The sequence below is a fragment of the Rhinopithecus roxellana genome, chromosome 4 (genome assembly GCF_007565055.1).
Source record: "Rhinopithecus roxellana isolate Shanxi Qingling chromosome 4, ASM756505v1, whole genome shotgun sequence".
NCBI lineage: Eukaryota > Metazoa > Chordata > Mammalia > Primates > Cercopithecidae > Rhinopithecus > Rhinopithecus roxellana.
Window position 1 is genome coordinate 100,153,500 of NC_044552.1, and position 72,089 is coordinate 100,225,588.

Genomic DNA, 72,089 nt, shown 5'->3' on the forward strand with positions numbered 1-72,089 from the left:
TGCGTTTCCTTCCTCAAAGTATACAAACTTTGTTTCATGCACAAAATTATTTAAAATATTGATAAAATTACCTTTAGCCTACGTGTACAAGGTATATATGAAACATAAATAAATTTTGTGTTTAGACTTGGGTCCCATCCCCAAGATATCTCATTACTATATGCAAATATTCCAAAAGCCAAAACAATCTGAAATCTGAAACACTTCTGGTCCCAAGCATTTTGGATAAGGTATATTCAACCTGAATTTATTATAGTTTCTATGTGGATAAAACATTTCTGTTCCATGTACTTAATGTCATATTATTCTTCCACTCATGTAAATTGTTTCATGTTACTTGAGAAGAAATAAATTAAAAGGACTATTATTCACAAAGCTTTTTCATATATTATTTCATTAATCTTTCAGTTCTCTCAAACCTCATTTGAAAACAGCTCCAAATTACAACAATGGACAAAATAACAAAAAGCTTTCATTCCCCCCTGCCCCCTGCTTTTTTTTCTTAATAGGCAAGTATCTCTTGACTGAACAAAGAGCTTCCTGCGTTGTGGATTTGCAGTATGACTTGGTTGATTTAGTTCTCTATTTCTGATTTTACTGTGGACATCTCTCGGGTCCATTTTGAAGGTGTTCATGATCATGTTGCCTGGCAAATAAATTCCTAATTCTTTTTCTGTTTGTTTGTTTGTTTTTAAGAGATAGGGTCTGGCTCTGTCATCCAGGCTGGAGTGCAGTGGCTAGATCATGGCTCACTGTAGCCTTGAGCTCCTGGGCTCAAGCGATCTTTCCACTTTGGCTTCCCAAATTGCTGGGATTACAGGCATGAACCACTGTGCTGGGCCTGCTTCCTAATTCTCTAGCATGGTATTGGAGAGCCTCCATGATTAACCCCTGACCTCTCTTTCCAGTTTTATTTTTCACCACCCCCTTTTATGTATCACTCTAAATTACATTTTCCTAACTGTACACTTCCTTATACATTTCTCTCTGGTTAGATTACCCCATCTTCTCACCAAATCTGTCCATTGAAACTGGAATGATCCTTCACGTCCCAGGTCAAAACTAGCCATTATGTTTCTCTGAACTCACACAGTGCTTTGTTAATACCTCTACTGGGGCATTCCCCAGATTTGGCATTGTGCTGTTATTGTTTTGTTTTGTTTTTTAATTTTCTATAAGTACTTTTATTTGCCACCACAGATAATGCTACAATGAGCATCCTGTATGCATACTTTTATGTATCCTTGCTAGTATTGTACAAAATAGATTCCTAGATGTGGAATTGTTAAGTCAAGGGGTATGTTAAGATTTTTTTTCTCTGTTATTTCTTTTTTTTTTTTTTTTAATTTTACTTTAAGTTCTGGGATACATGTGCAGAATGTGCAGGTTTGTTACATGGGTATACATGTGCCATGATGCTGTTATTGTTATTGTTTATGAACCTATCATCTCTTACTACTGTCTGATATATCTCTGTAGCCCCACAACCCTAGCAAAATGACTACACATAGTAGGGTTTTCCATGAATGTTTATTGGATGACTGAGGCTACTGTCTGCAGCCTAAATTCCCTATTTAAGACCTGAAAAAATCAGGTTTTTTAAAAGTTTCATTCCATTTAAGAGTTAAACCATTTTTCTTATTTAGTGCCAGATTTTACTTTAGCATATATGACATGATATTGGATACACCACAGTTCCATTTCTCTACCTCAAATCATAGTTCTGAGAAAATGAAAAATGTCTGCCATAGGCACTTATTCAAGCACTGCGATCATGTGCGGACTAGACAAACATGACTCGGAATCTGACGCTGACCACTAGGATGGCTTCAGGCTTTACATGACCTAACACACGACCTCAAAGCTGGCTTTCCGTTTAAATGCCAGTAGTCCAAAAAACACTTTAAATTATTTATTTCTCTGCAGTGGGTCACAAAACGTGACATTAATGTTATAGAAAAACATTACATTTGAATCTATTTGTAGCTGAAAGAGAATATGGTTGGCGGTATTTTTAGGAAGAGCTCTTCCTAAAGAAGAGCTCAAAGAAAATAGGAATAGGTTATATAATCACTGATTTTAAAATGTTTTTATTATTGGTGCTAAGATGTCTTAGATCGAGACATTTCATCAATTCGTGTTCTCAAGTGACATCATGAGGGCCACTTATGGTCCTTCAGGAGATGGGTATCAGTCAGGGAAAACAGCAGTGTATTTTCAGCTCATATTTTTTAGCAACACATGAAGTTAACCTTTTTAAAATTCAAAAGCCATTTCCCCTTAAGGCTACTGGTTTGTCCTTTTTCAGGTTCAGAAAATTTTCCCCAAACTCAGACTTTTTCATATTCCTGTTAAAGATTGTTATAACCTCTCCTTATAACCTTTTATAAAATGGCAATCCTTCATTTCTCTGATAGGACTTTTTATGTTTAAATGGAAATAAATTTATATGGTAGCCAAAATGCTAAATGGAATTTATATAAAAGAGAGACCAGCGAAGCAAGCTCAGTGTGGCCTTGGCCCTGGGATTACATGTGCAGATGTGTCCGTGGTTGAGGAGAATAGCACTGTCATCTTTTCTATCTACTCAGTCACCTTTCCCTCTGCAGGGAATCTCAGAGTGTCCTGAGAAGCCCCCCTAATGGAGTTTGCTGGAGATTTTTAGAGCTGTAACACCAAACTATTCCTTCCAGGTGCTCCATATCATCACTCACTCTTTTTATCAATGAATAGTTTTAGGTTTTCAAGGCCAGTCAGTTTCTCTGAGGCACTCTCTCTGTAATTCTTGCAGTTGCACACTAGAGTAGTGGAGCCTGATAGAGAACACAGGTTCATATTTTTTGTTTTGTTTTGTTTTGTTTTTCTTGAGACAGAGTCTCACTCTTGTTGCCCAGGCTGGAATGCAGTGGTGCAATCTTGGCGTACTGCAACCTCCGCCTCCCAGGTTCAAGCCATTCTCCTGCCTCAGCCTCCTGAGAAGATGGGACTACAGGCACCCGCCACCACGCCTGGCTAATTTTTGTATTTTTAATAGAGATGGGGTTTTGCCATGTTGGACAGGCTGGTCTTGAACTCCTGACCTCCAGTGATCCACCTGCCTTGGCCTCCCAAGGTGCTGGGATTACCAGCGTGAGCCACGATACCCAACCTCATACAGATTTCTTATTCCTATTACAGAGATTCTCAAACTTTCTTGGTTCCCAGTATCTTTAGTGTTTCAGTAATTTTTTCATGGAAACTCTAGGCCAAAAGAAGTACCTAATTGTTCTGGACCTAGGCCAAAGCAAGTGCCTAATGGGTCTAAACAACTTAATAACAGCAATTTGCATGGTAGCTGGCAAATGTCACCGTGTTCCCCTTGAAATTTAAAAATGTCTGGCTGCATCCCTGTGAGTTCACTACAGTGCCCTCAAACTCCTGGGCTCAAGCAATCCTCCCACTTCAGCCTTCCAAGGTGCTGGGATTATAGGTATGAGCCATTGTACCCAGCCCATTCTTTTTTTTTTTTTTTTAATAGAAACTTATTCCACCAGAAAGTTGTATCATAATTTACATGACCAGTTATATTTAAATCGTTTAGTCCTTTTTTTTTAAACAAATAATACCATAATGACAATCTAGTCCATATGTTATTCTGCATGTGTTAGAATATCTGTAGGATAAATTCCTGGAAGTGGAATATCTGGTTCAAAAGGTATATATATGCCAAAGATATTGCCAAACTGAATTCTATACTTTCACCAACATAGTTTTATAATACTGTTTTTTGCCAGTCTCAGATTTTAAAAAGTCTTCTCAGTGTAGTTTTAATTTGCATTTATTTTGAGTGATTGAAAAATCTTTCCCATTCTTCAATGATGTTTAGTTATTTTTATATTTTCTATTTAAAATTTTAATCTACTTTCCTATAGGGTTGTTAATCTATTTTTTATTGATGCTTAAGAGTTCCTTATATAGTCAAGAAATAAGCCCTTTGTCTGTAATAGGAAATGCAAATATTTTTCTCAGGTTTGTGGTTTATCTTTTGACCTTGCCTGTAGTTTTTCTTTCTTTTTTCTGTTTTTTAAAATTTTCTTTTATAGCAACATTCCACTGAAGCCTATGATTTTTGACCTAGAAGGTTTTAAATAAATTTTTATGAAGTTGAAGTCATCAATTTTTTATTAATATTGTTTCACCCCTGGGTTTTGTGTCAAAAATAGAAGGTCTTCCTCAATCTGATTTATGTAAAAATTCTTACATGACTTCTTTTCATACTTTTGCAGTTTTATTTTTACTTGTAAACTTTGATCTACTTGGAATATATTTTGATGTATTACGAGAGAGGATTCAATAATATTTCACCTCAATAACTCTCCAGTTGCCTTCAAACCATTAACTGAATGTCATGTTTTTTTCCACTACTTTGAAATGCCATTATATTAGTTTGTTTTCTGTTGCTTATAACAGAATACCTGAAACTGGGTAATTTATAAAGGAAAGGAATTTATGTCTTACAGTTTGGGAGGCTGAGAAGTCCAAGGCTGAGGGGCCACAGCAGGTGAGAGCCTCCTTGCTGGTGGCGGGGGGGGGGGGGGGTCTCTACAGATCCCAGGTGGTGCAGGGCTTCATAATAGCAAGTGGGCTGAATGTGCTATGTGCTCAGTATGCTAGCTCAGATCATTCTTCCTGTCCTTTTTTTTTTGAGATGGAGTGTCATTCTGTTTCCCAGGCTGGAGAGCAGTGAGGCAATCTCGGCTCACTGCAACCTCCACCTCCTCAGTTCAAGCGATTCTCCTGCCTCAGCCTCCTGAGTAGCTGGGATTATAGGTGCCCGTCACCACGTCAAGCTATTGCTCTTCTTTTAAAGCCACCCGTCCCACTCTCATGCTAACCCATTAGTCCATGAGTGGATGATGAGATCCCTCATCATCTCCTCTTTTTTTCTTTTTCTTTTCTGTTTTTTTTTTTTTTTTTTTTTTTTAAAGACAGAATCTCCCTCTGTCGCCCAGGCTGGAGTGCAGTGGTGGGATCTCGGCTCACTGCAACCTCTGCCTCCTGGGTTCAAGCGATTCTCCTGCCTCAGCCTCCCAAGTAGCTGGGATTATGGGTGTCGACCACCATAGCCAGCTAATTTTTGTAGTTTTAGTAGAGATAGGGTTTCTCCATGTTGGCCAGGCTGGTATCAAACTCCTGACCTCAAGTGATCCACCTGCCTCAGCCTCTCAAAGTTCTGGTATTACAAATGTGAGCCACCGTGTCCAGCCCCAATCTCCTCTTAAAGGCCTCACCCTTCAATGCTATCACATTGGGGATTAAGTTACCAACACATGAAATCTGAGGGACACATACAAACCACAGCAGCGAGCTTTGTCATATACTAGATTAATAAATGCATAAGTGCATTGGTGTCTCTTTCTGGAAATTCTATTCTGTGCCACTGATTCTTGTGTCTGTGTATTCATGCCCCACAACTACTGCTTCCATTTCTATTGGTCTATAGTGAAAAGGCTAGTGCTCTATCATTGCATTTATTGTCAGAATGTCTCCAGATATTCTTGCTGCTTATTTTTTAACCTGAAATTTATAATCAGCTAGTTTAGTACCTTGCAACCAATATCAATACCAAAACCAAGATAGAGACAAAGGCTAAGACCAACAAGAGCAACAACCACAACACTGTGGTATTTTGTGGGTTCCTATTATATTCATACTCTTCAGCTCCAATCTTAGCTATTGCCTTTAGCATATTTGAATAATGAGAAACAAAGTCTATTTCTTTTTTGTCTCTGAATCCCTCCCTTCCTCCCTTCCTCCCTTCCTCCCTCTCTTCCTTCCTTCCTCCCTCCCTCCCTCTCTCCCTCTCTCTCTTTTTCTTTCTTTCTGCCAGGCTGGAGTGCAGTGGTGATCTCAGTTCACTGCAACCTCCACATCCCGGGTTCAAGTGATTCTCCTGTCTCAGCCTCCTGAGTAGCTGGGATTACAGGCCCGGGCCACCATGCCCAGCGAATTTTTGTATTTTTAGTAGACATGGGGTTTCGCCATGTTGGCCAGGCTGGTCTTGAACTCCTGACCTCAGGCAATCCACCTGCATTGGCTTCCCAAAGTACTGGGATTACAGGCCTGAGCCACCGAGCCTGGCCAATTCTTCCTTTTTTTCTTTTTTTGAGACAGTGTCTCGCTCTGTCCCCCAAACTGGAGTTCAGTGGCAGGATATTGGCTCACTGCAAACTCCCATGCCTGAACTCAAGCCATCCTCCCACCTCAGCCTCCCCAGTACCTGGGACTACAGGCGCTTGCCACCACAGGCTAGCTTTTTAAATTTTTTGTAGAATCAGGGTTTTGTCATGTTGCTCAGGCTGGTCTCAAACTCCTAGGCTCAGGCTAGTCTCAAACTCCTAGGCTCAGGCAATCTAGCTGCCTCAGCCTTCCAAAGTGCTGGGATTACAGGTATGAATGACCACACCTCGCCCGAATTAATTCTTTCTGAATCAACTTCTGGTTGTGGCTGCTATCTTAGTTTCTCCTTCATCATTGGTTTGGACTGTTGTTCTGGGTTCTGTGCTTCAGCAATCCTGATATCCTTCTATTCACTTTTTCTTAGTTCATGCTATAGCGTAATTTAAAGCAGTTTGTTCAAAATTGTAATTATAAAGGACTTACCAGAATATACCTTTCATTCACTTCTTTTAGATAGAATTCTTATACTCTTGAAACAATCTTTCAGTCATTTCAATTCAAACCAAAGTTTATGATTCTAACCTTTACATTTTTAAGTATGCTTTCCATTTGAGTTCTTTAAGATTTAGACAAACGACTGGTTTCTATGCAACCACGCAGGTGAAGGGCATGTTCTATCTTGCAGCTTTCCATTCCTTAGCAATGTGCTTCCATCTGTAGTCAATAAATATACTCCACAGGGAAAAAGAGAAAAAACATGAATTGTCTAAAATAATTCTTACATTAAATGTCAGCAGGCATTTTATAAGATTAATTTTTTAAGCTAAAATAAAAGTTCTACCCACCATTGACTAAATATATTTTAAAGCCTACAAGCATAAACTATACTTCACCGACATCTACATGAATACATAAAAGACTGGAGAAACCAAACATGATAAAATTGGCACATTTTAAAAATTAGAATAAAAGCCTGGAGAATCTGCATGAGAAATGCAGAACAATATATGTCTTGTGGGGATGAAAAATAATAACCAACAGTTGGTGTACAGATGTTCCTTGACTTATGGTGGGATCAAGTCCTGATAAATTCATTATAAGTTGAAATTATTGTAAGTCAAAAATGCATTTAATACCTGATACACTGAACATCACAGCTCAGCCTAGCCTACCTTGAATGTGCTCAGAACACTTCCATTAGCCTGCAGTTGGGGAAAATCCTCTAACACAAAGCCTGTTTTGTAATAAAGTGTTGAATAGCTCAGGTAATTTATTGAATATTTTACTGAAAGTGAAGAACAAAACGGCTGTATGAGTTCTACGGAATGCACATTGCCTTTTCACCACTGTAAAGTGAAAAAGTCTTAGTGTGAACCATTGTAAGTCAGGTACAATGCTAAGCATTCTATTGAATCCATGGCATGACTCTGTGGACCAGGTGCAATTATTATCCTCATTTTGTAAGTGAAGAAACCTGAGGCTTAATAAGCACTTTGTTGAAAGCCAGCCACTTACCAACTGGTAGACCAAGATTCACACGTAAGCAGCCCAATCCCAGGTCACTATACTGCTACTATGCAGAAATCCCAAACTGCTGGGATTACAGGTGTGAGCCACCGCTCCCGACTTATGAATGATTTTTTGAAATCAGCTTTATTCGGTTTAATAAACATAAAATTCACCAATATTCAGTGCACAATTAGATGCATCTCAAAAGTACACAGTAGTGTAATCATCACTGAAGTCATAATATACAACATTTCTGTCACCCTGGAAAATTCCCATGCCCCTTCACAGTCGGCTTCTCTCCCATCCTCTCTGACTCTTGGCAACCACTCATTGGTCTCTTTTCTGTCATGAGAGTTTTGCATCTTTTAAAATTTCATATAAATTGAATCATACGGTAGAAGTCTTTGAGGACGGATTTTTTAATTTACATAATGCTTTTGAGGTTTATGACATCACATGTATGTTACTGACTTTTAAAAAAGAGACAGGGTCTTGTTCGGTTGCCCAGGTTGCAGTGCAGTGGCACAATCATAGCTTTTACTGCAGCCTCAAACTCCTGGGCTCAAGCAATTCTCCTGCCTCAGCCTCCCAAGTAGCTAGGACTACAGGCATGTACCACCACATCTGGCTAATTTGTAGAATTTTTTTTTTTTTTTTTTTTTTTAGTAGAGATAGGGTCTCACTCTTTGCCAAGGCTGGTCGTAACTCCTGGCCACAAGCAATCCTCCAGATTTGTCCTGTTATTCTTTTTTATTGTTGAGTAATATTACATTGCATGGGTGTGCCACAATTTATTTATTCACCAATTGATGAGCATTTGGGCTGTTTCCAAATTGGAGCAATTATAAATAAGGCTGCTATGAACATTTGTATACAAGTCCTTGTATGGACATATGTTTTAATTTCTTTGAGTAAAGTCATACTAGAAATATGACTTCTAGATTCTATGACAAGCAATACAAAATGGTTTTGTAGGTGAAAATCATGAGGATGGTATACAAATAATTGCCTTTTGCTAACTGATCCCATGAGCCTACGAAACCATATTAATGTAAAATGACATCTTTTATTTCAGTTAATTATTCCGATGATCACATCTTTTATTTCTTTCATTTATTTGTAATTAAAGGATACTAAATTACTTTTTAATGAATTATCCAGAAATCAAGGGATAAAATTGCAAAACAAAATGTCAAATTTCTAGGTAGACCTTGACCCTCTTGAGATCCCTGGAACTGGTGACCACAATTGTAGGATTTTTTTTTTATATATATCTCCCAAGGCCCTTCCCAAAGAGTCTGGAATTGTCTGCACTCCAAAGAACCCAGAGATAGTATTTTGTCAGGTACAAACCTATTGTCCTGAACCAATAGAGGAAACAACCATTATCCTGACCGTCTGAAATCCTGAGAAGAACAAACGTAAGAACTAGGAAAATTTGTCTTTGACACGGTAGAATCCACTTTGTATGCTGAAATCAAATTTTGAATCAAGCCATTCCTTCACTAATGTGGAGAGGACTTAGCACAAAGCAAGAATAAGTTAGGCTAGAAGGCTACTGATTCTAAGTGTTGGCACCCACCAGTATAGTATAATATCAACTAAGTGGTGCTACATGCCCATTATTGTTTTTTCTCCAGCCCTCAATCATAATGATATGGTTTGGCTCTGTATTCCCATCCAAATATCACCTTGAATTGTAAGAATCCCCACGTGGTCATAGGAGGGACCCAGTGGTAGGTAATTGAATCATGGGGGCAGATTTTTCCCTTGCTGTTCTTGTGATAGTGAATAAGTCTCATGAGATCTGATGGTTTTATGAAGGGGAGTTCCCCTGCACATGCCCTTCTGTCTACCATCATGTAAGACGTACCTTTGCTTCTCCTTTGCTTTCCACCATGATTGTGAGGCCTCCCCAGCCATGTGGAACTGTGAGTCCAGTAAACCTCTTTCTTTCCTTTATAAATTACCCAGTCTCAGGTATGTCTTCATTAGCAGTGTGAGAACAGACTAATACACATAACAAGTGTGTTCACTGTCTTTCTATCCACTTCATTGAGTTCTCTAATTGTAAGGACTACTCCTTATTTTATGTACCATGAACACAACCATCTTCACCTGACATATGGTAGTTTGCTTCTTGATGCATGTTGAATAAACAAAATCAATAATTAATATCTCATACATCGAATTAAAAGCTGCAATATAAAATTAAAAACTATAATGTAATTAAGAATGACATCTATAGAATTAGCTAATTCTATTATGTAACTAAATAATATCTTTAAAATAGGCAAATGAAACAAATAGCACCACTTGGGGACACTGAGTTGGGGTGAGGGGATGAGGTATACCTGTGCAGCATACAGTGGTATATCAAGAATACTGCCTGGTCTTGGGGTTCAGTTTGGGTCCTCAGCAGAGGAAGTCCTTTATGGTCTTAAAGTCCAATGATGGGAAACAGATACCCAAAGTAGGCAAGATGGAAAAGTTCCTAAGGTAAATAAGAAATACCACATGTGGTTAAGAGTAAGGCAGACAGATGGGCTTGAATTTTAACTTTGCTACTTACCATCTTACTGAGCTTAGGGAAAAACATTTAGCTTCTTTGTTCCTTAGTTTCTTTATCTGTAAAATAGGGGTTAAAATTGTACTCATGTCATACAGTTGTTGCAAGGATTAAATGAGTTAATATAGTATATGATAAATACCTAGAGTGCTTTGTCCATGTAAGTACAGAATACATATTAGCTTTTACAATATATACATAACAATATAGAGCTAGAAGTACAGTAGGATATTTGGGGATGGCATCCATCATTTTTCAGCTGTGTGACCCTAGGTAAGTTAATCTTGATAAACTTTAATTTACTTCTGTATAAAGTAAGAATAATTAATTCTTACCTCTGAGGATTGTTGACAGAATTGCAGACAATGTGTATAAAGCCAGTGCCTGATGTGAAGCATTCAACATATAGGAAATATACTGTCCCTTCTTTTATGTCTAAGAATGTAAAATTTAAGACCTAACATGCAGTTGCTCTATATTAAGGGATACTTTTAACTTTATTCAATTCAATATAAAAGTGTTTCTATTTAGAACTAACTAGAGAAAAAAGAAAATTTTCAATGCTGCAATTTAAAGTCAGAAATAGTTGGTTCTGCAATTTTCAAACAGAGTGGCAGAAATTGGAACCAGGCAGAATACTACCCTCAAGTGCCTGAATGCCTTTATCTGGTGGCTGTGATGCAGCAGTTGAATAATGCAGGTGGAGCACTCACATGCTGTCTGGCTTACTGTTAGCAGACAACAAATGGCAGTACTTTTTTCCTTCCTTTTCTAAGTGATCCCAGACAAGCACAAATAAAACTTTATTAGAGGTAGCAAAGTGTCTAAATCCTCTCTCTGTAAATGAACCTAACTTTTGCCAAATAGTGTCTACATGATATCAGTGGAAATAAGGCCCCTAAAGCTAAAATATGCAAGCTTTATTTTTATTTTTTTAAGACAGGGTCTCATTCTGTTGCTGTTGTGGTTTGAATGTGGCCCTACCCAAATCTCATCTTGAATTGTAGTTCCCGTAATTCCCACGTGTTGTGGGAGGAACCCAGTGGGAGACAATTGAATCATGGGGGCCATTTCCCCCATACTGTTCTCATGGTAGTGAATAAGTCTCACAGGATCTGAGGGTTCTTTAAGGGAAACCCCTTTTACTTGGTTCTCAATTCTCTCTTGTCTGCTGCCATGTACAATGTGCTTTTTACCATTCATCTTTCGCCATGATTGTGAGGTCTCCCAGCTACGTGGAACTGTGAGTCAATTAAACCTCTTTTTCTTTATAAATTATCATCTCAGGTAAGTTTTTATCAGCAGCATGAAAATGGACTAATACAGTAAATTGGTGCTAGGTAGTGGGGTACTGCTATAAAGATACCCAAAAATGTGGAAGCAACTTTGGAACTGGGGAACAGGCAGAGGTTGGAACAGTTTGGAGGGCTTGGAAGAAGATAGGAAAATGTGGGAATGTTTGGAACTTCCTAGACACTTGTTGAATGGCTTTAATCAAAATGCTGATAATGATATGGACGATGAAATCAAGACTGAGATGGTCTCAAATAGAGATAAGGAACTTGTTGGGAACTGGAGTAAAACTATGTTTTAGCAAAGAGACTGGTGGCATTGTGCCCCTGCCCTAGAGATCTGTGGAACTCTGAACTTGAGGGAGATAATTTAGGGTATCTGGCAGAATTTCTAAGCAGCAAAGCATTCAAGTAGTGACTTGGGTGCTGTTAAAAGCATTCAGTTTTAAAAGGGAAACAGCATAAAAGTTTGGAAAATTTGCAGCCTGACAATGAGAAAAGAAAACCCATTTTCTGAGAAGAAATTCAAGCATGCTGCAGAAATTTGCATAAATAACAAGGAACCAAATGTTAATCACCAAGACAATAGGAAAAATGTCTACAGGACATGTCTCCGGAGATCTTTGTGGAGACCCTCCCATCACAGGCCCAGAGTTCTAGGAGGAATAAATCATTTTGTGGTCTGGGCCCAGGGTTCCCCCTGCTCTGTGCAGCCTAGGGACTTGGTGCCCTGCTTCCCAGCCACTCCAACCATGGCTAAAAGGGGCCAAGGTATACCTCAGGGCATGGCTTCAGGGGATGCAAACCCCAAGGCCTGGCAGCTTTCACATGGTGTTGAGTCTGCAGGTGCACAGAAGTCAAGAATTGAGGTTCGGGAACCTCCACCTAGATATCAGAGGATGTATGGAGATGCCTGGATGTCTAGGCAGAAGTTTGCTGCAGGGGCAGGGCCCTCATGGAGAACCTCTGCTAGGGCAGTGCAGATGGGAAATGTGGAGTTGAAGGGCCCCCACACAGAGTCCCCACTGGGGCACTGCCCAGTGGAACTGTGAGAAGAGGGCCACCATCCTCCAGACCCCAGAATGGTAAATCCGACAGCTTGCATTGTGCACCTGGAAAAGCTGCAGATGCTCAACAGCAGCCTATGAAAGCAGCTAGGAGGGCGGTTATACCCTGCAAAGCCACAGGGGCTGAACTGCCAAAGGCCTTGGGAGTCCACCTCTTGTATCAGTGTGACCTGGATGTGAGACATGGAGTCAAAGATGATTTTGGAGCTTTAAGATTTGACTGCCCCACTGGATTTTGGACTTGCATGGAGCCTATAGCCCCTTTGTTTTGGCCAATTTCTCCCAATTGGAATGGCTGTATTTACCCAATGCCTGTACCCCCATTGTATCTAGGAATTAACTTTCTTCTGATTTTATGGGCTCAGGTGGAATGGACTTGCCTTGTCTCAGATGAGATTTTAGACTGTGAACTTTTGAGTTAATGCTGAAATAAGATGTTGGGGTACTGTTGGGAAGGCATGATTGGTTTTGAAATGTGAGGACATGAGATTTGGGAGGGGCCAGGAGCAGAATGATATGATTTGGCTGTGTCCCCACCCAAGTCTCATCTTGAATTGTAGCTCCCATAATTCCCACACATTGTGGGAGGAACCTGGTGGGAGATAATTGAATCATGGGAGTGGTTTCTCCTATACTGTTCTCATGGTAGTGAATAAGTCTCATGAGATCTGACAGTTTTATAATGGAAACCCCTTTTACTTGGTTTCCAATTCTCTCTTATCTGCTGTCATATAAGATGTGTCTTTTGCCTTCTGCTATGATTGTAAGGCCTCCCCAGTCACATAGAACTGTGAGTACATGAAACCTCTTTTTCTTTATAAATTACCCAGTCTTGGGTATGTCTTTATCAGCAGTGTGAAAACAGACTAATACAGTTTTCCAAGCTGGAGTGCAGTGGCAGGATCACAGCTCACTGCAGCCTCAACCTCCCAGGCTCAATCAATCCTCCCACCTCAGCCTCTTGAGTAGCTGGGACTACAGGTGCACACAAGCACAATCAGCTAGTTTTTTGTACCTTTTGTAAAGAAAGGGTTTCACCATGTTGTCCAGGCTAGTCTTGAACTCCTGGGCTCAAGCGATCTGCCCACCTCAGACTCCTAAAGCGCTGGGATTACAGGCGTGAGCCACTATGCCTGGCCTAAAATACACAAGCCTTAAATAAGTCAGATGAAATCAGAGTTGGAGAAAGAAACCATCAGAGTGACTTCTTGGTGATATAAAAGTCCAGTGATTACTAAACTGCCCAACTCCTTGTGCTTTGTGATTAGGATGGAGGCTTCTCCATCTGTCCGAGTGATGCTATACATCTGTTTCCTAGCGCACAAGTTCCTTTACTGCAAAAAGAAAGTTCATGTCTTGGTAGCATAAATTCCAGAAAATTAAACTGCAGTAATTTCTTAGAGTCTTAGAGGCCTTCCCAGATGGCCTCCAGGAGTTAACACAGTTTCCTAATTACCAGAAACCATGTGAACTGCATGCACTCTTACTGTACAGGTAGCATCTAAGACAACTAAGATAAATGGACTTCTTTAAGTTCTCTTTAAAGTAACTCTGCAAAATATTTACAACTTTAATAATTTATATGCGGCATAGTATCTAAGGTCTATAATGGCCTCTCTAGGTATTGTACTCAAAGGAGAGTTATTATTGTTCTCTTGTCAAATTATGCTAAAAATTGGTTCACTTGGGGAATTTTTTTTTTTTTTTTTTTTTTTTTTTTTTTTTGAGACAGAGTCTTGTTCTGTCACCCAAGCTGGAGTGCAGTGGTGTGATCTCAGCTCACTGCAACCTGCGCCTCCTGGGTTCACGCCATTCTCCTGCCTCAGCCTCCTGAGTAGCTGGGACTACAGGCACCCACTAATTTTTTTTATATTTTTAGTAGAGATGAGGTTTTACCATGTTAGCCAGGATGGTGTCGATCTTCTGACCTTGTGATCCACCTGCCTCGGCCTCCCAGAGTGCTGGGATTACAGGTATGAGCCACTGTGCCCAGGCCACTCGGGGAATCTTTTTAAAAATAGTCCGACTTAATCTCTGTCTCAGTTAAGTTTCACTTGAAAATCAGGCATGAGGGTCCCAATGAGATTTCAAAAACATAACTCACTTTCAATTTTCACTTGACTTTGCTATTCTCATCTTGCTACAGGCAATTAGTCTCTCTCCAGAACCCTGAGGGCAAATCTGTCTTTCCTGACATTAGGATGGTGGGAGGGAGCTACAGAGTGTACCCCTCCACACATTCACCCATAGGCTTGGCATCAGGAGAGTACATCCAGCACGTTCAGGGAAGGGCATCCAGTTCTGCTCCCCATCATTCTTGGCTCCCTGCTCATGTCTGAAACCACTTTTGCAAAACTTATGACAGTGAGAGAAATCTAACATAGCAGACTCCATCTTGCTTCTAACCGCACAAGCTTATTGCCCTTGCTCATTCCTGAGTGTAGGCCAAGCTAACCATGGGAGGAATTTATTGTTTAACATTAAAGCAAGGAAGATAAATTGCCCCTTCCCAAAACTACCCTCCTCCTAGTTCAGGGACTAAAACCACCTTTGCAAAATGAATGAAAGGCCAAAATATTAGAATTATGGGAGGAGCCTGAATTCTGCTAAGACGTATGCATAGTTCAGTGATAACCAGCCATGTTCCCTAGCTTGCTTACTACTCAGGAGTCATGTAGCCAGAGGTCACAAGAGTTGTAACTTTCTCAATTGTTTCTACAGATAACATCACTATTGTAAAACCTAAGATTGTTGTTTGAGATCTTTTTCAGACGTTTGCATCCTGATGAACTGACACCACTTGGACCCATGACTCATACCAAGGAAATGAATCAATTGGTCCTGTAACTCCCACCCAGAAGCTGACTCAGTGTGCAAAGACAGTTCCAGCACTCCTGTGATTTCATCCCCAACCAGTCAGTAGCACCCATTCCCCAGCCCCCTGCCTGCCAAATTATCCTTTAAAAACCTTAGCCTCTGAGTTCTCAGAGAAGTGGATTTGAGAAATATCTCCCACCTTTTTTTTCTTTTACAACTGGCAAATATAAGTGAGTCTGTAGCCATACCAGACCAATCTGACCCAACTTTTATGTAACAAAGTAGTACATTGTTTTCCAGTTGCCATGGACCCTCAGGTCATGTAACCTGAGCATGCCCAGATGGACCAAGTGTTCAAACACAGAGGGAACTAATTGCTCACACTCAGGAATGGGAACTAAGTTAAAGAAGTGGACATTGCATGGCAGGATCCAGAATCCAACTGGAGTGAGCTTTGACATCACCCTATGGCAGGATCCAGTTAGATCATGCCTTCTGACATCCCCTCATTACAAGATCCAATCAGATCATGCCTTATTACCCTATGCTTATAAAACCTGACCCAGCCCCCAGCTCAGGGAGACACTGCTTTGGGGACTATCCCTGGTGTTCTCCTTACTCCTTATAAATAATAAAATCCCCTTGCTAAATCTTCCTTGGTTGTGGTCATTGGGTTGACACCCACCAAGTGACCGAAACTGCCTGTTGTGTGGGCAGTAAGTCCTTCCTGAATTACTTTATATGGGAGTCCCAGAATTTAAATGTTATCCTACTGTATGTGAGAGAAACTGCTTTTTTAAATTCACAATGCTACTGTATTCACCAAATGATAATCTCTCTACTGGAACTTAGCACACCTGCCCAAAACAGGAGAAACCTAAGAACACTTCCTTTACTTGTTTTCTATGGCAATAAATACTGAAATAATTAATTATATATCTGATGTAGAAATGAATAAAGACAGATACAGAAGCGTGTTTAGGCTTCATCCAAGAAACCTTTCCCCTCTTAATCAGTTTGCTCCCTCTCACTGTTTTTTCTTCTCAGACTTGGCTCACTATAATCTGGAATGTACTTTTTAATATTTTGGTTTTCCATGAAAATTCTTACAGCCCAATAGTACCCTGCACAAGGCTGGGAAATCAATAAATGGTTTTTGTAATGAGTAAATTTATTTAGTCTAGAATGATGTCTTTTGTAGTGAAATTTCAGTTGAAGACTTCTAATCAAGAGTTGTTTTATTCTCCTTAATAACAAGATTAGAAGGTGTTTTCTTTCTTTCCGGCAGAATAAAATCTGCATGTCCTGGTGAAAGCTTAGGAAAGGTATAATTGATGTATTTTTGAAATGCCATCCTGGTTTCCTGTAATTCCTCCTCTAGGAAATCTTTCCAATTTGTCATGATTCCCAGTTGTTTTGCTATAGACAGCAGCTCCCCCTGGGTGTTAGCCAGTGTATCCATCACATTGCCAAGAGTGGCCTGATGTGTTTTCTCTGCTTCTTGAAGCACTTCCTGTACCTCTTCTTGCTTCTGCCTCTGAGCTATGCCATAGAGGACGTTCATTTCATGTTCTTTTTCCCTCATCAGTCGGGCCACATTGGTCTTCTCATCCTTAGTAACTGTGATACCAGTATTCACGATTTCCTCCATGGCTTTGCTACAAAGGATAATATGGATTTATAAGTTAGATGGATTGGCCACTAAAAACAAAATAATTTCATCTTTAAACACAGATGACTGAGTAATTGTTGAGATGAGCCACCAGCCTGAGACAGGCTGATACAGATGAGCTTTTGGATTGCATTAGCTGTTAACAAACAAAATATGTTTTCAGAGCAGGGACGCTTCCTGTGTACTTACTTGCTGTGGGTTAGGGTGAGGCCACTAATCTAACATATAATGGCAACTTTAGAAACCTGAGACCACCTTTTTCAGGAAAATATACATGCATTGTGCTTAAAAGTGAGGAGATAGGGTCAGAGTTCCAAACTCTGTAGAGAAAGTATTTCTTTATATTAATCCAGCTGCTGACCTTTAGCCAGAGATGAAAAAACTTTATACTCACAGGATAGATTTAGCTTTAATCTTGATTTTTATCTGAGCAATACTCTATGACAGTCACCTCAAACTTTTTGGTCTCGGGAACTCTTTACACTCTCAAAATTATTGAGGAAACCAAAGAGCTTTTGTTTATACGAGTTATAGGTACTGACATTAACAGTTATATGAACTAAAAGGGAGACATTTAAAAAATATTGAAAATCTCTTATGAAAAACATTTTCCAAAACGATGAAATATTTCATGAGAAGAATGGTATAATTTAACTTTTTTTTTTGAGACAGTGTCTTGCTCTGTCACCCAGGCTAGAGCGCAATGGCCGCACCCTGGCTTACTGCAACCTCCAGTTCCTGGGTTCAAGTGATTTACACGACTCAGCCTCCAGAGTAGCTGGGATTACAGGTGTGCATCACTACACCCAGCTAATTTTTATATTTTTTAGTAGAGATGGGATATCACCATGTTGGCCAGGCTGGTCTCGAACTCCTGACCTCAAGTGATCCACCCGCCTTGGCCTCCCAAAGTGCTGGGATTACAGGTATGAGCCACTGCACCCAGCCTGATTTTAATTTTTTTTTTTTTGCAAAACTCTTTAATCTCCAGCTTAGTAGGTAAAAGCTGAATTTTCATACTGTTTCAATTTATTGTGATATCACATATCACAAAACCCTGGAGAACACTATTTTATATTCATAAGAGACTAAGAGTGAAAAAGGCAAATAAAGTCTTAGTGTTATTAAGAAAATAGTTTTGATCTCATGGACTGCCTCCATAAAGAGTCTCAGGGACCTTGAAGGGTCTCTGGACCACACATTCAGAAGCACTGCTAAATGATTAATAGACTTCTGGCTATAATGTAGGGAATTATATATAATTTATAGCAGCCAACCATGTTGACCTCTTACCATGTCCAAGCAGGTTAATGAGCATTCTATGCATACATTAATTCAATGAATTCTCAAAACCAATTCTGTAGTGTGGTTCCATTACTATGCTCTTTTTATGAAGAAGACATTGAGCTCAGGGAGTTAAGTAATTTGTCTAAGTTTGCTTGATAAGTAAAAGAGGCAAAATCTGCAACACAACTTAGGCAGTCTGAGTCCAGGACAAAAGCTCTTAGCCACTGTGATACATTTCCAGTGGATTTCTGCAGTTAACACAGTTTGAGCAGAACCTCAAAGATTTGAGGTTTTAAGATCTCAAATGTATGACTGTTAATAAAAATCCTCCCCCTCTGCCTCCCAGTCTAATACAGCCTTTCCAAGATTTACCACTGGCCCAATCTCCTAAATCCCATCCTCCAAGATGCAATTCTCTCATCTTCTCTGAGTCTTTCCACTTGACTTTCAAACCTGACAGACTTCCCTTGTCTTGAAGTAAATCACATCTTTCCTTAGCCTCTGTAGCCACTAAACTATTTCTCTTCTTCCTTTTCCTACCAACTATTTCCGATATTAATAACAAGGGTAATGATTATTGAGTGCTTACTGTATTGCAGGAACTGTGGTAAGTATTTACTACATTTAAGGGCAGGAACTCCCCAGCTTGCTCAGTTGTGTGACATTGTCAGGAGGGCAGCACAATGAAAATAATGTTTAGACTTGTTATTCAGGTAACAGTGGGTGAACTTAATCTTAGTGGGGTGAGCTAGAGAGACCAATTGTATCATTTCACAATATTCTTGAGGTGCAATGATGAGGGTCTGAACTAATGACAAAAGAGAGGGTTGGGAAGAGGGAGAGAAAGGGTTAAGCCTAGCAAATATTAAAAAGTCATAGCTGCCAGAATCTGTGACTGCAAAGATATAGGGGATGTGGGAAAAAGAGGAATCAAAACCAACTTGCTAATTTTCAACCTGGGTCACAGGGGAATGGAGGTTCCATTAATAGAAGTGATGCTGTGTATAGAGTGGGCAGTGTGCATCGACACACATTCTTAGGATTTAGTCTGATGTCTGATAACATCCTCAGGCTGTCGATGAGATTGTCAGGGTGATGACCAGGGACCAATCTCCAAGGAGGAAGCTGTGCTCCCTGTGTCCTCTGACACAAGCAGGCATGAGTTTCCTGCCAGGTGGGGCTGACTCTCCTCTCACTCAAATGGGAGGTTTCATTTATGGGCTAACTGGAAGGCTCTACCAGAATTGAGCGCACGTAAAACTGATCCAATAATGTATATCTCGGATGACTCCAGCTCCCAACCTCAATGACAATCCCTTTCAGACTCCCTGATATCAAAATATCTTACTGCTATACAGAATCTGGTACTTAAAAAACCTTTCCAACTTTTCTTTCTTCTTTTTTTTTTTTGGTTTTAAACAGGGTCCCACCCTGTTGCCCAGGCTGGAGTGCAGTGGCACCATCTTGACTCACTGTAAACTCTGCCTCCTAGGCTCAAGCAATCCTCCCACCTCAGCCTCTGGAGTAGCTGAGACTACAGGCATGTGCCACCATGTCCAGCTAATTTTTGTATTTTTTGTAGAGATAGGGTTTTGCCATGTTGGCCAGGCTGGACTCAAGTGATCCTCCTACCTCGGCCTCCCAAAGTGCTGGGATTACCAGCACGAGCCGCCGCGCCCAGACCCAACTTTTCCCAGCCTGCCTTAGTGCTTGAATATTTGATCCTTTGGTTTAAGGTCTGAGCAATTCTGAATTTCATTCTGATGAGTTCCCTGAAGTTGTGGAATTAAAGCCAGGAGTGGTGTGGGGTGCAGTGCATTGAGGGTGTGACCTGGAATGCCCATTTATCTTTGTATCTCCCCTGCCTGGCGTGGTGCCCATTGTGGATACAACAGGCAATCAGTAAATGTATGAATAAATAAGTGGGTAATACAGATGAAGTTCTCTCTAATACATGTTGTGCTGAATAACACTAAATTTTAAAGCAGATATGTTGGAACATTACAAAAGCTTAAAAGAATTCATGAGGCTGGGCGCGGTGGCTCACGCCTGTAATCCCAGCACTTTGGGAGGCAGAAGTAAGTGGATCACCTGAAGTCAGGAGTTCGAGACCAGCTTGGCCAAAATGGAGAAGCCCCATCTCTACTAAAAATACAAAAATTAGCTGGGCATGGTGGTGAGTATCTGTAATCCCAGCTACTTGGGAGGTTGAGGCAGGAAAATTGCTTGAACCTGGAAGGCGGAAGTTGCAGAGAGCAGAGATCGCATCACTGCACTTCAGCCTAGGCAACAAAGCAAGACTCTCTCAAAAAAAAAAAAAAAAAAAAAAAAAAAAAAAAAAATTCATGCTTAAAAAGGATTCTTAACATAAGCGAAATATTTGCCATAGGAAAATAGCCAATTCTTGGGATATGTGTAAAATGTTTTTCAATGTACATAAATTAGTCTACCTGTATTTTTTTTTTTTTTTTAACTGAAAGAGGGCCTAGAAAGCTTATCATATGAGAAAGAACTGTGAAAGAACTAGGTATTAGTACATTTTGGTTTTTCCTTCCCTTCTTCAAATTAAATCTTGGACATATTCTCTCTCCTCAAACATTTGAAGGATCACCATGCACAGAGGAGGAGCAGGGCCAGAAGTCAAGGGTAAAGGTGAGGCCCAGAGTTTCTGAATCCACATAAGGAAGAACATGACAAGTAGAGGTGTTCAGCATGTGGACCAACCACCTCAACCAGCAACATCAAGGAGGCTCACCAATGACTGGCTGGCATGTAGCAGAAGGAATGGCATGTCCAGCTCCATAACCCCCAATGCTCATTCCGATGTGAAGTGAATGTCTGTGCTTTCTGTAAGCAGTGAAGTTCTTCTGCCATCTCTATCTTTATGAGGCTGCACACTTGTAATTTTGAAATACACACCATATTTCAGGTTGGCACTGGCCAGAAAAGTAACTATTTTCAAAATAGTTGTAGTGTGTGTCCAAATTTATAGGATTCAGTCTGATATTTTATAAAACAGACTCTTGGAGAATGAAAACAAGTTACTAAATATAAACATAATCTGATATATAATAACTCAATCTTAACTGATAGGGAAAAAATAAACCATGGAAAATCCATACTAGCAATTGATCCTTTGCCTGGTTAGTCTGTAAATAAGCTATTAATCTACTTTTCATTAGAACTATAGGACTGTTAGCACTATTTCAATCAGGTACAAGCATTGTGCTTACCAGTAACCTATATTCTGATTTTCTACCTGGGACATGGGGAACTCCTGGCTCTCTGGTCTGGCAGGAAGCTGCAGGCATTTCAGAAGTTAGGTAGGTGAGGGACATCTCCAGATGCCAGCATTCAGCAGTGCATTTCTATCCCCGGGTTATTAACACTCTTGAACCTCCCCTTGGCGCTGCCTCATTATACATCACACTTTCTCCTTCCATGTCTTCGCTCATTCTGTTCTCATTCTTTTGCCTCTCTCACAAGTGGGACCTCCTATCTTCTCTCTAAGGCCCAACCCACGACAAACTTCCTCCAAAAAACCTACCTCACTACATACCCCACCCATACTGCTTGATTTTTCCAGGACTTTGAACTCTTCCAGCACCTATGTGCTATTTGTACCAGTCCATCCAGCCTTGCTTGTTGGGGGCAGCCATACTCTAGTGATTTTACATAATGTTGAGAAAGGGCCCTTAATTTGTGCCACAACCACAGAAGGTACTTGATGAGCTCTGGTGAAGTGAACAAACCCTCTAGAAAACTCACATAGCTTCTCTATCTCTAGAGCAGGTAGCAAAATGGAAGGTCATAAGCTTTGGCATCATAAAGGCCAGGGTTCAAATCAGACCCTGTCACCTCTTTCCTCTGCGATCTTTGGCAGTTTGCTTAGTTTCCCTTTAAGGCCTTAACCCTCCAGGGTCTTTGCCTGAAGATATGTAGGATGATACAATCTCCTAGGAAGGGATATGCAGATGCAAGAAGGAGTATACAAAAGGCCTTGCATGTGCTGGGTATTGAATAAGGGAAGCTGTCAGTAGGAATTACAGCCATGACCACAAAAAGTCCTGAGTGGTTACTTCATTCATGCCTTGCCTTGGGCTAGAAAACAATTAGAACCTTTACAAACACAGACTTTTTTTTTCTTTTTTTTGAGAGGAAGTCTCACTCTGTCGCCCAGACTGGAGTGCACTGGCGAGATCTCGGCTCACTGCAAGCTCCACCTCCCAGGTTCACGCCATTCTCCTGCCTCAGTCTCCCGAGTAGCTGGGACTACAGGTGCCCGCCACCACACCCGACTAATTTTTTGTATTTTTAGTAGAGATGGGGTTTCACCGTGTTATCCAGGATGGTCTAGATCTCCTGACCTCGTGATCCACCTGCCTTGGACTCCCAAAGTGCTGGGATTACAGGCCTGAGCCGCTGCCCCCGGCCTTTTTTTTTTTTTTTTTTTTAACTTTAAGAGAAAGAGTCCAGTGTCTCCTGGGCAACCTGTTTAGAATCTAATCACCTCAATCCACAAAAAAGTTTTCTGTATAGTTAACAAATTTCTCATGATATATAAGTGTTCTGAATCCTTAAGTCTTGATGAAAGTTTATAAGATCTGGTGTGCTGAAGAGTGGCTTTGACTAACTGGAAGAAATTTAAACCATTTGTTCAATAAATATTTCGAGAATGCCTACCATGTGCCAGACTTTCTTCCAGGCACTTGGGAAACATCAATAAACAAAATGGGCATTCTAGCTGGATATATTTTAACACTACACATGGCAGTTCCTTAATCCTAGTCTACGGTTTCAATAAAAGGCAGACATTGAAAACCTTCCATCAAACCTCACAGAGGAAAGGGCTGGAGGGGGTGCAAAAACAATCTTGCAAGAGAGGGAGGAGACTGCAAGTGTGTGTGAGGAGGGGACCCAGAGGCTCCCATAGGTGCCTGCAGAGCTCCTGTAGATGCCCAGCAGGAGAGAAAGGAAAAGAGGATCCACCTTCCAGTGCATTGAGCCACGACTCATTCCCTAACCCCTCCTGGTATCCCCTCTCATCTTCGTCTTCTACCTCCACAATGACCTGTAGTCTCTGCAGGAAGAGAGGTACCAGTTAAACTGTCACAGCTGCAGCTCTCATTCTCATTTATCTGTACCTCCTCCAGGATCTTACCTGTGTCCCTGTTCTAAAGAGTTCTAATGAAAAAGATTTTACCCATTAATTATATAGAAATGGATTTGTTTGTTAACTCAAGCAGCAAAGCAAAAGGGACCAGTCACAAAGGCCAAATAGGGAGGTCTCAGTCTCAGCTCTGCTGCTACAAATCAGTGATCGTGGGCAGGTAAATGACCTGGTACAAAAAATCTGGAAATTATGTTTTTTCTCTTGCCCCTGACAATCCCTGAACTCCTAACTGCTGTCCTGTTCCAGCAAATAATCATTACATACATAGAAATAGTTACCTTGATTTTCTTAAAATATATATATGTGTGATCTGATCTGTGATTATGCATATACATATGGCTGTAAACACATCAAAAGGGCATGGAAGGATATAGACTCTATTGTTTAAAATAACTGTCTCTGGGAGGCAGGGAGGGTGTAGGGGAAGAAATGCATCAGGACTTGCAATTTTGCTCTATATATTTCCATAATGTCAATTTCTTTTGCAACATATATTACTTGTATAATAAGAAAAAGACCAAAAAGTAACAAAAACACAATAGTGTATGATCTTGGCTAGAGAATGTGAAGATTGATTTTAATGATGTGTTTATGGGAAACTATTTCTTGATTCCTGTCCTTGGTTTCTTAAAACTGGTGATACAGAATGAAAAATACCATATTTAGAGAGTAGCTACCTTTCAAGCAGGGACAAGAAGAAGATATGACTGAGGAAGAACACATGAGAGCTTTAGAAAACAGCAATTTTCAATCCCTTAAGCTGAGTGGTAGGTTTTTGAGTATTTACGTTATTATTTTTCTTTAAGCCACACACATACTCTACAATATAAATTGCTCCCTATGTTTGGTATTTTCCATAATAAAAAAGTAAAAATACAAAAACTGGGCAATATATACCTATGTACTGTAATCTTATCTGTTTCTCCAGGTTGATTTTGATAAAGGAAAACACTATTTTGCAATTGAGTTCTCTGGAATACCTTTTCTGGGCCTGGATTGCTTCCTGGGCGATGAGTCTTTCTTCAGCCCTGGCTTTCTCCACAGCTTCCACCTTCTCTCTGTGGCATTCCATCATAATCCTTTGGATTCTGTGGACCATGCGCTGTTCTGCAGCCAAGTGCTCTCTCTTCATTTCATCATCCATGTTTTGATACATCTCTGTCTTAGTTTTAGCTGTCACTTCCTGAAGCAATGGCAAAACTAGGGTTAGCTATTACAGATTTGATGTCTAAAACCGCACATTGAGAGGCTCTTTAAACTATCGTTTTATCTATCTGCTGGCAAGTGTACCTGTTAACACTGATGATTTAAAGTAAGAGTGTATATGATATGGAAAACTTTTATTTATATGATGTTAGGTAGAACCAAAAATGTACAAACAATGTAATATAAATATCTACGTAGATAATATTGAAAGGGAATATGGAAAAAAGAAAATAGTTGGGTTAGAGGGGTAGGGTTAAAGGTCTTTTTTCTTGATTGTTCAAATATTCTAGTATCATAGTATCATTATGCATAATTACATAATGCAGTTCTGCTTTAGTAAGCCAGTCCTGGAAAATGGCAGAAATAATTATTATGCCTCCTGAGTGTCTCCTGGGTGGGAGAGAACCTGAGGTTCAGGCAGAAAACAATTGCATGATATTACAGTCACAGGAATCTGCCCACCTATCCCCACCATTGTTTCAGTATTCCAGCTTATTAGTGTTGAGGGGCCCTTTCTCCTTCGCAGAAGGGATAGGAATAAGTGCTCCACTGTTCCAGGAAGGAGGACCTGAGGAGGGCCTTCAACCAAATAAGTAGAGGAAGCACTAGTCAAACCAAGACCTGTGGAAAACAGACCCACAAATTGCGCTCGAGGAAAACCCTGTCACCATTTTGGAAATGCCTACTAATACCACAGTGTGTCTGGCACTCTGAGGCCCAGATGCTACATACACAAGAAGGTGGGGATCTTGGTCCTCAGGGGATTCACTGTCTAGTGGAGGAGGCCAACAACCTAATTGTGCAATACATGTTACAGAAATATAACAATATGTAGAAATGTAACATTATAAAGAGGAGGAGCAAATCATTCTGTCCAGGTATTTTAAAACTTTCATTTAAAGGTAATTTTTCTTTCTTTTTTTTTTTTTTTTGAGACAGGTTCTCATTCTGTTGCCCAGGCTGGGGTGCAATGGCACAATCACGGCTCATTTCAGCCTCAACCTCCCAGGCTCAGGCAATCCTCCCACCTCAGCCTCCCATGTAGCTGAGACTATAGACACTTGCCACCATGCCTGGCTAATTTTTCTATTTTTTGTAGAAATAGGGTTTCACCATGTTGCCCAGGCTTGTCTTGAATTTCTGGGTTCAAGTGATCTGCCCATCTTGACTTCCCAAACTGCTGGAATTACAGGCATGAGCCACTGTGCCCGGCCCAAAGGTAAATGTTTATCTCTATTTGGGAAGACATCAAAAGAACATAGAGAAATTAAGTTATTTCACATAGCACATCAATGGAAGAACTAGGAATAGAAGCCAGGGTTGCTGATTGCCAGTTTCTCACTTCATTCCTGGCTGCAATGCTGGAGTCTTTCAAGAGATTCATCAATTGTACAGTCTTATAAGATATAGTACAGTAGGTTTTCTTTCGTTTTCAATAGCTGCAGAATCCCTTCTTTAAATGAAATCTTACCCAGAATAGAAAGGAATAAAACCAGTAAGAGTTCTCCTGGCTGAAGTTTGCTCAACTCCCTTTAGCACCATTTCTATGGGAGCCTCTGAGAGAGCCAGCTGTTTACAGTGTCCAGAGAGAATCCTCAGCTGAAGCTGAGAGAAAGTCAAGAGAACTCTAAACTATAAGGGAAACTGAAATTGCTTCAGCTTCTCAGAAGATTATTTCAGCAATTAAAATATTTGTTAAGACAGACCTTTCAGCTTTTTCAAGAGAAGAAGTTTTCAACTTCTCACTTTGGTTACTTCAAGGGTGAAAAGTTAAAAAATGAAACAGACACCAGAAATCAACTTTAAGAATCTCTCCAAAGTGGCCTCAGTTGACGTATTTAGAAAATCATTTTAGGAAAACATTGGCCATTTAGAAATGCTAGCTGGATTTCCTACAGAAGGCTTCGTCTTCTGCTAGCAGAAGGCTTTGTCTCTTAAATTACTAAAATTTTTTTTGACAAAATATTTTGAATGGAAATGTTTCTAAATGTCTTTAACACCATAAAAAGAACATTATGAAACAATCTAAAACTTTCTTGATGATCCAGGTTTGGTAGACAAAGATGAATGATTGTACTGGGCCAAAAACTTCATGTGGCATGTAATAATTGTTGAAGTTCATAGAGCCACTTGTTATCTGTCATAAAGGACCCCAGATTGCTTTGCTTTTTGAAATTTCATCTTTGCTTCTTGTAGGTATCAAATCAAATTTTTCTTTTCTTCAAAGAACAAGAAAATTACTTGCCATCAGGCTGAGGATGCTGCTGTAGCTGCTATCAGTGAGCCCCTTTTTGTTATTTTTACTTTCCAGTATTTAATCTATTTCCAATTTGAAAAATCAAGCAACCCTGCTGGGTGTGGTGGCTCATGCCTATAATCCCAGCACTTTGGGAGGTTGAGGAGGGCAGATCATTTGAGGCCAGGAGTTCGAGACCAGTCTGGCTGCCAGGCCAACACAGCAAAACCCTGTCTCTATTAAAAATACAAACTTAGCTGGGTGTGGAGGTGCACACTTGTAATCCCAGCTACTCAGGAGGCTGAGGCAGGAGAATCACTTGAACTCAGGAGGCAGAGGTTGCAGTGAGCCGAGATCACTCCACTGCACTCCTGCCTGGGCTATAGAGAGACTCCATTTCAAAAGAAAAGAAAACAAAAGAAAAATCAAGCATCTGTCTGTTGGGTTTAGGTTGTCAAATAAGCATAATGACATCTGAGTGGGGGTGAAGAGGTTCTGCTACGTCTAATAAGCCTGAGTTATTCTCTTGTAGTCAGAGGCCTTTATTTAATTCCTTAGGGAGATATTTTAACTTACTTCTGGGTTTTCAAGTATATTCTCAGTAATTCAGACTGCTGGGTGATGGTTGAGCTTAAGACAGGTGAAGTACTACCATAATATATTCCTATATGAATCATTAATTTTTTTCAGAATGAAATGTATTTAATAGAACTCTTGCAAACATCTGTTGAAGAAGGAAAAAAAGTCAGGGTCAATAGGGTGGTGTAAGACTGTTGTATGCCTGAATTTTTTTGGCACAAAGTGATTGCGGTTTTGTTTTTTTTTTTTTAATTCCTAATTACTAACTAGGAATTCAGATAACTGAACTCAGTCCCTCTTTTACGTAATGATTTAATAAAACCAAAATTCATTTACTGTCTCACATAGCATGTGGAATACATATTTAAAGCTTCAAAAATAATTAAGTAACCTGCTGTTTGTCGGTGTTCTTATTCAATGTAAGGAGGCCTTACATTGCTTTTACTTTTAATGAAATGCTTTTACTGAAATGCATCTTGAGTGAGTCATCCCACATTTTGAGATACTGTAAGAAACAGATTCATGGACTCCATTGTGTTAACTGTACAGATGTCTGACAGGCATTTTTACACAATGTCCCCCTCAGGAGATACTGCTCTGAGGTTTCATAGCTAGGAATATCTGAGCCTCTCAGGTGCCTAATTTGTCTGTACCTTATGGGCATGGTGAGTCACAACATTTCCCTCTTTGCATTGGCTGCCAGAAAGCTCAAGGCCCAATCAGTGATAATTGCACAGGACATCATGGCATGTATACATTTTTAAGTTTTAAATTTACCTATGACTTTATTATATTTTCTACTCTAGTTTTTCATTTATTTGTCCTTTAGCTTTCATCTTCTCATTTACTTTTTGATATTATTATCTTTCAATAATATAAACACCTTTTCAAAAGATTACCTATCCATCAAATAAGATCTAGAAATTTTATCTTAACAGCATGCATTTGAAACACACCAAACTCCTTTTTTTTTCACACTTTAAAAACTTTATTTATATAAAAAACTCATTTGTTTTTAAAAGCATTAACAAGACAGAAAGAAAAGAGAAAAGGTGTGAAGCAGAACACAGGCCCCTTAGTAGTGTTTGGTGAGAAGATGGGATTTTTGGTTCTCTGGAATTGAATGTTTAGTGTTTTTATAAACGAAAGAGAAAAAAAAAGTTAAAGGTCCCCAAAAGCCCATGGCTGTTCTATTACCCACATCCCACTGAGAAAAAAGAGCACCAGGAAAAGAGCAGAAGAGGACAAAAGAACTCAAGACTGGAGCCAGGTCTGGATGGGGCAATTTCCCCTGTGCAGGAAACACACCAAACTCTTTAGAGCAATACCTGGTGGTCTCGACATATCAGAATTTAATATTTTGCTCTAGAGGAACTTGGTTTTCTGCTATATATTGGTAATCTCAAACTTTAATATGTGTGAGAATCACTTGGGATGCTGATGGAGTCAGTAGGTCAGAATGAGGCCCAGGAATCTGTACATCAGGCCCCCAAGTGAATAGATTCTGATGCAGGTGGTTCACAGACAAGCCCTGAGAAGCAGTACTGATGTCTGTGTCTTAGTATCCTACAGATGTAACAGGTTGAAATAACCCCACACACTACTCTAGACTAATCATTCCTTCATAAATAAAAAATATCTGAAATAGTGGTATAAATGTAAATTCTCAACCCCTGGACAATTATTTCAGGAAGATCAATCCCCCTTTAACAATTTACCTTTAAATTTTCTTAGGGCTTCTTTCTACTGAAGCACTAAGTGCATCAACTCCACTCAAAGGCTATGTGGGGTACAATAACATTATTTAAAGAAAGACTTGCATGTGACCCTTGAAACGGGCATCACATCTTCCTTATGTCTTTACAACCTAATGCCAGGAAGGACATTCAAAATGTGTATCAACCAGCACAGTAGGGCTCACCTATCTGAATGGCTTCTGGCTGCAGCATTATAGCAGGGAACTAGAGCCCCTTGCCAAGCCATGAGTTATCCTTTTAAATTGCTGGACTGGGAGAGGTCCAGGAGTCTGCTGGGGAGGCAACCAGGGTGACCAAGGTGATAGAGGGCTTAGCGGGTGACTAGTTATCAACTGATAGAGAAGTATTTTAATACTTTAATTGCCAGTATGGCCATACTTGTACATAGCAACTGAAGAGCAGGCCTGCTTAAGACATGCTATAAATGCTCTTCACATTTTAACTGAAATGAGGAATGGGCAGTGGGCCACGACAGCCAACCCCTCAGGCACCATACCAACCCTGGCTGAGGTAGGCCACTGGAGCAAAGCATTCAGGAGCCCTGGGGAGGAGCTCCCCTTCCTGCCAGCAAGTCCTCTCTGGGTAAAGACAGTTGATTTTTCTCACCTGGTACACATCTAGTATATGGTAGGTGCTCGTTGTTGCAACAATGAATAAATTGGCCTGCAGTCCCTGAACTGCTCATTAGTGTTCTTAAGTTAGGCCAAACCTGGGGCTGGACCTCTGCCACTTTCCTCCAGCTTCTGCCCATGTATTGTCATACCTGTACCTTATCCTGTCCTGTCCCTCCCTTGACCAAAATGTGAAAAGAGATCTGTAACCTCTTCCTTTGAGCAGATTTTGTAATCGAGGTACCGAACTAACAATGAATACTAGGGTCTCCACCTGAAAGTTTGTAAGTTACCTAGAGTCATGTACTTGAACAGGCTATAGGTTAGTATCCTTCATCTGTGACATCTGGCTCTGCATTAAATTCTTGAGGGACAGCTCAGATGTCCCTCTTGGCAGTACAGTAAGTGCAAACTTTAGAAAAAAGGAAGAAATCAGAGAAGGAGAACAGCCTGCTTCACTTGTTCAACTATTTGAGCACCTACCAAGTCAGGGAATTATGCTGGGCACCAGGGCTAGTCCAGTGATGAGACAGACACCCCTGCTGAAAGCTGCAGTCATGTGGGGGAGTCAGACATTCAACAACTAACCACACAATCATTTATTTAATTACAGTGAAGACTGCTATGAAAAAGATCAGGGTGTCATGGACAGTGTGTGGGTGGCAAGGCAAGGCTGGTCAGGCAAAGCTTCCCTTGGGAAGTAAGCTATGGGTTCTTCTTCACCCATTCATCACTGCTCTAGAGAGCTCAGCATCTCTTCTGAGAACCTCCCAAGGATCCCAGCTAATGGCCATGAAACACCAACCTAGATTTTCTTATTATTTTTTTCTCATTCCCTTGCCAACTTTTTTTTTCTTTTTACTAATATAATTACTTTTAAAAGACAACAAGCCACTATAAAAACCTGTAAATCTTTTTGATGTTCCTCTTTCAAAATCTGAATTTCAATTTTGTGTCTGTCATTTGCTTCTTCAAGTGCTTTCTCCACTGCTTGTTTTTGACGTTCATTAGCCTTTGAAAGAAAGAGTCCATTTATCTATTAATGTAGCAGAATAAGCACAGGGCAACTTGGCTTATTCGGGATGTTAGTAAATCAGGTTTTCAAATTTACTGAAAATTAGCAACCACCACGGAGTCCCTAATTTCTTGCCCCATTCCCATCTCAAACCTCCCATATCACACTGTCTGCCTTAGCCAGAGATGCTCTAACGCATCCCAATCCAGGGCTAGCCTTGCTGTTTCTGGAATCGCTAAAGGCAAGGCAGCTTTACTATACGTAGGCTGCTGGGTTGCCTTTTCTCTTTGGCACTTTATTTCTTGCTTGATTAATTCTCAAAGTAACACATGTGCATTGTGGAAAATCTGGAAAACACAGTGAAGTGAAAAGATGTACAAAGCTAGAAGGAGCTGAGTAAAGAGGCAGAGTACCATCCAGGTCCCCCGCATTAGGTCCTCAGAAAGAACTTCAACTCTTATTTGAAAAGAATACACAGAACACTAGACCAACTTACATTCAAATTGTAGACTATTTACAAAAGCATCACCTTGTATAATTGATGTATAATTGATGGTTCACAATCAGTTTGAATTTTACCACTAATAAAAATAGATGACTACAAAGATTTTGAGATAAATCAAAATCTGGGGTATACAGAACTGGAATATTCATACAGAACTGGAGTATTATGCATGTTCAAAACATTTTCATAACAAGCTTTTGCTGGCATTAATACTGAACAATGCTAATACTATTTGCTATAATGTCTATTTTATAAAGAAACTGAGAAACATTGCTCTAAGCACAGTGGCTTGTTCTGCTCTCAAGGAGCTGTAATTCTCTTTAGGAAGTTATTGATGTCATTCTATGATTGGAAGAAATGGGGCTACAGGATTGAGGCTTTGCTTCAGTTTGATGGCTTGGATCCCACTGTCAGCCCTGATATTTAAATTGCCCTTATAGCGCTCAGCAGTCGCATGGACAAGGTATTAAGGATTTTGGAGAGAGGGGAGGAAAAGGGGAGTAGGCCATAAAGAAGCATTTGAAGAAACAGGAGTGTTACATGCTCCACAAATGGATAGTCTATATATTAAATGTTAGGCCATAAGAAACAACTATCAACAAGGAGTCTTCTTAGTTATTTTTTTTTTCTTTTTAGTTTTGGTTTCAATCAAATGAAAATAAAGGGAGCAAGAGTCCTCCATACAGAGAGGGCAGCTGAGAAGTAAGGAAGCTCCTGATGATGCCAGCTTCTTACTAAGCACCTACTGTGTGCAAGGCATATTATTTCATTGAACCCTCCCAACTACCCCACAGAATGGGTACTATTATTACTCTTTTACAATGAAGAAACCAAGACTACAGAGGTTGTAGAACTTGCCCAAGGTCCCACAGCTAGCCAGGATTCAGTCAGTTCTGACTACTACACTCTACAATTGTTTCAGACAAATCCAAAATGTGAAAAAATTGTAAAGATGGACTTTGGGTTGACGTGTAACTTCTTTTACCTGAGCCCATACTTCAGCTTCTGCTTTTGCAATGCGTTCTCTGAGTATATCTTCTTGAAACTTCTCTTCTTTTTTCAGAACATTTGCCCCAATATCTGTGTATTTGAAGAGCAATGGTCACAAACCTCCACCGATTGCTTCCTGGCTTTCCTTTCCACCATTATGTAGTTATTTATGAGGGCTACTTAGGAGATACATCCTTTTAGGAGATGTCAGTATATATATTTCAAAGATACCCATTGAAAGAGTAAGTTTTTCTCTAATTAGGAGGGAATTCACAGCACTGTCAGGCCTGGATAGAGTTGGTCATTCCCCTCATCACAACCAGTCCACAACTAGCAGACAACTGGGGAGGTGAAATAAATGCCCTGAAGAAAGGGACACATTTTGTACACTCAAAGTAGAATGATGAGTGAATATTCAAGAGGTCTTAGCACAATATACAGCTCTCTCTCTCTCCCTGTTCCTATTTGGGTGCTAGTGCTAGCATCGGGAGAGGCGAAGTGGAATGCCTTCAACACATTACATGCCTTTCTTTAGTTTGTGGTTCTTTGTGGGTTTAACTGCTTCAATATGGAGTGAGCTAAGGGGTAGAAGTTTACTATTTTTCTGCCAATGATCTAATTTGATTTCCAAATAATAACGTTCCCATAATAATATCCTCTCTACCCAGACAAGGTAATGAAAGTCTAGAGGAGCTTAGAGGACCACGCAATATCTGATAGCCAGGTCTTTCTCCACTGGTATTTCTTTCTTTTTCTTTTTCTTTTTCTTTTTTTTTGTTTTTGAGAGGGAGTCTTGCTTTGTAGCCCAGGCTGCAGTGCAGTGTCGCCATCGCAGCTCACTGCAACCTCCGCCTCTCGATTCAAGTGATTCTCTTGCCTCAGCCTCCTGAGTAGCTGGGATTACAGGCGCCCACCACCATGTCTGACTAATTTTTGTATTTTTAGTAGAAACGGGCTTTCACCATGTTGGTCAGGCTGGTCTCAAACTCCTAACCTCAAGTGATCTGCCCACCTCGGCCTCCCAAAGTGCTAGGATTACAGGCGTGAGCCACCGTGCCTGGCCTTCCTCTGGGATTTCTATGCTGAAGGTAATAGATTCTTAGAGCTATCTTGATCCACATTCCTCCTTTTCCAGCCACTGGAGTAAGTCTAGCTGCAGCAGTAAACCATTAAGCCAACTCACTAAAAGGGTAAGCATGGACAGACTGAAAGCCTTGATGCCAGATTTCCCTTGGGTTTCTCTGTTAAAAGAGTCAAGAAATTCCATTTTATGCAGTCTATTCTGAGTTATGTTTCTGTCACTAGCAATTAAAAGTATATGTTTGATGGCAGAGAGTCTCCTACTAGTTCATCAGTGAATCTTAAAAACACAGGGCAGCATATATTGCAGTAGAGATGGACACATACTGCAAAAGCCCAACATTGTGTAGAAATAATTAGAAAAGATTTTCTAGGACAAAATGTGACTAAGCATGGACCACCAATGTATTGAACTTCGTAAAAATGTGATACAGGTGTAGGCTACCGCTATCCTCTTTTATGTTTAAATCCCATTGGTTTTATTAGTTGTTCTCAACCCTGATTGTACAACAGGATTCCTGCAAAGCTTTTAGTGCACGTACTGTAAAAGGAAAAAACTATTAATAAACAACTTGGATGAATCTCAAGGGCATTATGCTGAGCGAAGAAAGCCAATCTCAACGGGTTATATAATGTATGATTCTTTAGATAGCATACTCAGTGATAAAATTATAGTGATAGAGAACAGATTAGTGGTTGTCAGGGGTTCAAGTTTGGGGAGAAGAGAATGACAGCTAAGGGGTAACACGAGGGAGTTCCTTTGTGGTGATGGAACAGCTCCATGTTGTGATTGTGGTGACGGTTACACTAACATACACAAGTGATAAATTTCATAAAACTATATGCCTGGGGGAAAAAAGTATACATAAGGTCTGTACCTGAGTTAATAGTATTGTTTCAATGCCAATGTTCCGGCTTTGACAAAGTGCCAGGATTACATAAGATATCAATGGAAGCTGGATGAAGGGTACAAGGGAACTCTGATATATTTTGCAACTTGTGAGTCTTAAACTATCTTGAAATAAAAAAGGTTATTTAAACATGAAGGAAAAAATACACATGCTTAGTCCTGACTGTAGAGGTCCTAATTTAGTGGCTCTGTGTTAGATTAGTATTAAATCCAGTGGGTCTGTGCTTGGATATCTGTATTAATGTATTTTTCAAAGTTCTATATAGTGCACTGCCAGGATTGAGAACTATTGTCCTATGAAATACTCACTAGCTCTTCTATGGACATTTCAACATGCTTTTGAACTTACTTATAAAGGACAGAGAATTTCAACTTCTTTTCTTTTTAACTTAAAACAGTTCAGCGACAAATAAAGGTCACTGAATAGAAAAGATTAATTTCTAACAATAGATTTAACTTATCCACTTAAGGTTTGGGTTAGATATTCCATAAGGCACAAGGAAATCAATCATTAAGGTATATCTAAGAATGGAGATACACTGTCCTGGGTATGAAAAGTCACTTTAGAGATTATAATGAATCATTCATACTAATATTTACTAAATGCTAAAAAACAATTTTGGTATTGATGTTTTTAGAGGATGATTCCAATTTGATCTCCCCCTACATTTTAGTTTTTTTTCCAAACACCTCTCCAGCTTCTTATATTTTCAAATATCAGAAGTGAAATGAAATCACCTTAGTTTACCATTTTAAAGGAAGAGAGGATCAGAGGAGTATTTTGAGAGTCCTTAGGAAAAGAGGAGTATTTTGAGAGTCCTTAGGAAAATACTTACAAGGCTCAAGGTCAGACTGAAAACTCTTATGAGAATAAGAGAGACAGAAACCTGTAGCACAATTTGATTTGCTTATGTATTATACATATGTATATATAGTAAAAGTTCTCATGTTATCTATATGTATCTACTTTTATGCCACCAGCTACTATTTAAAGGTTATAGTTTCTTTTACCCGTTTATTAGGGTACTTTAAATTTTTTTTTTTTTTTTTTTTTTTGAGGCAGAGTCTCGCTCTGTCACCCAGGCTGGAGTACAGTGGTGCGATCTCAGCTCACTCACCTCCACCTCCTGGGTTCAAGCTATTCGCTCACCTCAGCCTCCCGAGTAGCTGGGATTACAGGCACATGCCACCATGCCTGCCTAAATTCTTTTAGTAGAGACGGGGTTTTGCCATGTTGGCCAGGCTGGTCTTGAACTCTTGGCCTCAAGCGATATGCCCACTTTGGCCACCCAAAGTGCTGGGATTACAGGTGTGAGCCACCGTGCCCATCCAATTAGGGTATTATTTAGAGATAATATTTCCTCTCCTACACATACTGAAAGGTGCCCAAGTATGGCCAAGGGCAAAATGAACTCACATTTACTATTATGTGCTAGGGTTTATAACAGATATGAATACTTCATTAAAGTCTCATAACAACCTGTAAGATAGGTATTAGTATCTTTATTTCCACATAAGGAAACAGATTGAGAGGCTAAATACCCTGCCCAATACACACAACTATAAGTGGAGAAGCTGTATTCCAACCCATATTCTTCTCAAACATCCCTGTACAGACAAGCAACTCTGAAGAGAAAAAAGCTGATAAAAGTCTATATAACAGAAAGAATGACACATAACGCTATGAAGTGTTAGAACAAGGAAAACAATAAAGTCACTTACCTAGTATGTCTTTGTGAGTGTAAAAGCGTGTCTTCAGTGGCTTGTATTCATGGATCCGTTTGAAGGTTTTTCCAAAAGGGGCTGGTGGGATTATTTTATTACAAACAGCACAGCAAACAAAGTTGTTGTAATCTGAATTTCTGATCATAGTTAAATTTCAGATGTCTTCTCCCATTTACAGTTAAAATAATCTTAGAATCAGAAAAAGTCGTTTCAAGAAAAGCTGAAAGTTTAAGAAAGCTGGAAGAGGTTCAGGGTTTTAGGATGCTAGAGGCTGGTAAGGATTAAACAGTTCACATGATTAGGTAGTGGTTATGTGTCTAACATTAAAGAATGGTACTAAAAGCCCCTGCCATAGAAGGTATGGGCACCAGATTTGGGAAGATTTAAGCAGCTGCTCCTTCCCAAACTCTAGCATTAAGTTGTTAACTTACTTAGCAACTGTTGCTAGGTAAGACAAGCTTTGCTCATAAAAGCAACTTCAAATAATGACAAAAGGGAGCATGATACAGCCATTCATTTTCCTGATACTTTCTATATTAGTTTCCTATTGCTGCTGTCTTACTCTGTTTTCTGTTGCTTATGATAGAATACCTGAAACCGGATAGCTTATAAAGAAAAGGAAATTATTTCTTACAGTTTACGGAGGCTGAGAAGTCCAAGGTGGAGGAGCTGCATCAGGTAAGAATCTTCTTGATGGTGGGAACTCACTGAAGAGTCCTGAGGTGGTACAGGGTATGACATGGCCAGGGGCTGAGCTCACATGCTAGCTCAGGCCTCTCTTCCTCTTCTTATAAAGCTACCAGTTCTCCTCCCATGATAATCCATTAATCCTTTAACCCATGAATGAATTCACTTACCTCTTAAAGGCCCCACTTCTCAATACTACCACATTGGGGATTAAAGTTCAACATGAGTTTTGTAGGGGACAAATATTCAAACCATAGCACCACTGTGACAAACTAACACGAACTTCATAACTTAAATGTAACACAAATTTATCCTCTTGCATTTCTGGAGATGAGAAGTCTAAAATAAGTCTTAGGGGCTAAGATCAAGTTGTTAGAAGGCCTGGTTCCTCTGCAGGCTTCAGAGGAGAATCTGTTTCCTTGCCTTTTCCAGCTTCTAAAGACCATCCATATTCCTTGGGGTCATGGCCTCACATCACATAGCCTTTCCCCCCAGTGCTTCCATAGTGACATTGTCTCTTCCTCCGATCTTCCGCCCTGCTTTAAGGACTGTGGTGATTATACCAGCCTCATCTAGATAATCCAGGATAATCTCCCCATCTCAAAATCCTGAACTTACCCGTATCTGTAAAGTCCCTTTTGCCATATAAAGTAACATATTTACAGGTTCCAGAGATTAGGATCTGGACATTTTTGCAGGAAAGGAAAGCATTAGTCAGCCTACCACACTTTGTTTTAAATTGGTTTTTAAATAATTAATTTCTTTTAAGGCCAGCAATGGAGGTAACTTAATTTCTTTAAGGTTTTTAATAAACGTGATGTTTTGGTGCCATGGTAATAAAACGGGAAATATCATGGTATCTTGAAGAAGAAATTACTTTCATTCAGTCAGCATTCAAAATTACTAAGCCTGGTTTTAACAATCACGTGGTTAACTAATTTGTTCCTCTAATTTTAGATAAACAGTCATAGAAATTCTGCCTATCACAAAAATCTGTGCAACTGATTACACCAAGTAACTGAATTTTTTTTTTTTTTTTTTTTTTTTTGAGGCGGAGTCTCGCTCTGTCGCCCAGGCTGGAGTGCAGTGGCCGGATCTCGGCTCACTGCAAGCTCCGCCTCCCGGGTTCACGCCATTCTCCTGCCTCAGCCTCCCGAGTAGCTGGGACTACAGGCGCCCGCCACCTCGCCCGGCTAGTTTTTTGTATTTTTAGTAGAGACGGGGTTTCACCATGTTAGCCAGGATGGTCTCGATCTCCTGACCTCGTGATCCGCCCGTCTCGGCCTCCCAAAGTGCTGGGATTACAGGCTTGAGCCACCGCGCCCGGCCTGAATTTTTAAAAATTGCCTGACAATGTCATATGCTGCAGCTACTTGGCAGGACTATTTCATAATAAGTGAATGCCATCAGTGAAATTAATTTCAACAATAGGACTCCCATAGGGCCCTGAGCTAAGTGTAGCACAAGTTACTCTATAATTTCTATTGACACATACAGCCTGATAACTGGCTGAGGACCTTAAGTAACTATCAAACTGTGCCAGATCTAACTTCAAGAAAAGGGTTACCTGGGACTTGGAGAGGAATTAAAAACAAAGAGATGAATTAGTACTAAGAATGGGGATTACTGCATCCACACAGTTAATTATATGGATTGGGAACTGAGGCTACTTGTGCCAATGACTTTCCTATCTGTTACTAGAAATTCTTGCCCAGATGAGAGGATAACTAACTGGCCCTGATTTGCCTGGGACTGTCCCTGTTTTAAACTGAAAGTCCTGAAGAACTTCCTTAGTGTCTGGCAAATTGGAAGAGTTGGGCCCCTATGGAAGATAAGGCTGTAAAACCAATAAATAATTTCAGTGTTTGCCTTAGGAAATCCTTAAAACCAATTTATCAACTGGACAGCTTGCTGACCTAGGCAAACAGCTCTTCCATCAGAATATTAGATTACTCCCCTGGGCAAAGAGCTCACTTAACATTTATTGAACAATAGTTTACTAATCAAGACTTGCTTCAAGATCTAATCTGTTATGTCAGGTGCCTTGCCCATTCTCAACCAGATTCCTGCATTGAAAGACCCTTCTTTAATCACCTGAACTCAGACTTCAAAACACTTTAACATCTTCCCCTGACCATCCCCTTCTTAAATACAGCTAACTTTGTAAAAGTGGTATTTCCCCTTAGTGCAGTAGATTCAATAAGCTTAGTTTTGTTTGATCATCCGGTTGTTCTGATGGTCTTTTGAGGGAGCTGGCAGTTAACAGTCCCTTACATAATTCTGTTTTAAAGTACAGGAGTGTTTCTCTACTTAAGATCTAAACTTATTTTTAAGGGGTAATGTGGCTGCTTTATTATTATGTGGACATTTACACATAGGAGGTGGTATAGTATGGTGAAAAGATCCCTAGACTTTAGAGCAAGAAGATACAGGTTCTAGTCTGAATCACCATGATCTTTGGTAAATCTCTTAGCCATTCTCAGCCTATTGTCTTAACCATAAACTGACAGGATTGGATCAGGTGAAGTTCAATGTTCAGAATCTTCGGACTATTTGAAAGGTATTTTATTTTTGATGGTTATACCCTCATTCAAAAGAGAAAGGATGAAAACATCAACACATAGCCAGGCAGCCGTTGACACCAGCACACACAAAAACTGTCCTACAACTTGTAGCCATTCTGTAAAAAGTACAGTAGTCAGGTACTTGTTCCTAAAATTCAGTATGATTCTTTCCTCACACTACTTTTCACAGCTTTGTGCTTGACTGACTCTAGTTACTTTGGTTGATTCACACAGATCTTACATGAGTTAAGTCTGCACCTTGTACAGTTTCTGTTGCCCTCCTGCACTGCAATCTCTTGACAGTTCACGCGCCTAATATCTCCTCTGCCACCAACCATCAACTTATTCTGTTAAATAGTAAAAAATTCTAAAAGATGGCAATGTGTCATTAAATGCATAAGTTAAAAACAGAAGAACCCTAGTTTTGTGACAGCCAAAATACACAGGGAAACCAAAAACAAAAGACGGTCTTTAAAAGGGATTTTGTATCACTGAAGTGCATTTTAAACTATAGGAAGTACATTATACAGAGAGGCATACCAAATAAATATTTGGGGCTCAGTAGTAAAGATTTTATTTAGTTACATGTAAATTCAATTAGCTAAGTTCTTTAATATCTACAAATCACACATAATTACATATTCATGTGCCTTATAAAACGACAATAAAGTATGATAAATTAAAAATAACATTATGATAAACTCTGCCTGTGCTGTTATTATTACTTGGTAATATTAATAGCAACTGAAGCAAAACTTCAGAGGTGAGATTTACTACTAAGGCCCAATTACAATGATTTGGAGAATTAGGTATATTCTAGAAATGAAACAGGTCCAGAACCCTTGTGATAAAGATTTGAATTCTATAAGGCAGAATCTGGCCAGACACAGGGGCCTAGCCTTGACCGCTGTCCTAGACCCCTGGGCCAGGTGCCAGGACAACCAAGGCCATTCTGCTGCCCGCCTCCAGTGAGTGCTGACTGTGGAGCTCGGCTTTGTTTACACTCATTTTCACCCCCTTTTCTGTCCCCACTTCCATAAAAGACACTTCAAAATGCTGATGCTTCAGAGAATAAGAAACATTCTGAAAAGAAAAAAAACAAAAAGGCCTGCTGGCATATAACTTCAAAAGAAAAAAAAAAGTATGTAAGGTAAACCTGGTACAATAAGAAGACCTTATCTATTTCTTATCTATTGAGTAGTTGTAGTTTTTAAATAACTATAAGAACACTTGGTCTTATGTTTACAACATTACTGTAACATTAATTTACAAAAACTAAAATAGATAACATTTAGTTGTAGTCAAAATCATCATACCTCAGTAAAACATTCTTTTTTAAAGAAAACTCCAATTACTCTGGGATATTCTTATTTAATCTTTATTTTAGTAGCTGAGTGGAAGGATCTTTTCCATTAAAATAAAATTCTGCCCCAAAAATAGCTAAAACGGAAACTGAAATATATGAACCATTTGTGTGACACTATAAGAACTACTTGTCACAGCCAACTCAGTTTCTCATATCTCATATTTTTAATATTGACTTCAGGCTTTAAATTTTCTATTTATCTTTCTTTAAAAATATAGGTTCTACGCCAGGGAGAACATGAACATTTCCTTTGCAAGTAGCAAAACAGAACTAAACTTTCACGACAGCTGCACCAGCATAATTCATCTTAAAATATTTAAAACATCATGCAAATTTAACAGCATGGGTACTTTTATTATACAGAATTTAATAATTAACAAAAACAACTTCCATTCTCATGGCACTTTTATAAGAGGCAAGGAAAGAAAAATATTATGAAGCTCACTCTATGGAAAAAGAATGAGATAACGGCTGTGAAAGGACAAAATTTACGACAGTTGTCTGGTTCCAACTGCTATCTTCTGTCTTCATTAGCATGTTCTAGAACAAGAAATATGATACTGTACACTCACAAGGTATTTCATTTGAAGATTTCAGAACGCTTAATAAACATGCATCTGCAGTAACCAGCACTACTAATCCCATTTGGATGTTTTCCGCCTCATATAACTGTGCCCCTCACTATCAATAGCTTCATAGAGGTCCTTTTTATTCTCTTGTGTTGCATGCAGATAACCAATATATGCCACGCAAAGTGAAAGAGTTACCAATCCGAAAGCCATTACAGGTTTGTTCTGTCAAAGAAAAAAAAAATTATAAAGCTTTAGTAAGACTAACAATTTGAGGAGACCCAAATATCAGTTGCATTTTCCTCCTGACATGCCACATCTTTATTACAACACTAGCCTTACCATGGCAACATTTCAACTATAATCATTTATTCAGTTCTTTATTCAATTAGCTAAACTACTGATTATCCACAGATTATAGAAGACTCTTGCTTCTCCTCTCCAGTCTTTCTCCAATCTACACCCTGGACATCTCAGACCTCTACCCTCAGGAAGGTGACAGCTGGGAAAGGAGTGGGGCAGGAAAACTGGTCTGGTACCCAGAGTTTTCAATGTTATCTGTGTGAAGTGGAGGAGCTGCTTAACTTCCTGGCTCCTGGGCCCAAGTCTCTCCATTTGCAAACCTCAAATTAGTTCATTTTATTAGGAAGTGAGGAATGAAGTACACACGCTATTCTTCTTGCCCAAGTCATGAATAACTGGCAAAAAACCTTTTATATATTAGGCACAGAAATGATGATGTATACACTCTTCGCTGGGAACCTACTCCATAACCTCAAGAAATTTAGTGATTGGAACAGCTGTTATGCTGCTAACCTTGATTTACTCTTGGAAAATCCAAGACCCTAAGAGGCAAAGTTATGTTTTCAGCCTCACACACACAGACACACACACACACAGACACACACACACACACACACACACACACAGAAAAGCTGTATTGTTGTTGTTGATGTTAAGGGACAGGATCTCACTCTGCTGCCCAGGCTGGAGTCCAGTGGTGCAATCATAGCTCACTGCAGTCTCAAACTCCTGGGCTCAAGTGATTTTCCTGCCTCAGCCTCCCAAGTAGCTGGGACTACAGGTGTGCACCACCATGCCTGGCTAATTTTTTTGTATTTTTAATAAATACGAGGTTTCACCATATTGGCCAGCTGGTTTCAAACTCCTGACTTCAAGTGATCTGCCCACCTCAGCCTCCCAAAGTAATGGGATTAACGGGCGTGAGCCACTGTGGCCAGCCTAATTTTAAATTTTTTTGTAGAGAGATAGTCTCGGTATGTTGAACTCCTGGACTCAAGAGATCCATCTACCTCAGCCTCCCAAAGTATTGGGATTGCAGACGTTAGTCATGGTGTCCAGCCCCCCCACCCCAAAAAAGAAAAAGCTTTTAAATACAGGAAAGTTGTTCACAACTCCAGAAAAGTATTTTATCTATTAACTTTGTTATTCCTGAAACTGTACCTTAGACCATTTTCTTTGCATGTTCACACTCAACGAATTGGCCTTTCTTAGGTCAATGTAAACGCACAGTAGTGATACAAGTAATAGTTTCTGCTTCTGTCACCATACCTGCTGTCCTACTACTGAGAAATAAAAGAAACTCTTTAACTGAGGAATGTGAGCCCCCTTTAAATTATCAGGCCCAGAGAGGCATTGGAATGAGCTAGCAGTCACGTCTTCAGCTAAGTAATAATTTTGAAGCCCCTGCTATGTGGGCTCTGGACTGACACCACCAATAGCTATAAATTAACCTTACAATGCCATCCACTAGACATTATAACTCATACTCTGTAATTCAACAATGTATAGCCAATTACTAATCAATGTCATTTGTGCAAACCAATGAAAATTACTGAAAAGCAACTTTTGTACTTGCCCCCCTCCTGATTCACTTTTTTTCTGAAAAATTCCACCCTCTCCTCTTCTCCAGAGTGCTTCACAAGGTTACTGTGAAGTGTTTCCCAGGTTGCAGTCCTCAACCTTGGCCCAAATAAACTCCCTACATATATTAATTTGCCTCAGTTTCTTCCTTTAGGTGACATTTCTATTTCAAAATAAGAGTCAAACATTTTCACTTAGATGAACACCTAAGAAAGGACACGGACTCAGAGCAGTTTAAATTTACAATTCTTGAAATGCTTTTAGCAATTAAAAGAACACATTAGGCACATATACACCATGGAATACTATGCAGCCATAAAAAAGGATGAGTTTGCGTCCTTTGTAGGGACATGGATGCAGCTGGAAACCATCATTCTTAGCAAACTATCACAAGAACAGAAAACCAAACACCGCATGTTCTCACTCATAGGTGGGAACTGAACAATGAGATCACTTGGACTCGGGAAGGGGAACATCACGCACTGGGGCCTATCATGGGGAGGGGGGAGGGGGGAGGAGGGAGGGATTGCATTGGGGAGTTATACATGATATAAATGATGAATTGATGGGTGCTGACGAGTTGATGGGTGCAGCACACCAACATGGCATAAGTATACATATGTAACAAACCTGCACGTTATGCACATGTACCCTAGAACTTAAAGTATAATAATAAAAATAAATAAATAAATTAATTAAAAAAAAAAAAAAGAACACATTAGTTCAAAGCTTTTAAAATATTTTACCTTGATTTAATGATCTGATTAAGTTGACCTATTTAACAGTTTACACTGGTAACTGTGTTACTAAAATTCTAATCAGATTCAACACACTTAAATATTTATCATATTTTATTTTAACTTGATTTTACATTTATTTTAAAATAGAATCTACATTTATTTAAAAATAAACTCAGCCAGGCATGGTGGCTCATGCCTGTAATCCCAACAATTTGGGAGGCTGAGGTGGGAGAATCGCTTAAGGCCAGGAGTTCAAAACCAGCTTGGGCAATATACTGAAACACCATCTCTACAAAAAATTTTAAAAAGGAGCCAGGCATGAAGGTGTGCACTTGTAGTCCCAGCTACTCAGGAGGCTGAGGTGCGAGGGTCCCTTGAGTCCAGGGGTTTGAAGCTGCAGTGAGCTATGATTGTACCACTGTACTACAGCCTGGGTGACAGAACCTCTAATGAATAAATGAATTTCATCAAATCAAATGTTTTGGAATTTTTTCACAAAGTATCTGTAATATTGCTTAGATTAAAATATTACCTACAGGCTAGAACTGCAGTATGTAAGAATGGTCAGATTTTCATTTTGGTTTCCTTGCTTAAATGGAAGGTCTTATTTACCTAATAGTACCTGATCAAACAACAAAAGTTGTCTTCAAATTAATGCAATGATTAAAATAGTACTTTAGATAGTTTGAGAAGCCAATCTATTAAAGTGCAACCATTTTCCATTATAACTCTCAAATGCCCTTAAAATATTTACTTTTATATGTGTATTTATATGTGAAACAGCATTTACAATCATCCTTCCACCTGCTTTTATTCACAGGGAAGTCTTGTCAACATAAAATTTCCATGATAAAATCAATTACAAGAAAATCAGAACTTCCTGACAGTCTGGTTGGATTAAACATAAAGTCTTATCCTGGATATATTTCTTACAGGTTTAATGAAGAGCTCTGGATTCACAGCACGAAATAAGGTTGTTGTGCGCACCCCTCTGAGCCTCGGGCTTTGAAAGTCTTTCTCTTTGGATAGTTCCTTTTTGAATGTTGGAGGCTCAGGTGCTGAAGACATCTTCATCAATGATGATTTATTATCTAAAAACAAAATAGTATATTTTTTCCCTTCATAATTGTGCGTCTCTGATAAATTTCTTTAAAAAGTCATTCTTAAATTCTTTCTTTGAATTCCAACCCAGATACATACCAAAGGTGAATGTCAGTTATCTTATTACTTTGTATTATGCACTTTGTAAATGGTGTTTTAAGTTTAATTTGGTAATTTCATTCATTATTTTAATTTTCACCTCAAAATAAAAGCTGTGGGCAAAGGTTTTCCTACTTTTATAGAAGACTGGAGAATTGTTTGTTGGTCTGAGTCACGTTGTATCACATGAAACCAGGACTAAGAGTAGGTGAGGCCAGTAGGTTATCTGTTCCTTTCTTTATTTCCTTGTTTTCACTCCTCCTCGCCTTTCAACAGCCCCTCCAGAACCCCAACCTGAGGCAAGGATCAGCATTCCTTTGCTCATTATCTTTTCCTACAGATTCACTCCTGGCCAGTTTCCCCCACTGCTCCTCTGTCTTCCTCCACTACCACCCACAAACTCATTTTCCCAAGCAGTAAGGATAAGGAGCTGTTTGTACTCACTCCTCCTTTGCCAATCAGCAACTTTCTGGGTAGGACATGCCCTGCTATCTCCTTAATCTGAATATCCTTTTTTATCTTAGCTACTCTAAATCTATCCTATTAAATCCAAGTGTGTCTTTTGTCTTCTTGTTTTCCTAGCTGAAATGTCAGCACTTTGGGAATATTTTTCTCTTCTAGGTATTATTAGGCAAAAGCTTAGTTTATCATCTCTGCCATCTAATGCTGGGATGGGAGGTGAGGGTTGAAAGAGGGGAGGTGGAGAAAGAAAGTTTCCAAAGATGGACATAAATGACAATATAGTAAAATTATTTGGGGGAAATGCTGCAATCACTGTACAGTAAATGTTATTGGGGATTTGTTTGTACAAGTTTTTTTTTTTTTTTTTTTTTTGAGACAGAGTCTTACTTGATTGCCTAGACTGGAATGCATGTGCAGTGGTGTGATCATAGCTCACTGCAGTCTGCAGCCTCAAACACCTGGGCTCAAGTGATCCTCTCACCTCAGCCTCCCAGGTAGCTAGGACTACAGGCATGCACCACCACACCTGGCTTTTTTTTTTTTTTTTTTTGGTAGGGACAGGGTCTCACTATGTTGCCCAGGCTGGTCTCAAACTCCTGGCCACAAAGCAATCCTGCTTCTGCCTCCCAAAGTGCTGGGATTACATGCATGAGCCAGCACACCTGGTCAGTATAAGTATTCATTAAGCTTACTATTTTATAGACTTTATAAAATCAATATTTTCACAACTTCATAGTTAAGGAGAAAACTAGGAACTTGGCTTTTCAAAATACATTGTGTCGCAGTAGACACTGAATGTTCATCTATACCACTTGATCAGGTACGCACCTCAAGAGGAACATCTGCTTGAAGAGAAAGGAATGTTCTAAGCACTTTCTACACTTGCAAAGGCTTCAGAAATGTTCACTGTTGCCAGTTCAATCACTTATTCCTCATGCATGTCATGATTATCATTGTTGCCTTCTTCATCGTTATCACCATGACTTTCTGGTTCAATTTTTACATCAGTTAGCACTCCTGTAGCAACTTCAGGATTTGGTAACTTGGGAAATAAACTGCTATCTGTAGCCACACAGTCTTCAAAATCAAACTGGTTTGAGACATCAATGACAGTAGCAGTTGAGTGCTAGATTGGTTCAAACACCACATTTGGTTGCAGCCTTCTTACAGGAGGGCCTCAGGGGATCCCACAGGAATCATGCCTGTGTTTTGCTAACATTTCATGATTACAGATAACTTTATAGACCATCAAGTCTCTGCAATTATGTCAATGGCTTATTCATGTTGCTTTTCTCCATTTTCTCTTCATTCTCTACATTTAGAAACTGCTTTCAGAAGTGAGCTTTCTCTGTGCCAATTATACCCTGATCCAATGGCTACAGAATGGCTGTGTAGTTCAATGGGAAAAACTCAACTCCTACATGATCCAAGTGTGGGAGTATGGTGTGGGCAGAGCAACTGTCTATCAGCAAGAGGATACTGTGGATTGCTCCTTGCATTCCCTTGTCAATCTTTATCAGTCATTCAGTAACACATTTCTCATTATTCAGGCATGTGTATTGGCTTGGTAATCACGGGGCAACATTTCTGAAGTACTGATAGTTAGCTGACTTGCCAAAGACAACTGTTCCAGAATGCATTACAGTAGAATACACCAATCATCAATCTGTTTATTTCCTTTGCAAAGTCTACCTTTGGCATGAAGCATATGATAAGGTAACAAGAACATCTGTTTCATCAGCATTTAAAACACCATTCAGGCTGGGTGGGGTGGCTCACGCCTTAATCCCACTATTTTGGGAGGAAGAGGTAGAAGTACTGCTTGAACCCAGGAGTCTGAGACCAGCCTGGGTAACACAGCTAGACCCTGTATCAAAAACAAACAAACACACAAGCCATTGAAGCTGTAACCAGCAATTTTTGTTTTTGTTTTTAAGTTTCTCCTGCATGTAAGTTAATTTTCTCTACCAAAACAGTGTTTTCTTCACTACAGGCAACTTGTGAAACAATTCCAGAATATGCCTGAAGTTTGTTGAGGCAGCCTGCACTTGCTTGAAACTCACCATGCCTGACAAGCTCTGGATGTTTGTCCCCTCTAAATCTCAAGCTGAACTGTAACCCCCAGTGTTGAAGGTGGAGACTGGGGGAGGCATTTGGATCATGGGGGCAGATCCCTCATGAATGGTTTGGTGCCATCTTTGTGGTAATGAGCAAGTTCTTACTCTATGAGTTCACATGAGATCTGGTTATTTAAGAGTGTGACACTTCTTCCCCCTCCCTCTTGCTTCCTGTCTCACCATGTGACATGCCTGCTCCCACTTAATCTTCCACCACAACTGAAAGCTTCCTGAAGCCCTCACCAGGGGCAGATGCTGGCACCATGCTTCCTGTACAGTCTGCTGAACTGTGAGCAAATTAAACCTTTTTTGTTTATAAATTACACAGCATCAGGAATTTCTTTATAGTGATGCAAGAACAGACTAACGCAATGCCCAAGGTTGACAAAAATCCAATGCTTTCTATAGCACAGTTACATGCCCATTTCTTGCATGAACCCAATACAATGCAGAAACAGTAATAAAAGGGGCCTCACATTCACTTCAGCTTTAGTCCCAGAATCCCTTTTTAAATTTTCTCTTCAATCTTGGCTCAATCTTTCAAAAATGTGAACAATGTTGGGGTCGTGGTGTTAAATTCTTTGCTATTTCTCCTTTATTGTGGCAGCAATCTACTGCTTCCATTACCGTCATTTTTTTCTTCTAATGAGAACTGCTGGTGTTTCATTTTTCTTCTCTTAGCCATGATGGTGTTTATAAAGATATTTAGAATTTAAGTAACAAATGTTGACCACCAGGTGCCTATACCAGGTGTCAGTGATGTTTCTCCCTGTGCTAAAAACTTGTTTGACTATAAATGTGGGTACTATTTGGATATTTGTCTCCCAAACCTCACGTGGAAATTTGATCTCCAGTGTCGGAGGTGAGGCCTAGTGGGAGGTGTTTGGGTCATGGGGGTGGATCCCTCATGAATAGATTAATACCCTCCCTGGGGGAGGGTGGGGAGCAAGTGAGTTCTCACTCTATTAGTCCCCTGGAGAGCTGGTTGTTCAAAACAGCCTAGCACCTCCCCTCTCTTTCTTGCTTCCTCTCTTACCATGCGATCTCTGCACATGCCAGATCACCATCACCTTCCACCATGGGTGGAGGCAACCTGAGCCCCTCACCAGAAACAGATGCTGACACCATGCTTCCTGTACAGCCTGCAGAACCATGAACCAAATAAACTTCTTTTCTTCATAAATTGCCCAGCCTCAGTATTCCTCTATAGCAACATAAATGGACTAAAATAGGGAAAGAAAATGCAAAATGAAGCAGTCATTAAAGTGGAAGGAATATTATAGTCTGTCAACAGACAAGCCTATAAGAAATATTAGGCAGAAAATAGTTAACCCATGGCCATGTTATTAGAACTGAATCTGAGCCTCAGAGTATGCTACTACTACATGAAACTGAGGCATTAGACAAAAATACTATAAAGGCCTGAAAAAGCAAATACACAAAGGTAAAAGTCATTCTAACCAGAAACTGACATAAACAGCATTTTTCCATTTATTATTGGAAAACAGCTGCGTGTATTTAAAGCAAAGATAGCCTGTGGAAAACAGATTAAAGTTATTCATCAGGAAGAAAAGGTAATGGAAAAGATGGGTATAGAAGTTCATATTGCAGAGCACAGAAGGGTCCTCAGAGCATAGTTTATTTACATATACTTTGTGTGGATGATAATGTGCCAGGAATTGAGGATGATGAACTACTCCATACCTGATGTCCAAAATTAAATAAAATTGTTGTATATAATTATATATTAATTACAATATATATGTAATTTATTAACATAATAAATTATATATTAAACAATAATTTATTATATAATTTACATTATATATTATTATTACTCTACTCCTGGGGTATATAAAATTATATACTGTATATAATTTTGGACTTCAGGTGTGGAGTGAGTTAATCATCCCCTCAGGGAGGGCATTAATCTATCTACAAGGGATCTGCTGTCATTTATATATATATATATGGGGGAGAAGAGGGGGAAGAAAGAGAAAGAGAGACTAGTTACAGCTAACAAAAAATGTCACTATTTTAAAATTAAATGGATGCAGTGATGCTGAGTGTTATGAAATTCAACCTATATGAAATATGTCTGTAAAAAACTATATAGTTAGTGTTCTAACACTAATTGTGATGACTTAATTTTAGTTGTAAGATTGCTTGATCTCCTTTTTTCCTTAGCAGAACCTGTATTTCCTTTACAATGAATCAATAAAATAATCAGGGTAGTAGTGGTTATATTGCAACTCCCAGACACCCACATTTACCTTAATAATTCACTGTTTAACTCTTTGCTAGAAATGACAAAGAATATTTTGACTGGAAACTCACATGTATATTTTAAAAGATTTAATATACCCCAATTTCCACTGTTACTGACACTTTCTGGAAAGTATGAGAGTAACATTTTCTATTATTTATCATTCTTTTATTAGAAGTGGGATAAAACAGCTCAGTTTTATTGCTGCTTCTCCTTTATAAGCCACAGTCACTGATGATACAACAGTTCTCCCAAAATTGCATGAACTTATTCACACCATCTATCAAACTAAGACTTTTTAACAACCATCTATACTTTGTTAAAAAAAATTCAGATTACTGAGACCAGAAAGGGTCTCAGCAGCCAATAATTTGTTACATATAACTATTTTAACAACAACAACAACAACCTTTTCTACATAGGAGAAAATTCTTCTGTATTTGTTCACATGCCGGTCCACAAGGCTGTACAAGTATGACTGAAACATAAATTCAAGATGTGCCAGTTGAATAAAACAGGTAGAATGCAAAACCTTAAGTCATTTCTTCACAGATGTGTAAACTGTTTTGGGGAAAACAAATCTGTATTTTAACAAGTAAACTTTTAATCCTGAAGTTTAAGTTGACTAGCCATTTTCAAGTACAAAACTAATACAAGTTCCAATTTTAAAAGCTGCAGAACTAATCATAAGGTCAAAGCATGGCAATAACTTATTCTGACATTACCACTCAGGTGAACTGCACCTAAGACAAAACCAGTTAATGTCTAGCACACTTTCATCAGAACTAGTCTTCCCACTAGTTTCTTCACCTTCTTCCCTTACTCTTTTTGTTTCCATTACAGCTGTCACTAACTTACTTACAGATGATATTGACCAATCTCTAGTTATTATCACTTTGAAGATCTATTTATTTTTAAGCTGGATTTAAAAACCTCATTTACTGTGTTAAAACAGTAATCACATAAAACATACATAAGCAGATTAGCAGGGATGCTGGGAACCTGGCATTACACTGCTCTTGGCTAAGTAATTTTGGGATTAATTTGTGTGAGGCCCTACCTGCAAAATAATTAATCAGGCACCCCCGGCTGTGTAATCTGCCCCACTCTTACTTCTTCATTTTTCCATCACCCACTTCTTGTTCCCTTTTCTATGCATGATTAAGAAACTGCTATTTATCTTTTCTTAAAAAAAAAAAAAAAAAAAGAGGAGTAGAACATTTCACAGCTGCCTGTAAAAAAGGTCTAAACTAAGCTGTATTTACTTCATTTGTTTCTCCCCGGTAACCATGTTCTTTACCTTTTTCTCCTGTCCATCCTCCTGTGATGGAGGCGTGCAATGGAAAAAGAAGCAAAGATAAAGGACTGCCTATTTACCCAACTCCAGGAGAGTCATTTACATCTCAAAGCATAAGAATAGTAAGCCCCTGAAATTGGTAACACCCAATGTGAGAGGTTGTACAGATGGTCCTACGCCGAGAGTCAGGAGTAGTCATTTTTGAATGATTTTTCCCTCCTTCAGTAAAAGTCTTGCTCAGGGAGCTATTCCAGAATACATGACTACCTATTAATATATTGTACATGCAAATTAGACCAAGATATAAAGAATATAAGAATGACTTTAAGGGAAACAATCTTCAAATATGTATTTTAGAAATAAGTACCTCAATAGAAGACAAAACAAAATGACCAGAATCATAAAATGTTAATGAGCAGGAACCTTATTAATAATGAAAGCCGTTCCTTTAATAGACAGAGAATTATAAAATGGGCAAAATATTTTAATTAAAGTATAATACACCTTTTAATAGTTTCACATGCCACATTATCTTAATACTTAAGAAACTAACTTGAAGTTTGGGGCAGAAAACCTTAAAAATAATTTAAATTAGTTTAAACAAGTTTGGGATCGAATCAGAGGACTTTATGGCTTGAGGGAATCTAGCATAACCTCAAATTCTCACTTTGCTACTTATAACCTGTGTGTCTTTATGTGCCAACTCTGATTCTGTTTCCATCTTTACAAAAGGGGCACTACTATCTATTGCATAGACAGGTACTAAATGTGTGCATTAAATAAGACGAATACATTTTAAAGGATGCAGATGTTCAATGAACGGTAGCTACTGTCATACTCACCATTTAGTCTAACTCCCCCTTCTACATCCCCTTCTGAGAAACCCAGACCCAGGGAGATGTCCTTACCAGGAGGGTGCGATCACCTAGGTCTCTCAATTTCCAGCCCACCAATATTTCACCACCTCACCCCATCTTACTTTTAAACTGATAAAAGGCCTTTGCATATATATTACAATATTTAAGAAACAAAATTATAATCACTTGTTTTAAAAACTGATTATATATATGTTGTTTTTAAGGTAAAATATACTTTTTAAAAAAGTATCTTTCCCGCCGCGTGGGGTGGCTCACGCTTGTAATCCCAGCACTTTGGGAGGCTGAGGCGGGTGGATTGCTTGAGGTCAGGAGTTTGAAACCAGCGTGGCCAACATGATGAAACCCTGTCTCTACTAAAAATACAAAAATTAGCCGGGTGTGGTGGCGCACATCTGTAATTCCAGGTCCTCGGGAGGCTGAGGCACCAGAATCGCTTGAACCCGGGGGGTGAAGGTTGCGGTGAGCTGAGATCGCGCCACTGCACTCCAGCCTGGACGACAGAGCGAAACTCTGTCTTAAACAAAACAAAGCAAACAAAACAAAACAAAGCACCTTTCCATCTCTTGGATGTACTACGGCCCCTGAAAAAAGGAGAAAGGCTTTGCTGGCGACAGCCTGAGGACTGACAATCTGAGTCTTATCTGGCTTCCCCCGATGTCATGGACTACTGTTCGCTGCCGAAGGCTTACTCAGAGACGCATTGGAAGCCTCCAGAAGAAACTTCATTCAGTTAAGTTCTACACATTGTGTTGCAGGGCTGAAACAGCACGCGTGTCCGCACAATGACAAAAGAAAAGGGGCATCTCCTGAAAACACCATCATGCTCCCCTAACTATGAGTCTGGTGAGCCAGGACACTAAGAAACTGAAGGAAACGAGAGAGTTCTAGGGGTGGGGGAGTCCATGGATGAAGCACCGAACAGACTGGCGCCCGCAAGGTGAGTACGGGAAATGGGCTCTGTGGGGCCAGAGAGCTCCACCGACTTGGGGTGCGGGTACAGGACGTCCACCGAGAGGCAAAGATTTGGGCTGCCCGAGAGGACGCTCCCTCCCTGGGAGGCCGGCAGGGCAACCAGGAAGGGCAGACAGCGTGATGGTGCGGCCGCCCGGACCCCTCCGGGCCGGCGCCCAGCCACTCAGCACCACACCCGCCGCCGCTTACCTTCTGCGGGGTCACGTCCTCTCAGCGCCCGAGACGCCCCGCCCCACCTCACCGCCCCGCCTGCGATAGAGAGAGGTGGAGCGCGCCCGGCCCGGCGCCACAGCGTCCCCTATCTTCCGGAGGCTGCGGCGCGGGGCTGCGGGGACCCATCCAGCGCTTGCCCTTCCGGTTCTGAGGACCTCGCCCCCGTACTTGAGGTCTGCGGGCTGGAGTTTGCAAGGGACGTTTTTCCTTTCTTCCCTTTTTGACCTTTAGTTTTCCACCTCCCAACTTCAAATTACCTTCCAGTTCCGTGTATATGTTTGTATAAATAAAAGGAGACATCTCCTAGAAGTATGTTTATTTCATGAAAGTGGAAAGCATTCTGATTTGGGAAAGAAAGCTAGATCTGATCTCCTCCTACCCCTACTTTAGGGGCACAGTCATTTAAGTGTAGAGTTAATACTCTGCCATTACGTTAGGGCCTTGAGAGTCCAAGATGCAGATGTATGCAGGTGCAGTTGAGACAAGAATAGATATAGGGATGCTGGTTTGCACATTGCTGATGTTTAAGTTTGTTGGGATACACGTGAAAACTGATATGGTTTGGCTCTGTGTCCCCACTCAAATCTCATATGGAGTGATAGCCCCCTTGTGTTGAAGGAGGGCACTGGTGAGAGGTCACTGAATCATGCGGCAGACTTTCCCCTTGCCGTTCCCATGCTGAAGTTCTCAGAAGATCTGTGCGTTTAAAAGTGTGTAGCACTTCCCCCTTCGCACTCTCTCTCTTTCTGTCTCTCTCCTGCACCATGGTAGGACGTCCTTGCTTCCTCTTCTGCCATAATTGTAAATTTCCTGAGGCCTCTGGAGTCATACCTCCTGTACAGCCTGTGGAACTGTGAGCTAATGAAACCTCTTTTCTTTATAAGTTACCCAGCCTCAGGTAGTTCTTTCTAGCAGTGTGAGACGAGACTAATACAAAAACCAAAAATAAAATTCTAAGCACCACCACCACCCACCTACCCCCAAAAGGAATGGACCTCTGTCTTGGCCAAGGTAATCTCAAAAAACCCTGAAAAATGAGTTCAGGCCCTGATGGGAAGGGGTGGGCGGTTGGACATGCCTCATTATACCCTCCTCCCGTTGGAGTTTAGGCACAACTGACCAGAATTAACATTAAAACGGAGATCTTAAGACTGATAAAATATACTGTAGCAATAAGAAAGTTCCAACCTGACTCTGGAATAACATCACATGACACATAGTGGGACCTGAAAGAAATAAAAATATGTTACCCCAAAATATATTTATTTGACATATTTTGAAATGGCCTTGAAAAGCTGTCTCTTCTGGGGAAAATTTACGTTCTATAGAGAATCACTTTCCCTTACTAGATTTTTTTTTTTTTTTTTTGAGATGGAGTGTGGGAATGTCACTCTGTCGCCCAGGCTGGAATGCAGTGGCACGATCTTGGCTCACTGCAACCTCCACCTCCTGGGCTAAAGCAATTCTCCTGCCTCATCCTCCCAAGTAGCTGGGACTACGGGTGTATGCCACCATGCCTGGCTAATTTTTGTATTTTTAGTAGAGACAGAGTTTCACCATATTGATCAGGCTGGTCTTGAACTCCTGACCTCAGGCAATCCACCTGCCTCGGCCTCCGAAAGTGCTGGGATTATAGGCATGAGCCACTGCGCCTGGTCCCTTACTAGGTCTTTTCCAGAGAGTCTGACATCTTTTAAGGTCTGATAAGAGATGTTCACATCTATTCTCTGAAGCCAGGTACCTGGAGGCTTTATCTACATAATGAGAACCTTGGTTGCCACAACACCCCCGCTTACCTTAGCTCAAGCTGGCTTCACATCTTCAGGCACAACTTAACTCTTTCAACTAATTGAAAACATGAAAAAATTTTCAATTCACCTTTGACCTGGAAGCCCTCTCCCACGCCCGCACGCTGCTTTGAGATGGGCCAAACCAACGTATACCTTACATGTATTGATATATGTCTTTGCCTGTAACTTCTATTTCTCTAAAATGTATACAATCAAGCTGTAGCCCGACCACCTTGGGCACATGTTCTCAGGACTGTCTGAGGCTGTGTCACAGGCCATGGTCCTTAACATTGGAGAAATAAACCTCTAAAATGATTGAGACCTATCTCATAGACTTTCTGGTTTACACAAGTTATATTAAAATGAACAGAATAGTTGGAATAGAAGGTACCCATATTTTGGTATGGGTTTATGTAAAGTTTTGGTAAATATGTTTTGAATTTAAAACTTGTTCTCCCAAGCCAAATTAACTTCACATTTGATTTGAGGTTTAATTTTTTTTAATTTTAATATTTATGTGTATATATTTATGGGGCACATGAGATATTTTGATACAAGCATACAATGCATAATAATCACATCAGGGTAAATGGGGTATCCACATCAAGCATTTATCATTTATTTAACATTCCAGTTATACTCTTAGTGATTTTTAAATGTACAATCAACTATTGCTGACTGTAGTCACCCTGTTGTGCTATCAAATACTAGATCTTATTTATTTTATCTAACTATACTTTTGTACCCACTGGAATTCCCCATTTCCCACTCCTCCCACCCCCACTACCCTTCCTAGCCTCTGGTAACCATCATTCTACTCTCTATCTCCATGAGTTCTTTTGTTTTAATTTTTATCTCCCACAAATAAGTGAGAACATGCAAAATTTGTCCTTCTGTGCCTGGCTTATTTCACTGAAAATAATGTCCTCCAGTTCCATCTATGTTGTTGCAAATTGTTTTTTATGGCTGAATAGTACTCTGTTGTGTATATGTACCACATTTTCTTTATCCATTTATCTGTTGATGGACACTTAGATTGCATCTAAATTTGGTTACTGTGAATAGTGCTGCAATAAACATGGGAGAGCAGGTATCTTTTTGATATGTTGATTTCCTTTCTTTTAGGTATATACCTGGCTTGAAGTTTAATTTTTAAAAGTTCATTGACATCTGGTATTACAAGGCAATCTTCTGACAGAATAAGTTAAATTTCAATTAAAAAGCTGTTACTGCAGTAGCTAAAAACAATTGCAAGGCTACAAAATATTATTATGTTGCATCCTAAGCAGACCCAAACTTTTTTCTTATCCCTTAGGGTTCTCAGTAATCTGTAACATGTTGGATATCACTATGGAAACAAAGTACTTTTACTGTCATGATCAGTAGAAAGTGATCAGATGAAAGAATACAAGAAACACAAAAATGTGTAAGAAAAGAGCACAAGCCATAGGTAAAGATAACAGAGAAAAGCCTGAGGGCCTTGCCCATTTCATGGATATGAATACAATGTGAATGATATGACATGTTTAGTCATTTTTGTTTATAATTCATTCCATTTTATGATGCTTTTAAGAAATTACTTTGAAGAGTGATGCCAATCTGATTCAGCTTTTGTAATCTTCATTTTGAGCAGGGCCATCAATATTTAATAATATTTCCAGGGGATTTTGTATTTGATAGGATTGCATAAAGCAAAGTTTAATCTGTGTGAAAACACATTCAAAGGGACCAACGATATCTATTTTAACCTGGGGTTCCCAAAGTGTGCTCTGGGAACAACACTGGTGGTCTGGGAGCCTTCTCAAGGGATCACTGATGCCACTAGTGCTTTTTAAAATTCAGGCAAGAATAGTTGATTGACAATATTTAATAAAAATCATACATTACTGGTATTTTGTCAAAGACAGTTTTTTTTTTTTTTTTTAATAATAACATAAATGCTGGTGCTTGTTTTTTTTCCTAGCAGAAAGCCAAGCCAAAGCAGTTGATATGATCAATGTGAGCCAAGGATATCTGACTTCCTTGAATGAATTATTAGTTGACAAATGAAAAAATTAAACATGTTGTGGTAATTTGAAAAAAATCCTCCTAATTCTTCACCCCTCCCTGTGTCCCACCTTTATCCATGCTCTCCCACTCTGACTCTGGGGGGTCACCCTTGTGATTTATTTTTGCTAATATGATATTAGCAAATGTGACACAAAATAAGCTGGAAAAACACCTGAACTGGTAAACATACTCCAGCTAGCCTGCTGGAGATGAAAAACATACAGAGCAAAGCCAAGTCATCCTAGTTATTCCAACTGAGGCCACTCGAGATTGACCAGTTAGGTGTGCACGCCTTGAGTGAAGTCAGCCAAGCCTGCCCAGATCAGCTGAACTCTGCAGATTCATGAACTTAAATATGTGTATGTTTGTTTGCCACACTGAGGTTCAGTTCGTTGTTGTGCAGTATTATGGTGCCAACAGAAACTGATAATATGCCCTCCACTGTAAATTCCTTAGAATCAAAGAGTATTTGCCTGGTAGTTTAAGGAGCGGTCTGTTTTCTAGTGGTGTTTGTAAGAAGGACAAACATCTTGCTATTTTTGAAAACTATGTAGTTGTCTGGCATCACAAGAATGTCTGACCTGGGAAGAAAATGAAATCTATGAAATGCTATGAGATGTAAATTAGTAAAAAAAAAAAAAAAAAAAAAAAGAATGGGGAACTGATATTATTAGAGGATTACAATTCATTACTGTTTTTCTTCCATATAATTTTAGCAGAACTGTTTTTAATACTTTTCATGTCAGGTCATCTTGTATTTACTTCTCTCACATTTTGAAATACTGGAAATAATAATAATTTATTCTATATTATTTAAAGTCTTATGGTTTTTTATTTTTGTTTTTTGAGACAGAGTCTCTCTCTGTGGCCCAGGCTGCAGTGCAGTGGCACGATCTCGGCTCACTGCAAGCTCCGCCTCCCAGGTTCACGCCATTCTCCTGTCTCAGCCTCCCGAGTAGCTGGGACTACAGGCACCCACCACCACACCCAACTAATTTTGTTTTTGTATTTTTAGTAGAGACGGGGTTTCACGGTGTTAGCCAGGATGGTCTTGATCTCCTGACCTCGTGATCCACCCCCCTCGGCCTCCCAAAGTGCTGGGATTACAGGGGTGAGCCACTGCGCCCAGCCTATTTAAAGTCTTAAAGTACCTTAAAAGTGATATGAGATGAAAACATTTTTATTCTAACTGTTCTTCTTTTGAAAAAAGCATACGTTTATTATCAGTGTAGTTAGGCTCAGGTTAGCAAGAAAATTTTTGGTGCATTCAGTGTGCCACGTGCTTTCCTGGGCACCAGGAATTAAAAGATGATTAAGACATAATCTTTGCCCTTAAAACTCTTAAAGATTAGTGAGGGAGGCCGGCCACCGTGGCTCACACCTGTAATCCCAGCACTTTGGGAGGCCGAGGTGGGCAGACCATCTGAGGCCAGGAGTTCAAGACCAGCCTGGCTAAAATGGTGAAACCCCTTTTCTACTAAAAATACAAAAAATTAGCTGGGCATAGTGGTGCGTGCCTGTAATCCTAGCTACTCAGGAGACCGAGGCAGGAGAATCGCTTGAACCTGGGAGGCGGAGGTTTCAGTGAGCTGAGATCGCGCCATTGCACTCCAGCTTGGCGAACATGAGTGAAACTCTGTCTTTAAAAAAAAAAAAAGAAAGAAAGAAAAAAGAAAAAGGTTAGTGAGGGAGACAAATATAAAACAGATAATATCTTGTGTTTTTGTTTGTGTGTTTGTTTGAGACAGGGTCTAGCTTTGTCGCCCAGGCTGGAGTATAGTGCCGCAATCTCAACTCACTGCAATCTCCGCCTCCCAGGCTCAAGCAATTCTTGTACCTCAGTCTTCTGAGTATCTGGAATTATAGGCGTGTGTCATCACGCCCGGCTAATTTTGTTTTTGTTTTTTGTTTTTTTTTTTGTATTTTTTGTAGAGACAGGGTCTCACCATGTTGGCCAGGCTGGTCTTGAACTCCTGATCTAAAGTGATCTGCCCACCTCAGCCTCCCAAAGTGCAGGGATTACAGGTGTGAGCCACCACACTCAGCCAGATACTTTAAATATAAAGTGATTTGCACAAGGTTCTATGGAAGCACAGAGAATTATATGTTGTTTGGCCTGGATGTACCACAGAGGATGGTATGTGGCTGATGACTGAGCCCAGAATCACAGTCAAAGTGATAACCAAGGCAAGGAAGTTAGAAAGGATGTTTCAGGTCAGAGGAGACAGAATGAACACAAACCTGAAAGCATGAAGCCATATAGTGTGGTGTGGTGTGTTTCTTATTGCTAAAGAATGGATAATAAAATGGAACATAAGAGAAAATGACAATGGAGAAACAGATGGGGGCAGTCTAGGAAGGCTCATATGCATCCATGTTTAGGGAATGAGTAGAGCAGAAGGAGACCACGAAAAGGTTTGAGAAGAAGTGGTCAGAATAGAGTGAGGAAGATCAAAAGAGAAGTGTCTTGAAAGCCAAAGGAGTCAAGATGATTAAGAAAATTAATGCCCCAGCGGCTTTGCCACCAGCCAAGCTCCCCTACAAGCTATTGTCCTCCTTTCTAGAATACACATCTAATCATGTCACTCTTCGGCTTCACACTTCCTGATAGAACACTCTTTCCTGCACCTGCCCTTTGCCTCACTCCTACTTATCCTTCACAAGGATAATCAGGGGAGGCATCACTCCCACAGCTCAGCCCTGCTTGGTGTGTAGGAACTATATTCTCTGGGAGCTGACTTTTGGAGAAGAACTGGAGCTATGCAAGAAAAAGAAAAGGCTAAGAAACTGAAATAATGTTATGAGGAGGGGACTAGAGCAGGACAATCCTGAGCCCTTGCAGAGATTGGACACATGGATCCAGTAACTTCTGCCCCCACCCATTCAAAATATCTAGTGTCTATTGTAGGAGTTGATAGGAAAGGAGGTCATTTCTTTCTTGGTTAAGCGGGAGGGAAGAGAGTTGTACATCAGCTCATGTATACAGAAGAAATAGAGAAGAGCAAGTTTTCCTGTTCCTTGGCCAACTGAAAACAAGATCTGATCCCCTAAAGGGATGGTGAGCAGGAAGAAGCTGAAGAGAGAATTTGTTGAATATAGGGTCTTGAAGACTCAGCACACACCTGTTATTTCAGTCGCAAATGACAGAAACTTGACTGAAACTAAAGTTCAAAAGGAGTTATGTTACCGTATGTAATGGGAAGTCTACGGAGGAAATAGATTTCAGCAGTGAGATATGGGACATCTGAACATGTCAACAGGAATGTCTTGTCTCATGTCTCCATTCTGTTTCCTTTTCTCTTCTCTTCTCTTCTCTTCTCTTCTCTTCTCTTCTCTTCTCTTCTCTTCTCTTCTCTTCTCTTCTCTTCTCTTCTCTTCTTCTCTTCTCTTTCTTTTTCTTACTCTGTCACCCAGGCTAGAGTGCAGTGGTGCGATCTCAGCTCACTGCAAACTCCACCTCCCGGGTTCAAGCGATTCTCGTGCCTCAGCCTCCCAAGCAATAGTAACTACAGGCACGCCCCATCACGTCCTGCTAATTTTTTTGATATGCTTAGTAGAGATGGGATTTTGCCATGTTGGCCAGGCTGGTCTTGAACTCCTGACCTCAGGTGATCCACCCGCCTTGGCCACCCAACGTCTGGGATTACAGGTGTGAGCCACCACACCTGGCCTCTATTCTGTTTCTTAAATACACTGATTTCATATATTGGGTACATCCCTGCTGGCAGCTCCAGGTTTCTATCCTGTTAAAATACATCCAAGTGGAAAGGGAGCCTTCCCTGTCATCCATACATCAAATATCATACAATGACTCTTTCAGCCTTGTTTGGGTTATGTGCCCTTTTTCAGGCAAATTGCTTTGGACAGGAGGAAAGATATCACTGCTGGACAGGCCAGGGTTAAGGTCATATTATCAAAATTGTGGAGGTGCAGTTCTCCAGCGGTTGGGTTGGGAGACAGATGCTAGGAAGATGAAATCAACAGATGCCCACTTCACACAAGGGGTCGGGGGGAGGAATATGCTCCTGAAAGCAGCATCCACAAAACAGCTCTTTTCCACTGAGTGGTGCTTTTGCCACATTTTTGTGGAAAAGAGATGCCTTCTTCCAATGGCAGCTAATTAAATGAAGGGGCCAGAGTGGAAAGATAGCTGGCCTATCTTTGCTCTGAGTGCACACAAGAGAGCTATTGTCTCTGAGTGCTCAAGAGAGATTCCTGAGGGACTTTTAAAAAAGTTTATCATTTCCTGACATTATATGATTTATTTCTTTATTGTCCATCTTCTCCATTAGAATGTCAGTTCTGTGAAGGCATGGATGCCCCAGGAAAGCTCCATGGAGCTCCATGCAAGCTCCGTTCCTAAATGTGTAAGTTTTGCTTACAGCTGGATTCCCAGATATATTGAAGAGTTCCAGAAATATTAATTGAAGGAATGTTGAGTAGACTAGGGAGATGTTAAGGAAGGAGGCGAGGTGTCATGGTGAATTGAAGTTAACCAATGCATTACTTTGAGTCCGTAGACCCTGAGGGGCCACTTGCCTAGAATGAGGGTAGGAGTGAGATAATGTCAAAGAGGGCCAAGTGAAAGAGAGTGGAATTGATCAGGATGGGCCTACAGCCTCTATCCACGTCCTAAAAAATTCCGTAGCTTCTACCCACAGCACCCAGGGCTACAGAAGCAACTTGTCTCAAGGTACTGAGGCACAGGTCTCTTATTTCTTCATAAACTTCATCCCATAACTGAAATAAAAACACAAAGAAACCCCTAAACTCACCCTTCTTCTTACTCTTCTACTTGCCCAAACCCACTTCCCAGAAAGAAGGGAAAACAGGGGGCCTCTGAGATAGAGAGGGGTCCACGTGAGGCTTTGTTGCAGATCCTTTGTACTAGCCACACCCTTGAGTAGGGTCCTAAAGTCTGCAGGGAGAGGCAAATAAGTCAGTGAAATGCCAGTATCAATGTTCTAATGGCCTTTTATTTACCCAGATACTAGAAAAGCATGGAAACATTTAGGTTGTACTAGAAATTGCTGCTCACCATACAGTGCCTGTGAAATAAAACAACTTTAATGTAGATATAAAAAGCAGTACATTATGAAATGTATAGCTATTTAGGGGAGATGTCCCGGAGCTTAACAGATGAACTCACAAGATTTCTTAGTGCTTCTGAAGACTTGTCAATTGGTCCAAAACATCCACATCTCCTCAGCATTATCCTACATGAGGAGTTCTCAAACTTGAGCATGCATTAGAATCACCTGGAGGATCTTGTTAAAACACAGATTACAAGATCCCATTCTCAGAGCCTCTGATTCTGTAGTCTGGAGTGTGGGCCTGGGAATTTCCATTTTTAAAAAGTTCTGAGGTGCTGCTGCTGCTCCTCAAACCCCACTTTCAGAAACACTGACCTACATGATAAGGCAATTTTTTTCCTTTTCCATTTGCCAAATAAGACATAATTACTTTTTATTACATAGTTTCTACTTTGGGGAGAGAGATGTGTGATATTTTAACTCAAGAGAATTCTCTGAAGATTTAAATTTCTGACCTAGTGAAGCCTCCAGCACAACAGACATAACAACCATTTCAGATGGTTGAGATCTGAATGTGATTGGAGTTAATAATAAATCTTTATGGATTAGGAATGGGGCAATTTTATTTGAATACAGTGACATTTATCCTGAGAACATACTTCACAAGACTTACAAGAAATACAGAGATTTTGGGGACATTAAAACTCTATTTTTAGCTCCATCCTTTTAGGGCACAAAGCAAATAATTGAGTTACTTAGATACATTAGCTATAATAAAGTCCCTCACTGTAACAGTCCTAAAAGGGTGTCCCCTAATGCCTCAAACGAAATTGAAAAGTCTTAAATTCAATAAATAGTAGGAAGAGGCCGGGCGTGGTGGCTCAAGCCTGTAATCCCAGCACTTTGGGAGGCCGAGACGGGCGGATCACGAGGTCAGAAGATCGAGACCATCCTGGCTAACACGGTGAAACCCCGTCTCTACTAAAAAATACAAAAAACTAGCCGGGCGAGGTGGCAGGCGCCTGTAGTCCCAGCTACTCGGAGGCTGAGGCAGGAGAATGGCGTAGACCCGGGAGGCGGAGCTTGCAGTGAGCTGAGATCCGGCCACTGCACTCCAGCCTGGGCGACAGAGCGAGACTCCGTCTCAAAAAAAAAAAAAAAAAAAAAAAAAAAAAAGGAACAATTCCTTCTCTTTTATTTTTGTCTATCTTTTTATCCCCTTTCTTCTCCTGTTCCTTGATTCATTTGAAAACTTGTGAGGTTTTCCTCAAATCATTGAGAAGTTGTTACACAATAGATGACACACAGGCAGGGTTATTTGTAGATTACAGTGATCAGCCAAATTAAGATAACCCAATGCTTTTCTTGATTAATGATAGAAGTTGTTAAAAATGCACAGTGAAAAGACTGAAATCTCCAGGAGAGGACAGTCTCACATGGTAACAGGACTTTTGGGTTTTTCTAATCTGAACAAGATGCTCACCTTATTTCTGTTTCAGATCACTAAACCTCTACCACTCACTCCAAGCAACTAGGAATGCCCTGTCTTTTTCAGCCATGGCTCATAAACATCATATATTACACATTTTCTTCCTGAAGAAAGTAGAGCTTTGATCAATACAATTTGAATAGGGAGGCAGGTAAGGAAGGCTCTGCCATTCGCCCATGAATATCTGATAAAATAAGGCAAAGTGGCAGCAGGTATGTAATAATGGAAACTGGGTGAATCAAGACAAAAGGGATAATTGGATTGTATACTTATGAGAGATTCTCATCTTTTGTTAAAATGTTCTTTAATACTGTTGTTGCACTTATTTTCAATAACATACTTAAGGTATAAACTGGTGCTAGAACTTAGGTCTTTGCGTTGACCAACTCCAGTTTTTAAATAAACTTTTTGTTTAATTGAAGTATAACTTATGAATAGAAAAGCATACAAATTCCAAGTCTACTGCTTGATGGATTTTCACAAGTGAACATACTCAGGTAACCAACATCCAATATAGGAACTGGAATATCACCAGCATCCTAGAATCTCTCATGTCTCCTCCCACTCACTATCAATTCCCTCCCCTGGGAACTGACTTTTTTACTTCTATCACCACATACTAGTTCTTTTTTGATTTTGAGTTTTACAGTTCTTCATATTGATGCATTATTAGTTCATTATTCATTTCCGTTGATGTCTAGTATTCCATAGTATTGAGAATCAAGGGTACCTGCATCAGCCTAAACTTAACTATGGGACTGAGAGCTGAAACCACCTGTGTCAATATTACTGCTTTTATGCCTCAAGGAAGTCTTGCCAGGGAAAATGTGATTGCAGAACAATAACGTACTATACTGTTTGTATCGGGAAATTCTGCAAACCAATTTATACAATCAGTTTGCTTACCAAGAACCCCAAACCCTGTATATATTCCTCTCTGATTTCTCTTTTTTCTGATTTCTCTGATTTCACTAAGACTCTGTAAGCTTTGCTTGGTCAACGGGTTTTTCTGGTGGTCTTTGTGAGGAAGTTGACAATATGAATATTTCCCAATGTATCTACCCATTCTAATGTTGATGGGCATTTGAGTATTTCCAGTTTGAGGCTATTATGAATAGTGCTGTTGTGAACATTATTGTATTTTGATGCACATATGTATATATTTGGGATTGGAATTTCTAAGTGGTTGGTAACCATATGTTCAATTTTAATAGATTCAATAGTTTTCCAAAGTGATTGCACCAATCTATACTCTCAGCAGAAGCGAATGCAAGTTTGTTTCTACATCTTCTCAGCAATACTTAATAGTCAGTCTTTTTGGTATTAGCCATTCTAGTGGCTGTGTAGTGGTAGCACATTGTGGTGTAATTTGTGTTTCCTTGATGTGATTATAATTTTTCTCTTTTCATATGCTTATTTTTAAACTTTTTATTTTGAAATAAAGATAGACTTACAAGAAGTTTATTCCTTATTTTCTCTTTGGCTCCTGCTTTTGGAATCATCTCTAGGAACTCTGCATATCCCCAGTTTGTGAAGATTTGTTTCTGTGTTTTCTTCTGAAAGCTTTATAGTAAAATAACAGGTTTTACATCCAGATAGACGATTCAATTTGAGTCAATTCTTATACAAAGTGCGATGTTTAGGTTAAGGTTCAATAGTTTGGTGATTAGTATCCATTTACATGCTTATTTTCCATTGGGGTATCCTTTTTTAAAAGTACCTGTTTTTTGGCTGTCTTCGATTGAGTTTCTAAATTTTTCTTGTTGATTTGTATGAATGTTTTGTTTATATTTTCCTTTTTTACTTCAATATGTTTTGCGGGAACAGGTGGCTTTTCATTACATGGCTAAGTTCTACAGTGGTGATTTCTGAGATTTTGGTGCACCCATCACCCAAGCAGTGTACATGGTACCCAATTTGTAGTCTTTTATCCCTCACCCCCCTCCCACACTTGTTTATATTTTCTTATTAATTTGTATGAATTCTGTATAGGTGCTGGATACAGTTTTCTTGTCAGATACATGTATTGCAAATATCTTCTCCCATCTTCTGATTGCCTTTTTACTCTCTTGATGGTGTCTTTTGATTAACAAGTTCTTAATTCTAATGAAATTCAAATTATCAATTCCTTGAAACACTGAAATTCAATTTATTAGGCCTTATGATTAGTGCTTTTCATATCACATCTAAGAAATCTTTTCCTAAACCCTGGTAATGAAGATATTCTTCTTTGTTATCTTCTAGAATCCAGACACTTTATTATTTTATCTTTCTAGATTATATCTACAGTCCTTCTAGAGCTGTATTTTGTGTATCGTGTGAGTCAGCAATCAAGATGAATTTTTTTTTCCATATGGATTTCCAATTGGCCCAGCATTGTTTATTGAAAAGACCATTTTCTCCCCAATTACACTGCAACATCACATAAAAAATTATGAACTATATAGGAAACCAGCCTGTTGCATGACAAGAGCGATCCATCTTGACGCAAAATTACCGTGATGACCCATGTTTGACTCTTGCATACCAAGGTGTTCTGCAGCAAGATCTTTAAACAATGCTCATAGCACAGACAACCCCTCATAAAGCTGCTTCTCTGACCTCTTCAGTAGTCACAAGTTTCAGCAAGAAAGTCTGAGGTATGACCAGCTGTACGTCTTACCATAAAAGCTTCCATAGAAAGGATACTTTCTAGAGGGTGGATGCAGGGATTCACTGTCTTACAGCCACCAGAAACATGGCTTCTGGTTGTAAGTCACTACTAAATATTTTCTTTTTTCTTCTCTGATCAATACATCTCAAAACAGAAGAAAAAAAATCAATATTTTCTCTCTGAGAAACTGGTTTTGTCAGCCTCTTCCTTCAGCCTTTCAGCTCCCTTGGCCTTTGGGGGTAGGTTTGCATATACCTGCTCACCACGGAAGGGACTGTATATGTGTGGGTCTGTTTCTGAGCTTTCAGAGAATTGGATTGTGCAATTGTGGGAGCTGGTTGAACAGTCTCTGTGAGGCTGTTGTCTCCATGTGTGATACTGGAGTGGAAAGTCCATGAGGCAGGCAGTCAGGCAGGGAAGGCTGGAACTCAAAAGCACAAGCTGGAAATCCACAAAGAAGAACTGAAACCTTTGTCTTGTTGCCTCTGACCTTGGTGACAAGAGTATCCTGCAGAAGCCTGTGCCCTTCGTTACAAAGCTAAATGCATACCCGACCCAGGAGTCAGGGAAGATGAAGGAGGATCCAGGAGAACATAGAGCAATTGCAGGCCCAGTTGCTGCTTCACACCAACAAGGTGAATTAGCATGACAGCAACAACATGTGTCAGCTGCCAAAGGCTGTAGCTTATCTTCCAAACCTCCCACATCTCTCCCTGACTGTCCATGCTAATCAGAAACATACAAGAAAGGGAATTCAGCCCAGCCAGAGGTACACTTCCAGTATTTGTTACAGATGATTCATAATATCTTTGTCTTTTTTTGTCAGGGAAAGGAGATGGAGATGTGTTCCCTACATGATTATTTTAATTTGGGTAAAGAATTTTAGGTTGCACTTCTTTTCTTTCAGCACATCACATATGTCATTACATTGTTTTCTGGAGTCCTTTGTTTTTATTAATTTAATCAGCAGTTAGTCTTATGTTGTTTCTTTAAAAGTCATGCATCTTTCTTTCTGGTTGCCTTTAAGGTCTTCTCCGTCTCTGGTTTTTAGTAGTCTTATTATGATATACCTCAGTATGTTTTCCTTTGTATTAATCCTCCTTGGGATTCATAAAGATTCTTGAATTTATGTCGTGATAACTTTCGCATGATTTAGCAAATTCTTGGCCAATAATCAAATATTATTTCTCCCCATTTTCTCTTTTCTCTCATTTTGGGACTCTAAGTATTTATATTTTAAACTTTTCATTATGACCCAAATGTCTTTTTCTTTTTTGTTAAGTACATCTTCATCTTATTTTCTCTCAGTGCTTCAATAGACATTTTCTACTGATTTGTTTTCCAGATTAATGAATCTTTTTTCAGTTAATCTGCTGTTAAAGCTATCTTTTGCAGTCTTAATTTTAGTTATGGGACTTTAATTAGAATCTCTAATTGATTTTTTAAATGTATTTTCATCCTCTGATGAAATTTCCTATCTTGTCATGTATTTTCTTGAATACATTAATAGCTATTTTAAAGTCTGTATCAACTAACATCAGTATCTGGATGCTTGTCAGTCTGTTTCTTTTATTTTTTTAGTTTAAACAAATTTTTATTACACAAAGTTGTCACATAATTGGGTATTTTCCTACTTTGTATACAATTCTTATTCTCTACAGAAAGGCTGCTTAACTTTTCATCTGGTGATAGTAAGCACTACAATTCTGACTTATAGAATAGTAAAAATACCTCTGTGATTTAAGTTGAAAGAAGTACATTGGTACATGGTGGCTGCACCCAATATCAGGAATGCACAAATGTCCTTTTATTCAAAAATACAAAATAAATTATCTGTAGGCATGGACAATGGCAGCAGTAACCCATTATATATTGTCAACTGAAACCAGTAACTGATGGTTATAGTGATTTTCTTAAACATCAGCCTTCAGTCATTTTCTCCAACTGACTTCTCTGAAGTTATTGGTGAGGAACACTGCCTTGAGCTTCCTGTTGCAGTTCATTAATAAAGCACTATTCTAGGAATAAGAACATCTCACTTCCCGTTCCACCCACTGCGCCCATTCCGGGGTTCTTCCCTTCTTTAGGAATTTCTATAACTACAACTTACGATGTAGTTAACAGAGAGTCCACCCCATTAGCACCCAGTAAAGCAGTTCTCACAACCTTTGTTGGGTCAATTTTTCCTTTTTCCACCATATTCATAACATAGCATCATCACCAACTTCTGAGAAACTGCATAATTTTCTCAACTATCAAAAATCCTTCAACACCTGCATGCTTAGCAAGAGTAACTGCAGGATTTTTGAGTGTTCTTTTAATAACTTCTATACCAATTTTTAAATCTTCATTAGCTGGAGTTAATGAATCCAAGGCTCGAATGCCCTGGAGCAGGGCACAACCCTCTGCCAGAACAATGCCTTCTTCAACAGCAGCTCTTACAGCATTAAGGGCATCCATAACTCTTTCATTCATTTACTTTAACATCACCTGTCCCACCAGCCTTCAGCATTGCTACTCCATCTGAAAGTTTTGCCAGACATACATTCAGTTTTTCCTTTTCATATTCACTAATTGTAACATCTAACTGCTCAATGATTACTTGAATACATTTTTTAATTTGAGCCGTAAAAGAAAAAACCTTTTCCTTTTAAAAGCATAGCATCATATTTGGTCAAAATGACCTCTCCATTTTTTTCTAAGTTACGAGGCTAAATAGCTTCAAGATTGAGGGCTAACCCCTCTTCACTAACCACTAGACCACCGGTAGCAATAGCTATATCTTCACATTGGTTCTTTCTGTTGTCACCAAAATCTGGAGCTTTGACTGCTATGATCTGAAGACCAACTTTTAGCTTATTAAAAATGAGTGTACTTAGAGGTTCTCTATCAACATCTTTAGCAATTATGACCAAGGACTTACAGTGAGGATTGGCAATTTCAAGAGCATGTACAGTGGTCTGGACACTAGAAATTTTCATTTCATTCAATACCACATAGGTATCCTGGAATTCACATTTCTAACCTTTTAATGTATTAATGAAGTATGGAGAAATATAGCCTCAATCAAACTTTATGCCTTTAATAATTTCTAATTCATCATTCAGTGTTTTTGCATCCTTTACTGTGATGACACCCTTTCTTCCAATCTTTTATTTGCATCAGAAATGATGTTGCCAATTTCTTTGTCTCCATTTGCAGAAATCATAGCAACCTGAGCAATTTCTTCAGGGGTTGTCACAGTTCAGACAGCTTCTTAAGTTCAGCAATTACAGCATCAACAGCTAACATCACACTTCTGATTTCCACAGGATTAGCACTTTTGCTAATCTTTTCAAAGCCTTCCTTGGCAAAAGAGCATGCCAGTACAATAGCACTGGTGATGGCCTCTCCAGCTTCATCATTTGTGTTATTAGCAACATCTTGAACAAGTTTAACTCCAATATTTTTATGTTTATCCTTTACATCAATTGACTTTGCAACAGTCACACCATCTTTTGTTACTTTAGAACTTCCCCAGTTGATCAATCATTGTTTTTGTCCCTACTGTAACAGCTACAGCATCTGCTAAAAAGTCTACACCTTGAAGCAATAAGTCTTGGAAATCTGCACCAAATTTTACATCTCTAGCAAAATCCTAAGTGAGATAAGGGGCTAGTACCCTAGACACTGGTCTCATCTGGCAAAAGACTGTGGGTAATTGAAGCATTTCTGTGGGATGACAGTGGGGCGTGGGTGCGGTGAGGCAGGTCATCAGTGGCGAGTGAGGGATGAGTCTATTTCCATGTTTTTTATTAAATGGCTGAAATTATGCATTTTACACTATGGAAGTTCTTTCTAGATAATGCTGTTTTCCTCTTGAGAAGTATTTTTTTGTTTTGTTTTGTTTTTAGTTTGTGAGACACAGAGTAGGAACATATCATCTTCATCTGGTAAGGACTCCATGTGATTTAGAATTGGATTTCAGCCCTTTCATTTCTTATTTGCCTTATTGAAATTCTGGGGTATATACCAGGAATTCTTTACGCTGGCAAATCCTGAAGACTAATTTTAACTCACTAGCACCAAGAGATGCCAATAGCTCAGCTTCAGTCCTCAACCTGACAGTATTCACTTTCCTCTTGGTTCTCCTCTTCTTGGCCTGTGCTGCTTCTGTATCAGTGAAAACCTAAGGGAAATAGAGAAGGGGAATGTTGGGTTGGCTTCAGTGAATTTCCTTTCTCTCAGTGATCTTGGCTCCACAATTCCTGGTTACACTGGTGGCTCTCTGATGCCTTCAGACAATTTAACTTTGTTTTGTTTTTGTGTTATATTAGCCGTTCTAGTTGTTCTCAGCTAGAGGATTGATTGGCCACAAATCTGTCATAGCCAGTAGGAAGAGACCCATCCATTCCCTTTGATTCTGTCTCTGACTCCAGCCAATGCCTGCTTTCAAGGACCAGAACACTTTTACTTACTTTTGATTGATCAAAACCTCTTTAATTCTGGTGACAGAGTTGTTCGAACACTCTTTATCTCCTCCCCTTGTCCAAGGCAAGCCCTTCTCTGGAGGATCATCACAAGAAAACCAAAGAGAAAGATGACCCTGCATTCTAGGGTCAAGTGAACTGTTTCTACAAAATCCTTAAGTCCTCAAACCCAGTCATTTTAATTATTAATTATTTTTAATTTTGTATTAATTTCATTTTTCTGATTACTTTTTACTAATAATATTTACACTGGGAATGATCAATTTGGGGAAAACGTCCATTAAGTTTCTCCATATTTGTAAGATTTTTCCACAGACTAATATCTGCCTTGATGTATTTCTCTTCCAAGCTCACATCCTTTTGATGCTGGGTATCACTGGACACATTCAAATTGCAATATGACATTGATCTCTGCTCCTTTGGTTACGACATTGGGTGAGTCAGCACAATGGGAGGTAGAATGATTCTTGGAAGCCACCCCTATACCATAACACATAGCCATAAATTAACTGTAAACATAAATGAATGTGAACCACACAAGTACACCTCAGTAAATCAAAACAGCCCAAATTAGCTTACCCAAACCCTTAGCTAGGTCCTGTGGCCACTCCAACTCTATCTGACAGGAGGGGAAGTGCAATGAAGGAAAAATTACAGTAGAAACAGACAGCTGTTTTGACTGATTATGGTTAAAATGTATTTGCAGATTTTACAGAAACATGTTACTATGAGAACATACTGCCCAGGCCCTTCCCAGGGCCTTACAGGGGCCATGAAGCTTAAACTTCATTAGCTTCAGGGTAAATCTACCTTGTATTTAAATATTATTAAAGACCACCCCCTTCAAAGAGTTAACTAATTTAGAATGTGGGCTCTGAAATAATCATGGACCAAGAAAAGAGGGCTAGGTCTTTTCCCTTTATATAAATTCATACATATGGTCTTGGAGAGATTCAGTACCACATCAACTCCCTTCCCCTAATAGTCTTATATCAATAGGACTTCCCAAGGGGAGGAACAAAAGAGCAATAGTTATTCCCCAAATCCTTTCTCTCTTTCCCTCCAAGTCTTCAGTCCAATACACTTGTAATATTATTTAATACTTTGCCTCTTTAACCTTAAATGGAACTAACATTCATCAAATACCTATTACCTGTCAGACGCTGTTACCCAGTATCTTCACATTATTGCCAGATAATTAGGGCAACAATTCCTGAGGATATAATGAAAGT

At 39.7% G+C, this 72,089-nt stretch overlaps 2 protein-coding genes and 1 pseudogene across 4 annotated transcripts; all 3 read right to left on the reverse strand.

Annotated features, from left to right (window-relative positions):
• Positions 1-16,575: 16,575 nt before the first annotated feature.
• On the reverse strand, positions 16,576-37,851 carry C4H6orf163 (chromosome 4 C6orf163 homolog). Of its 2 annotated transcripts, XM_010387958.2 has the most exons (5): positions 36,157-37,851; positions 32,440-32,534; positions 30,839-30,946; positions 24,526-24,728; positions 16,576-17,071 (listed from the first exon to the last, which is right to left on the reverse strand). In XM_010387958.2, the coding sequence occupies exons 1-5, from the start codon at positions 36,302-36,304 to the stop codon at positions 16,636-16,638; spliced, it is 990 nt and encodes a 329-aa protein (XP_010386260.1). In that variant the 5' UTR covers positions 36,305-37,851; the 3' UTR covers positions 16,576-16,635. The 2 variants fall into 2 exon arrangements, with proteins under 2 accessions (XP_010386260.1, XP_030785246.1); XM_030929386.1 differs by lacking the exon at positions 30,839-30,946.
• A 2,109-nt stretch (positions 37,852-39,960) lies between these two features.
• SMIM8 (small integral membrane protein 8) lies at positions 39,961-53,389 on the reverse strand. Of its 2 annotated transcripts, none has more exons than XM_010387957.1 (3): positions 53,351-53,389; positions 44,903-45,060; positions 39,961-41,570 (listed from the first exon to the last, which is right to left on the reverse strand). In XM_010387957.1, exons 2-3 carry the CDS (start codon positions 45,041-45,043, stop codon positions 41,412-41,414), a joined length of 300 nt encoding a protein of 99 aa, XP_010386259.1. In that variant the 5' UTR covers positions 45,044-45,060; positions 53,351-53,389; the 3' UTR covers positions 39,961-41,411. The 2 variants fall into 2 exon arrangements, with proteins under 2 accessions (XP_010386259.1, XP_030785247.1); XM_030929387.1 differs by lacking the exon at positions 53,351-53,389 and adding an exon at positions 48,785-48,971.
• A 15,012-nt stretch (positions 53,390-68,401) lies between these two features.
• On the reverse strand, positions 68,402-70,097 carry LOC104681618 (annotated as a pseudogene).
• Positions 70,098-72,089: the final 1,992 nt, after the last annotated feature.

What these genes read in the sequence shown, in the direction of transcription:
- C4H6orf163 (XM_010387958.2), bottom strand. Translation starts at nt 36,304, where the DNA reads ATGATCAGAAATTCAGATTACAACAACTTTGTTTGCTGTGCTGTTTGT. An exon ending in AACATCAAAAAGATTTACAG is followed by an intron (nt 24,729 to 30,838) that starts GTTTTTATAGTG and finishes CCATTGCTTCAG; the next exon opens with GAAGTGACAGCTAAAACTAA. An exon ending in GCAATCCAGGCCCAGAAAAG is followed by an intron (nt 17,072 to 24,525) that starts GTATTCCAGAGA and finishes TATCCTTTGTAG; the next exon opens with CAAAGCCATGGAGGAAATCG.
- SMIM8 (XM_030929387.1), bottom strand. Translation starts at nt 48,902, where the DNA reads ATGGTTCTGCAGGCTGTACAGGAAGCATGGTGTCAGCATCTGTTTCTG. An exon ending in GCATGTGCAGAGATCGCATG is followed by an intron (nt 45,061 to 48,784) that starts GTAAGAGAGGAA and finishes TTTTGTTTTTAG; the next exon opens with ATAATAAATCATCATTGATG. An exon ending in CAGAGCTCTTCATTAAACCT is followed by an intron (nt 41,571 to 44,902) that starts GTAAGAAATATA and finishes TTTCTTTGACAG; the next exon opens with AACAAACCTGTAATGGCTTT.